The sequence below is a fragment of the Spea bombifrons genome, chromosome 8, assembly GCF_027358695.1.
Source record: "Spea bombifrons isolate aSpeBom1 chromosome 8, aSpeBom1.2.pri, whole genome shotgun sequence".
Classification (NCBI taxonomy): Eukaryota; Metazoa; Chordata; class Amphibia; order Anura; family Pelobatidae; genus Spea; species Spea bombifrons.
Window position 1 is genome coordinate 17132832 of NC_071094.1, and position 72089 is coordinate 17204920.

Here is a 72089-nt window from a genome sequence, read left to right on the forward strand (position 1 = left end):
CATATTACCAGAGAGGCCCCAATATAGAATCCAAGATTAGAGACTAGCATGCAATATTCTCATTTACAAAGAACTGTCATGTCAAGATTGTCTATGACATAATACATTCTGGAATTATATAGACATTTGACAAAAATAGATTTGGTGTTTCTAGGTAAATATACATGGTTATATGAGAATTTATTTTCACTTTTTGGCAAAATGTATTTATATGGGAGCTGATCAGATCATAATAAATATCCAAGGTAATTGTATTTAATTTGCTGCTTAAATAACATAACATTTTCTGGAGATGCACATTATTAAGTGAATTGATTCCTCCATGTACCACAGTAATGGCAAGAATTGGACTTTATATGTTTTTCATTGTGTGTCCTGAACCATGATCACAGATAATTCTGCAAGTGTTCTGGGGGGATGCTTGTCTATCTGGTACACTGTGCATGTTCATAGTTTCTTTTCAGATGTCCCAGACCTCCATTTTAAATAGTTGTTCTGCCCTTTTCTTACATCATTACATCTCCTTTGTCTACTAGTACATTAGTTTGTTGCAAACAATATTAACACTTTCAGTACCTGCAATTTCACTTCTATGACTTTTCTATGAATGTCACAATCCTTGTACTTCAGATCCCATCAGCTCACTTTTGTCCTAATGGATCATAATGGTATCTTGTCTCATTTAATTCCAAGTCTATCTGTAACAACTTTTTTAATCTCTTCTATTCAAATGAATTCAGCAGCCTGCAAAATCTACCCTGCCCCAAGTGAGTCATTGCTGTCCTACCCTGCAGGAAATCGTGTTGATTGGCGTGTCAATAACTTCTTTCTTCATTGCCCCAAACTCATTCAGTTACAAACTAGCTGCTCTTAAACGTAAATATTTACAAGACAAATCCCCTGTGACCGTGAACTAGGGGAGATTAAATACAATGAGAGCCCAAAGACGTTAAACTCCACAGTGTATCAGTATGAGAAAGAGTAAATCAGCAAACAAAACTTAGCACTAATTTTAAAAAGTGTCCTTTATATAAAACATCTAATATCTGTTTGTATAAGGCATCTAATAATACCTAATCTATTACTTATCTAATAATAAGTAATAGATGCCCCATATCCTCGAAATATTAAGGACAAATCGAATTAAGCATTAACTTACAAATTAAGTGTATACCCATCTGTTATACATGTGATATATATGGCTGACATAGATGGGTATAGCATAAATGTTATACATGTGCAATATATGGATGAATATCGATCAAATTGATCTTAATCACTGGCTCCATTCTAGATAATTCTAGATATGTCAAAGACCACCAAGGTTTGGGAAATTATCCCGTTAATAAAAACTGGGGAGGAAAAAAGGAACTGTGAGGGGGTGGAGCGGACCGACCACAAATCCAGTTTCAGATACCAACCTGGTTTGGAGAAATAGGGAAATAACAGCTGCCCCTCTGCATTGTCAACGAAATGCATGACGGCTTCTGAAATGGGTCTTAGTTTTATGATGTGCTTTTTTTGAACGTCATATTTCTCTCAATATTGAGCATAAAGTTCGGGGATGTCACAAATCGGCGTGTTAGAGTTGTGTAAATGTGCTTCAATCTCTATCACAAACCGGCAAGCTTTGGTGTGAGCAAATAATACTATTTATATATATATTTATATATGATCGATTTTTCTTTAAAAGCACTGAAAATAGCACACAGAGGAACTGACCCATTTTCACTTAAAATATTTTGCTCAGATGTTTAATAAGGGAATCCAGACGGTTAAATCACCTGATTGTCCTTTGGATCGAAGTCTTGAAGGTTCTCCTAGGTCTGATCTCCAGTGATTCCCTCCTGGAAGGTGGACCCCAGAGCTGTAGTTCTTGGACATTTTGCAGACCTGCCTCCCAGCCTGTAATGAGCCTTCCCTTCCTGCCTCGCAGCTCTATCCAAGTGGAAGGAAGAAAAGACTAACTTTCCACTGTAAGATCCCATTCCCTTGCTGCTGTGGACAATCTGATCGCTCCTGGACATGTTGGGTTTAGGAGATCGCAGTTGGAATACTTACAGCAAACCTTGAAGATCGGGTGGATTTAAAGTTCTTGGAACTGGCACGGTCCTTTAACTCTGGTAATAGAGACCTTATTTCCCTCCATGTACTGGAAAAATGAAAATGTGGCCCCTCTTCCAGAGGGAAACAAACTGGATCCTGAAGAGGATTCTGCAGGAAAGGTGAGACGATGATCTATATTTCATTGTATTGTCACGAAATAGTTAAAAAAAAACAGTGTGCAAAATAATATAATATCACACTATTGTAGTGAGATCAAAATGATTGACGTTATGTTTATATTCCCATTATTGCCATTATTTGTAACTTGTCACATTCGTATTCTATATAACAATTCTATTAAGAAAGCAATTGAAATGCAAATATGTCAGGATCTCCAATAAGATGAGAAAACAGGAGTGGGTAAAAAAAAAATGGCTAATAGGTATATTTTGTAGATCGATTTAAATTAATGCAGCAGTTTTTGCCTATGCAAAAAATTTCGATTTTTAATTACAACCATTAAAAAAAATCAAATTTGCAATTCTTTGGGTGGCCTGACGGATTTTCTGATTGACAGCTGAAATTGACACTTACTGCCTCTTATTCTGGGCATTTACTGCAATTTCTAATTGCAGGTAGTTTATGGGGGGTTTTTTTTCTGTGCCTTGGATTACATGGGAACGAAACGATTACCTCAAGAGGCATGGGTTAAGTGCAGGAAAAAAATCAATCCGGATTCAAATTGCTTCATTAAAAAGACACATCTTTTGTTGCAAATGCTTTAAATGCCTACTAGAAAGTTCTTATTTGTTGTTTGCTGCTGGTGTACATGTGCAGCTTGAAATATAAAAGGGACGTTGATGGCATTTAAACCAACTTGAGACTGAGGTTTTCTTGGCAATATCTCCTGGAAGGTGATGTCCCGGGATAAGCACGTTCCCAGGGGAGCAGCTCGGTGTTCGGACAGCAACAGTCCCCATATGATGGTAAGACTTGTATACCGTACAGCAAAGTATATGCGGCGTATATATACGTGTCATAGAAGCGCATGGCTGGCGTGCGCAACAGCAGTATACGGTGCGCAGGGAGCGCTAGGATGCTCTGCGTGGATGAACACCTTACACGTGGAGAACGTGGGCTATATATATCTATATATATATATATATATATATAGATATATGAATATTAAAAAAAACATATACCATATGCCACTACACCACGATATATTAACAACCTACTTATTCCTATCCGAGAAGGCTTATTGCGTCACTCATGGAGTTAGATCAGAGTAACGGTGCACGGATCTTGCCTGTATTGCTTTTCCTTTTAATGTATATATATATATATATATATATATATATATATATATATATATATATATATTTAAAACGCGTCTCCAGTTTATGTGACAGTCCAGCTGTGCCTGTAACACCTGTTTGTGTCTGTACCTACGTGTGTACAGACTTTGTTTTGCTATCTTACTGTTACTTTACGTTTTCATTTCCCTCTATTATTATTTTATTCTTATTTCCACGATTTGAGTTTAATGAATTAATTAGCTAGTTCTTTACTATTATCTGTATGATATCAGTGCACTCTTTCCAGGTGTTGTAAGTGCTTACCCCTTTTTATCTCTTTGTACCATTCCGCTATTACACAGGAGGAGGCTGTGGGGACCTGCACCTATTTATTTCTGTTTTAGTTTATTTTATGATCATCTCACAAACATTTAGACCTCCAAATGCAGGAATATCGTCGTGTTTCCCCTAAATGTACATAATAATATAATAATTTAAATATAACTATATTTATATAATATGAACTGTATATTGGTCCTTTATAGCTGAAAATCAGTGTGATTTGTGTTGGGGTCCACCCAGACATATATATACATATATATATATATATATATACATGTGTATATATTGATTTAATATGAAGAATGCACAAATTCTCCTAAACATAGAATAAAACAGTTCTAATTCTTCTTTGGCCCAGTAGCAAGTCTCTATTACCTTAAATAATACTATTACAAAATGTTCATTCATTCATTCACAAAAATGGCAAAGTTTGAAAGTTAAACAAAGTGAAAATGGAAAATTTAACACAATTTATAGAATAACCGTTTTTTGGAATTCAAGAAATCTTAGATTTACCAATAAAATCAAACCTATTTAGATGCCCTGGCTGATTGTTAAATAGAAAACAGTTTATTTAACTATTTACATTATTTTGATGTTAACAGACGATGGAATTTATTACATTAATTGGCTATCTGGTACTTTTAATTTAGTAGATTATTGTTCAAAATCTTTGACACCCGAGTGGTTATTAATTAAGGTTATTGTTAAGGTTATTAATGCAGAAATGTACAAATTGATTGAATTGCTTTAACGGAATTTGTGTTTACTTTTAACACCTATGATACATCTAAATGGTCTTTTTAAGGAACTTTTACAATTTTCGTTATACCTTTATGTAGAGTGTAACTAGGTTCAATTATTAACTGATTCCTATTGGAATTAGCTGTGAAGTATATAGATTTGTTTGCTGTAAAGCGTGTATAAAACACAAAAAACCCTAGTTAAGCATGTAATTTAATATTCAGAATTTTAATACAAAAAACACAGACAATCTATGATTTTCTAACCATATCAAAACACTTCTAATTAAATGAATATCCAAGTGATGCTTTTAGGTGGAAAACATTTTAGGAAGTCTTCTACTTTTAAGGAAAATGTGTATTTTAAAGTGGGTTTACATAATAAGCAGCTCATTTCGTTTTTTTCTTCTATTAAAAAATATACAGAACTATCATGCTATTAACCACAAACCCAATAATAAACTAATAAACTAATTGAAAACGGTCTTAATATAGTGATTCTAAAACCTCTTACATATAGGTATTAAACATCGATGTGATCTGTGTGAAATTGGATTGGGCAAATGATTCTTATCTGCTGTCAAACTCTGTTTCTGTAACTGGTGTGAGTATTGAATGACAAGACAGACCATAACTTTAAAAGTTAAACAGCAGGACCCCCATGTTGACGCATTTGTGCAACACCAATTGTACAGCGCTGCGGAGTATGATGGCGCTACATAAACATTAAATAATAATAAGTGATACCTGGTTAGGAATCAAAATTCCAGCAAATCCTTTATTATGAGGTCATTTTTTTTAACGGATATCCTGAATAGGGAACAGATCTCCAACCGAATGCCGTTAACTAAACTGTTAACACATAGTTTGCGGATACGTCTCCCTGGAGCAGATTAATAATAAATAAAATAATAAATAATAATAAAATACATACAACATGTGTTATCAGACACATTTTACAAATGTATAATTTTGGTGCAGTCACCATATTTACAACACACACACCGTGCTAGATTTGAAACAGATTAATGTTCAGATTTTTAGATCTCCAATTAAGATATAATTAAAAAAAAAACCCATATATTAAAATATAGAGAGCATTTTAAAGAGTTTATAAATGTTTCAAGGCCACAGCATTGCTCTCCAGTAGATCACCTATGGACCACGGATATTACTAACATCTGTGATGTCAGATCAGATTTAACAGAAGACATGTATATATATATATATATATATATATATATATATATATATCCGTAGGGGTATAGAAGATATATGAAGCTATAGGTCAGGACGGGTTCCAGGGGACAAATATAAATATATGAATAAAAGTAATAAGATCATCCAATAAGTGTAACAATTATTTGATGTATGCATGTAACCCTAAATCTTGATTAAATACTACTTTAATCAGTTCCTGTAAACGGTGCAATACATTGTTAAAGTTATTATCTCAGTGATAGACTGACTATATCTTTATAGAAAACATGCAATACGGTTTAACTTAATAATAATAAATAATAATAATATGTTATTTAACCCTAACTAAATGACAGTGTTGGAAAGGGAAATATAAAATGCCTACACTTGATTGTTAAATATAAAACCATATGTTTATGATAATAATAATAATAATAATAATATTTCTTGCGTCATATTAATATATCTAACAAATGGCTAGATAAATCTAACAGTGTATTTGGAAAGGGTCTAAGATCATTGCCTGCTGTAGACCATATCATTGTTTTTGCTGGAAGTTTGCAATCAGATGGGCTATTTTACTATGCAGACTTTGTAAAGCAGTTACCTCATTTCGGAACATTTCACTCAAATGTCACTTTATTCGCTGAGACAGTGGCAAAGAAAAAATAAGGCAAAACATGAATTCTTTTAAATGCTTTAATGTAAAAAAAACCCATAAGATCTTAATTAGAAAATTAGGCACTTTTTACATTTTTTATTGTAATGTGTTTCATTCCAAACATATAAATACGGAGTATGTTGCTTTCCACTCTTAACATACACTAAAATGTAAGCAGTGTTCGTACAACTGTATATAGATGTGTATCCTATCTATTTATCTCCTTAGATACACACACTTACTACACCCAATTCCACTGTCAACCTCTTGATTTTATCCAGTTAGTTTGAACAAGCTGAATTACTCTTCCATTTGTATATTGTTGTTTCACTATGTTTGGCAAAGTGCCAGGAAAAGGACTTCTACATAAAGTATCCAATTTTCAGTTTGTTTTTTTCTACAATGATATGATTATCACAGACTTCCATATTGATATGATCCTATGAAATTTTATGAAACTGGCATTGTAGAAATACATACTTTTTTATGATTTAACCAACTGTATAAAACAAGTTTAGAACATCTTAATCCATGTGTGATTGTGTGAATCACAGATGAGAACAGCCAGCCAAATACACTTCTGTAAATAGAAACATTGAGATGTATTCACTAAAGAGACTGTTGTCAGTAGAGATGTGGTTTTAACCCTCTCACTACTCATCATAAAGATCCAATACTGGTTTCTCCAGAGAAAATAATATAATGCATAATTCAGCATTCAGGCTCTTCCTGTAGTAGAACCTCACTGTGCAATGCAATGAAATAAATCAGCAGACAAAATAGACTGTTGACTAATTGACTGTTATTAATGTGTTATTAATGTGAGATAAATTTACTTTTCTGCTTTATTTTTTCTCTTATTGGAGAGAAATGGAAATGACTACATGAGAATTGTATAGCTTTCTATGAGAAAATACTAAAACCCCTGCAACTTCCTGCTGACTTATACACCTGTGACCATTGTTTCTGGGAAGAAATGATCTTTAAAGTAGGCAGGGAAATATACATATTACCCATCATTAATAGGATAATTTAGTAAATAGTAAATTTGTAATTAAACAAGAGCTCATTGCAAATATATATATATATATGAATGTATATCTCACATGTGTCTTAAATGGCTCTTTGGAGTCAGAAATCATAGTTTTTCTTCTACTATTTTTTTACTATTTTGAGTGAAAAATGTGAAAGTGGGAGCCTTAATATTTGCAGTAGGACAAAAAGCCCCCCTCAAAAAAATTATTATATTTTAAAGTCTAGAAGTCTGTGTATGTCCAGTAGATATTTTTTCTTTCTCCCAAATCTTCATTTAATTCCCTATCTTTTGAATTTTAACATCTCTTTAACCACTGTCCATTTCCTTGGTTTAAATTTGAATCTCTTTTCTTTTCATTTTCTCGCACCCTCTCAGCCCAGTTAGCACTTTTTCCTCCTCTTCTCAGATTTGCATAGTTTAACTGTTAACCTTCCTGTTCTAAAGAGAAACAGAAACTTACCAGTCTCGTGTCAAAATGGCAGACAAATCCGAAAATCTATTATTTTGCAAATTATTTTAAAAAAAGAAAACAGAACCTGTTTATCAAGCTATGTATCAGACAACAGCTGTATAAATCTGACATATCTTACAAGCATTCTTGATTTAGCTTTACTAAAGGGGAAAGGATGACTTCACTGCTTTGTCATGGAAATTAAAATGTTGTGTTCTAAACTGGTATGAACATAAACTGACAGTGCCACAACTGACTGTGTATAGATAGACAATCAGGTTAAAAAAACACACACATGTCCATCAAATTAACCCTGTGCATATACTCTTATTTGTATAAGAATGAATAAAAAATAGTTTTGAAGTTTCTTAAAAGGATAATCACTACCTTTGTCACATGTTGGAACCTTATATACTTATCCCATAATTTTCTGTTCTCTGTTTGACATGAAATATTCTTCCCTCTTAGAATGTTTCTGTGGAATTATGACAGAGTTCTTACTGAATATTCCCATATGCAATAATAATATCCCCTCATATGCATATCTATTGAGAATCAAGCAAAGCGACCTTCAAGAAAACATAACTAAACATTATTAATTGTATTGAAAATATAGCAGATAAAACAATTCTGGTACAGAAACCACTGAAAACTGTATATCAGGTGGTTATAATAAGAATATACATATTACAAAATTGTGTTAATTTTGTTATTTCAGCCAAAATGGCCTACAAAATATAGGTTTGTTCCCTATTGCTTGCTTCATAATTACAAAACTGATTTGTCAAATGTTGCCACAAAAAATACACTATCAATTCCTCCACATTTGCTAAATCGTTATAAAGATATTAATGTATACATAAATTGATGAGCCCTTTTAATACTTATGGTAAATTGCCTTATTTATAATAGGCCTTGTGAATAAACCAAGTGTTTACTACCTTATAACAAACACAGATGTTTAGAAGAGACAGGTTTATGATTTGAGCTTTGAATCTGATGGTACTCTTCTGAGAAAATAGTATTTTTTGAGACACCTCTCTGCGGTGGTTGAATGACCTGCAGGACCAGCATCTAGTTTTGCTCAGTAATTGGTCTGGCCATTGGTGTTCTGCAGACCAAACGTACTATTTTACTACCTTTAACCCTTTCACAGACAAGATAGCATTTTTATTTCCATTTATTGTAAACATTTTTCCTTTATTTTTACGTTTACCTCTTTTATATTAGATAATATAAGTGCTTCAAATGCTTGATGGCCCCGACTTTCTATATCTTCAATACTCACACAAATACTAGGCGAAAATGTACATTCTTGCCACTGCATTTGGATGTCCTGCTGTTAAATAAATGACTTAAATTCATATGGTTGTATTGGTCAAAACAAGGCACCTTTAGTCAGGGTTGGTACTTTTCATTTAGCCGAAATAGTAAAAGATGTGCATTCACATTAGCTTTCTGGGACCTCTGGAGAAGAGACCTCTAAGGTCCACAGAGTAGATGAGACTGTTCTTATTTTTCTATACTGATGAATTACATTATCAATCCAGCCCTCCACATAGACCAAACCTAGGATTAAATCAATATGTATTGGTTAATAATTATTATTATAAGCACCGTCATTTTCTGCAGCACTGTACAACTGGTAACCAGGACATAACAAATAGTATATAACAATTTTCACTAACAGAACCAAAAGATAATAAACTAGCTGGCCAAATGAATATACAATCTAGAAGATTTTAACTCATGATTGAACATACCTGTACATTTAGAGTGAAAGCGGGACACAGGCTCGGTGAATATATGTGTGGATACATATATGTTTATATGCAAAGGAAGACCATGAATATAATTTAAAGAGTAGATTATCGAAAATTAACAATTGCTGGAATTGTTCCGGCCCTCAAAAACAATGGCGTTGATTGTTAGTAATTGGATTTAATGAGGTGTATTCTGTTATTGGTCGATTTCATTTCAGGGATAGGTAATTTTAAGTAGCCTATTGTGCATAGGTGGTCGACTGAATTTAAGTACATTAATATGAACATATTTGGGTTGATTTGTATTTATATGAACAAAAATGAAGTAATTAGAGATTGTCTTAACAGTATTATTATTATTATCAAATTATTAATTGATTTATATAGCGCTATTGTATTATGCAGAGCTGTATAATAGTAAAATAGAACATAACAAGTAGTGCGCCATAGAACTGTTTGGGTAATGATAATAATAATGCGCTTAAAAGGATGTGACATATGCATCTAAATACGATTTTCAGAAATTATTTTAAACATTAATTTTGTCTATAATATTTTTTAGTTTTTCATTTATGCATATTTTTACCTCATATTTTAAAATATTACTTTGCTTTTCATTAGTAAATATCTGCATTTACATGTTACACTTAGACACTACTGCAATGATTTTATATTTACTTTATAATAATGTACGTATGTGTTGCTTTTGCCCTGTTACATGGTGGCAGCAGATTACCTATATGAATTATGGCATTAATATTAATAGGTATGGGTAGTAGTATGTGTACATGAATAGACATTTGGATTTGTGACATTGACATTTTGGGTTACGTTATTCGACATACTATAGAAATTATACATTGAAACAGCAGGTTGAATTATATATATATATGTATATATTCATATATACACATATTATTTCTATTATTTTAAGAAAGTGTTCTATTAATGTCTTAATAACAAGCAGTGTATTCAAATTCTAAACAATGTTAATTCACACAGCTGTGTGCATTGTGTTAGGTGAACTACTGTTCTATTTTTATTTATTTTATATATCCATAAGCATAACCGGAATAAAAAATCAAAAACAAAATTTCTATTTGCTTAGCCTTTAACGCCGAACTTTATTAGCATGGATAATTTCTCTAATTTTCTTAAATTAGAGTATATTCATATCAAATAAACACCAAGCCAAACATGTTTTCATTTAATAACAAAATAACCACAAAATAGCAGGATTTCCAATGGTGTGGTCATTTTTAATAATGATTCCAATTTCTTAACATAAACTTACTATAAGAAAATGCAGTGTTCCTACTACAAAATATTTCACTTGCGTATATAAGGAAATAATAAAACATTTTTCATTGGTTTGATTCTCATATTATTGATATATTTTCTAATGGGTGCACCAGCATTTTCTGAGGCACAATTAAAAGAGAAAATGTTGGTATAGAAGGAGAAGGCCCCTGCTCTTACATTAGTATTATAATTAGGTCATATTTACATGATACAATATTTAATGCAATTATTATATGATAAAAGTTGCCATTATCAGTAAGAGTCATCATTTATGTGTTCAATTAACAGGTAGTTTAAAAGCTTATATACCAATTCACAAATAGTTATAGAAGTTTACTGAAACAACAATAGAACTATACTTCACATTTTAGTTTTGTATAAAATCTATTAATAAACCACATTTTAATATGTTTGCAAACTAAGAAAATATTTCTTTGAACTAATTCATCCATATTTCCTCAAAATTACATATATTTTGGTTTCCTTGTGCTTGGATATTTGCTATGGGAAGAATACATTTAAAGTAACATGTTAAATAAGGACTGCAAAGAATCTATACTTTTAAAAGCTACCGTATTTAGTTTTAAGCAAGTTAGTTCAAGGCATCTATATATATATATACAGCACAAACTTATACCATACCCATTGAAACAATATATTGGCACAAATGTTGGCTGCTGATACGGATAAATCAGCTATCATATAATTCTACTTACATTTCATGATTTTAATGGTTTTGCTTAATAAATAGACATGAAAATAAACATATAACATGTTTTATTCTGTTTGATCTTAACGGTATATACTTTGTGTACTCTTTCTTTTGCTCCTATGCAATGGCTGAATGATGCAGCCGGTATGAAGGTTGTGTTTCTTTCACAATATATTTATATAAATGTTAATTTTAGTGATTATTATGTTTAGTTAAACATGAGCTATGGTGATCTTTTATTCGGTGTAGGTATATGCCGAAAAAAGTTAATCCATTTGTATTCTCCTCATTGGAAAAACCGTACTGAATCTGTTGGTTCTCTATAAATGAAAGGTAATGTAATAAAACCTTGAATATAGTTATATTTCATAATATATCTTTTTTTTTTTTAGACCCATAGAGTTTTTGGTATAAACAAAACAAGATAAATCAGATTAATTAAGAGTCTTTGAATATAAATTGTTTTTAATACATCGTTAACAAATAATACTCATTATTTTACAACATGTTTGGCTGATTCTTATAACCTTTCCAAAAGTGATACATAATGTAACATACCTTGTAAACAGTGACATGTAAATTATTGCACAACTATTCTCATCCGGCATCTATATTAGCTAAAGAGTGCAATCAGTTGTGATTGTCTAAAATACTAACTTTGTTGATTTTGCCCTTTCCTAGGGCTTTTTATAAGGCAAGGCCTTCCAAAACCAGAGCGAAACACTCACAAAAATCCCATTGTGATAGTACTGTCAATCAGTGATTTGCAACATATCATATATATTTTGGTAAATAGTTAAATCCTAATAGGCAAATGGGTTTCAGTTGCCAGGTTGTAAGATGCTTGTACAAAGCATAAATACTTACTTAGGTATAAAACATTTGTCTCTAAGGGTAGTAGATCCACACTGTATCCATGAGGATGTCTCACCAGTTTCTGCAAACATATTAGGTTTTCAGAATGATACATAAAGTTAATTATTTATTACAGAACTTCTGTAGCTCTTGCGAAATTCTAACAATGAAGGATTCATTAGGCCACTCTAGGCTAACCCATATCTTCTAGGAGAAGTACAATGGTACAATGTGTCTTAATATCTAATATTCAAACCGAACTGTATTGTGCTAATAATCGTATACTAAGTCTAAAGTTGTTTTATATAGACATTCAATGACAGAGGAATGAAGTAGATTAGATTTAAGGCTTTAGGCTGAGATACGACTGACTACATAGAGCTAGTCTATGTGCAAGTTTTGTACACATACAGAGTTTTCAGAGTAACCTTCACCTTCAAAAGTTTAAGAATAACTATATTCATTTATTAAAATTATACATAGTTTGTGCTTCTTTTTACCAATAGTTTCGTAGCTATTTGGCTTAAAATTAGGAACTATTTGCCATTTGGGGGGCTGGGAATAAGAAAAGTGTTTCTTCTCCCTCTCACCCTATCAAAGGCTGTCCGAACCAATCAATTTCCACTACATAGGGAAAGTGATCTAACAAATGGGGAGAGATAGGATAATATGGGGAGAGATAGGATAATATGGGGAGAGATAGGATAATATGGGGACAGATAGGATAATATGGGGACAGATAGGATAATATAGAGAAATAATCACGCAGAGAACATGGCTTTAGTATGCCTGCTCCTGTTACATGCAGATATGTGTGTAGTAGTGTAAGTTACCATTGTCAAATACAATTTTTTTCTTTGTTGTTAAACTTTTTTTGCAGAACAGGCAGTAACTATTGTAAACTCTTGTGTTAGACTTGGATCCCACAATGCCACCCTCACAATGAATGGATATTTTACTTACAGTTCCTCCCCATTAGTGTTCTGATTTTTATTGCTTTTATTTTTATTGCTTTTTATGGCTTGATTTTTATTGCTTTTTTATCATTTTTATTTGGAATTATTATTTGTGTACAATTATGATGCTTGATTTTTATTGCTTTTTTTATCATTTTAATTTGTAATTATTATTTGTGTACAATTATGATCTAGAGATGTATGGAATATGTTAGGACTTAATACGTTACCAATAATAACATGGAGGTAAAGTAATGTTCAGATCACAGGCAACACTATTGAGAGGATGGCATGGAAGAGCATACTGGTGAAATTGGGGTACCATTTTGTGTTGAGTTGTTAATGGTAGAATCTATGAAGTTTTTGTTGCTTTGAGTGACCATGATTATTATTAGAGTTTATTAAATTCCCATTTCATCCTAAGAACTTTGTTATCTGAATACCTGGGACATTAGGTAGAACGTTCAATACAATGCAGCAATATAATCTAATATCCTGAGATATGGTACCCTTAGTGATATGGTACCCATACATGAAGCAAATACACAATCAATACACAGTATTTTTCAAAATGAACATTACTTTGAAATGCAAAATAGAAACAATAATACAGAGATAGCCTTTAAATATTATGCTAAATGTCGTTTGAAAAATCATGTCTCAGACATGGATTCCATGCTTAAAAGTCATTTCAGAAATTGTAACTACCATCCCTTTCAAGTTTTCACTTTTATCCATCCTGCTCCATGTGTCTAGTGGTTTTCTCCCCTTTGTATGATGTATGATGTTCCCTTATTGTTTGAAGGAGAACTCCAACCATTTTTTTAATTACTGTTGTCGGATAAAAAATAAGTTTTCAAATTGATTTTGCTGGTTTCTTTTTTAAAGTTATTGTACCTACGCTACATCACACAGTAGAACATCTGATGCTCATGGGGACAATGTTTTTCTTTTTTAAGTAAGGTATATAACAGGACCAACTACCAACTGGAACCAATCAGGGAGATGTGTTTGTCTTTGTGTCATAAATGATTTGGCTAACCTTCAGTATTGAGTGTCCATAATTTGTTGTGACTACTAGTTGATGGTGCCTTTTTACAACTTCAATAATATTATTGGTGAAGAAAGTTGCTCATTGCCCTGAGGTATTCGAGTATATTTCATTATATTTTGACTTCATCTGATTCTCTTCATGGAAACTGGCACCAGTTTGCTTTTTTTTAAAAAAAATATGAGCAAATCAGTCCATCTGCTTTGATTTCTTCACAGATAGTTGTAGTTTTTAGCCTCATCTATGTCTTGCTGACTTGACAAATGCTCAACAATGACATCATAGGTCCAGCAATAAAGAGAGGATAGCACTAGTTTATCAGGGCTGCTGCTGATTACAGGGTGATGTCAAACATGGGTGGTGAGTGATAAAAGTATGTGGAATGACAGTGTACATGTAGTCAGAAAGTGTATTAACTAATGATTGTTTTGATAAATGGACCAAACTCTTCCAACGTTCAAAATGGTTCATCTTAAAATCACTGCACAGGCTTTTTATATGACACATATCCACAAAATGGAGCACAGGCGTATTTGCATACCCGAGAAGCCTGGGGCTCTTCTTCTTCAGGGGATGACTTCTTCTAGGAGCTTGGCTAGCTCTGCATGGAAGTGGGGCTAGCTGCACATAGAGGCAGTGCTAGCCCCAAAAAGCTCCTGTCTGGTGAGAGAAGACACTAACCCAGGGACACAGGGAAGCAGGGCTCCCACGTATGAGTGATATGATATCCAAGTTCTCAGTCCAGCATGTTTCAGCATTAGCATGAAGCTGTAAACCAAGGTCTCATTGGTGTAGGCCTCAATGACCTGCTGTATGTATATTCACAACTCACGTTAAATACAGAAGAGTCATCTAAAGAAAAATAAAATGTTATTGCGATTTTTTCTGCATGCACACTTCATATATGGTCATTTGCAAAACAAATTCAATTTTGTAGTGACTCTGCAATGTGTAAATACGTAGTTAAATACTGGTACTCTGTGCATACACATAATGTAACAAACAGTATTTACATTTTATAAATGTCTGCTGTCAGCCAGATAACCTAAATCCACATCACACGCTGTCATACACCAGTGCACAAGTACTAACTACTGTGTGACTTGAAATGCATCTCACCATTAAAACGACGATACTAAAGAATCTAAGCATCAAGTTGCAGAAAGTCCCCGTCTAAACATCCTGAAGAATACAGTAATTTATTAAAATAGCACAAGCTTATGAAAAAATGCAATGCATTTCACAGCTGTATTCATGAAAAATTGGGTGGAAATCACACACAATGTATGCATATTTGTAGTCAGAGCGTCCCATTGTGTACTGCTGTATTATGTCAATGGTGTTTGTGATAATTACTTCCTGAAAGTAGACTTCTGTGGTATATATTATCACCTTATATGTAAACAATAATCATTTTGAGAAAACATAGATGAAGACCAAGGGCAACAGTAAGATCGAATGGAAGGTAGTAATCGGGGGTACAGGGAAAGGTGGGGAACAACATTTATAGAAGAGTACCTAAACATAATTAAGAATCATAGCAAATACGAGCACAGGAGCTAATGGGCAAATGTAAAGAGATCATTACAGAAAACCGAGATAACGGAAATTGAAGAATATATAATATATATATATATATATATATATATATATATATATATATATATAAATATATATATATATATAGCGTCACAGGGGCACCTTGCATTAACCTTTACCTCTTGCATTTCACTGCATATCTTAGGCTAATATGTCAAACTTGTATAATATAAATACCACAAAAGATCTCAAAGACTTAGTTAAGGTTATATGTTGGACAGACACATCATTTCTTTATTTTTTGTCTATGACATTGGTGAGCAAGTGGCTCTGAAACTAGTTCATAACAATTTTTAAGTGATTACTTTACATTGCTTTATGTGCAAAGTTTGTTTCCTCAATGTGGAGCACGAATAATAGCTGATTTAGTGTTTTGTTATTTTGTAAGGTGTTAGTGTGTTTACTTTCAGATTATTCACACTTATATTTTTAAAATTCAACATAAATGCACCTTTTAATTAATGGTATTGTTAAAGTTAGTATTTCTTTTGAGATAGCAAACTTTCTATATATAATTTTTTTTTAATATAATGAAGCATGGCGCTTGCTTATGTCAAAAAAGTTATGTAAAAAATGACTGTAACCGTGTATGCCAAGCATTAATGTCACAAGAGGCTTAATATTTTCCTAAAAATAATTAAGGCAACTCTTAGTAACGGAGATAGAATTTCTATTAAAAATGCTTGTTTACTACAATATGAATAGTCTAGTCTATTTTTCTAGCCATCTAAAACTTTTTGAAACTATTAAGTAATAGCCTTTTGTTGTTTGTTAATGAAGGTATTTGTGTCCAGGTGTTATAATTCAAACGGCTCTAATTGCCGTATCAACCAATGGAATGGCCCAGCGTAATTAGTCGATTCATCTAAAATGGTGATATAGCCTTAGATATACCTGTTTTATTTCAGAATGCTTAACATGTTGATCTGATGTATACTTGGGTATTTGCTTGAACTTTTCCTTTGCGTGTCTCATCAATGCTAATGTTCACATTTTTTCTATTGTTGCCATTCTCACCTGTGCTAATCCTCACTACACCTTGGGTTTCAAAATACCATGCTTTGGAATTATCAAGTCTTGGGTGCCTTTTTACTTTTCTTGTGTCTAAAATTAATTCCAGTATAGTTATATTTAAACAGAATATCCAGAGTCTGTTTGTCTAGAAGGAGTCTACTTTATCTGCTGAATCTGCCCAACTGTTCTTACAATGAACAACACTTTGAACATTTTCTTTTATTCAAAGTGACCTCAGATAAAACATATTTTGGGTTTGACAAATGGGCCCAATGGACCTTCATCAAGCCAACAACTATAAACAAGCAAGGGCTGGCTCTAGCAAATAGGTGTCCTAGCCTACTGCCTAGAATGCTCAACTAATGGGGAGCAATGTGTCCACATTTCTCCTTTGTTAGGGATGTAGCCTGAAACCTGAAACATAGTTTCCCTATGGTGCCACATTTCCACTGAGCTGACCCTTAAAACAAGAGCAGTCACTAGGGCTCTTGGTTCCTGGGTCAGAGGTCCTACTCTGGGGTGGACACCACATCTGCCTTAAGCACACTCTTCACTTTGCAGCACCTGGGGAAGCTGCACAGTGTCCCTGAAACCAATGAGAATATGTCTTTCATGTTAAAATTTCTGTTTGGCTGTTTTAGTGCTCTTCATTGATCCCTGTTTTGTTGATTCAGATCGGTCTCTATGCCAATAATCTTTTAAAACATTTTTTAAAGGAATTTGCATTATATTTAGGACTCCAGACTCCCGTGGTCTTAAATTTACAATTAGGTAATCATACAATAAAGTTGTCGAAATAGTTGGAATACCGTGTTTTCATATATCATTATAGGAAACCACTTTTCTCCTGTAAATTTTTCATTATTTTTACAATGTAAAGGGATTATGTATGAAAAGTAATTCTATAATTTACTAAACATTATTTAGCGGTAAATGCAGCAAAGCAAACAATGGGCTGTGTCATGACATCTCGTCAGGTCTTCCTTTAATCTTAATGGGAACTCAGCTCAAAAACTAGCAAGCTACCTGTTTTATAGTGAGGCACAAAAAATCAGACAAAAGTAAAAGATTCCATGCATATATTTTAATGCAGTAAAATGTACTGAAGCCCATGCCATATAGACTTCATAGGGGCTACATTGTTCTATTAAGAATTGCCAGATGGACTACAAATTGGGTTAATACAGTGAGGGAATTTAAACATCCATGGGATAGACATATGGCTATAGTGAATATTAGACAAGAACAAAAATGGATTCAAGTCTGAGTTTTTTACACTGGGAAAATGTTTCTATTAGGAAATTGCCTGATTTGGTTTTAAAAGATCGTTGTCACCCACAGCCAGATTGACAGGGTAGAAACAGTGTCTGCTTAAATAGAGACAAATGTATTTTTTTCCAAACAGACCAAAGTTCAAGTAAATCTTTGATGAATCATTCACAGTGCTTAGTAAAACATAGAAACATAAGATTTCCGACAGGAGATAACAATTTGCCTCATCTAGTATGGCCGTTCTTTCCTGATGTAAAAACTCAATACTTTTTATATTTTGTCAGGATAGCTTTATGTTTTTACCACTTGTGCATAAATTCCATAAGAAGTCTTCTGCTGAAAGACTGTTTCACCTATCTACCACCTTCTTAGTGAAGCAGAACTGCCTGATACTACATCTAAACTTCTGACACTCTGTTATTGGACTAGGATCTTTCACCCTTGCATTTCTCCTCTGAAATACAGTATACTCCTGTCTTGTACTTTGTTGAACCTGATAATTCAATTTTATTTATAGAGCACCAGCAGATTACCTATCATTGTTACAAAAGAAAATGAGCATGACAACAATACAAAATGACAATATACAAAATTAAGGATAACATTAACATATGTTAAGACATGCTGGTACAGAGAGAGAGAGCCTTTGTGAACTTGCAGTCTATTAAGAGGCTGAGGGGGAATGAGATGGATAGTGAGGGACTGCTTGGTGAGGATGATTTTATTGTAGTCAAGGTCATGTGGAGATTCAGTGGCATGGACATTTTAGGACGATATATATATATATAGTCAGCACAGAAAGTCAGGGTTTGCCATGAGAAGGCCCTGTCTCTGTCTAGTACCAGTACCCATACCTTGTTATTTATTTGGTTCCTTTTGTTTCCCTCTGATCCTGATTTCTGGGATTCTGACCTTGCCTTTGGCATTTGATAAATTTTATTTCTTCTACCTTGACCTTTTGGCTCGACCCAACATTCTGCTGTTATCCAACAACCAGATAGATGGGGCACATATGGTCCCGGTGGATCATCAATAAGTCCCATGGCTGCTCAAACTCAAGAGCTCAACTTGAGGAAGCATCAATCTCTGGTCAAGGGTTCCGCTTTAACACACTGAGCATAACATGTATGATGAAAATACCTATTCAAAAGATATTTCACAGATGAAGATGGCAGGATTTGAATAGTGACTGAATGTAAGGAATTAAGTCATGTGTAACAGCGCTTTTGGGTAGATTGTGGAAGATACCTGGATATTAAAGAAACAGGGGAATAAATAGAAGCTTATTCTTGGGAAATATTGAGCTTTACGTAGTGGGGTGCCATCCAAGATGCAATTTCAGAGAAGCAGTGAGGTGAATTAGAAGAGTTCAGGAGACAAAACGTAGATTATTATGTCAACAGCACGGAGGTGGTACTAGAATCTAAAAGAAGAGATTAGGTTTTCAAGAGAGGAGGTTAAAATATAGAAGAGTATGTGTCTATGAGAATTGTGTCTGTGTAGAGCTTCTGCAACAACATAGCTTGTCAGTACACTCATGTAGTATGCATGTTACCAGATTTGCCCCTAAACAGTGTGACTGTGCCAACTTTGTCCCCAAACAGCTTGTCAGTGCCTCAGATTGTCTATATCATCTTTGCCACAAAACAGTTTGTCAGTACCTCCAAAAGCCTACCTGTGCTACATTTGCCCCAAACAGCCTGCCTCTCTCATACACTCTTTCTCATACTCGCTCGCACTTTCTTTCATGCTCTCTCACACTCTCATTCACACTCTCTTATGTCTTCCTACCTTCTCTGCTGACTGCTTCTATGTCCCTGTGTCCTTTCCCGCAGCTCTGCAAACCGCCATGTAAGGGCTGGCTTTGCTCCCAGATGTTTCCTTATGCTGAATTAATGTTAGCTGAACGAGAAAGCTAAGGGCAGCTATATAGACTTGGGCCTGAATCATACTTCTCCACAAGTCTCCATTAGTCACAAAGATGATCTTTGCAGCTGCCTGTTGCATGTAGGAGACATCCAGCTTTTACACTGGTTCCTTAGAAATGTTCATCCATACGTGGTTAACAAATATAATTATCCCTGTCAAATCTGCCTTTAGAAACTCAGGCATTAACATGGAAGAAGCCTAAATTATTTTTAGACGCAGGCCAATTTGGTATATTTATGGAAATTTTTGTGCAGAGATCAGCCAAAAAAGGAGAGAGCCAAACTGAAAAGTCTAGTTAATATGCCACTTGTCACTCACTTTTATCCAAAAAATAGTGTTATACAGCTTCCACAGTGTCATTTTCATATGTGTAAAAATTCTAAACATGATTTGATAAAAATTATTTTGCGTGGCTGCACTGAGCAACTCTACTGTTATCAAAATGTTAAAGGATCACTCCAGTGTCTCAGGCAGCCTCCAGAACAATGCATGTTAAAAATGATTTGTAAGTACTTTATTTTTGTTAGTTTTATATGTTAGTTATCTTTTAACACAAGAGTGAATGTTTGTAAGTACTTTGTTATGCACTCATCAGACCTGCAAAAATAAATAAATCATAATTGTGACAACATTGTAATGAATGTACAGCTGAATTACAATACAGAGAATTACCAATAATGCATATTTTTGGATTTCCTTTTGGTCATTACATATGGAATCATAGTTGACCCCTAGATATAATCACTTTTTTTTTGCTTTCTTCAGTCACAGTCAGATGATGAAAATCTGCCCTGTAGTTTGGAGAAAGAGGACCACTCCTCCCCCAGCTCTCCATCTACTCCCTCTGTGTGTTCTCCCCCATCCTCCTCCTCCTCCGTACCCTCAGATGGCAAGAATATCTGCTCTAGTTGTGGAATGGAAATCCTGGACCGATATCTGCTCAAGGTAAATTTTACTTTAATATTTAACATTATTAATTTACCATCTCATATCAATGTACTCATTTTTGCTCTGGAAAAAACTTGTCTTATAATCGAGCAAATACGGTATTTGCAAATGCAAACTGCCTAGAAAACGATGAAGGACAGAGTGCAAAAGGTTACTTACAGTAAAAGAAAAAAAGGCTGTAGTTAACCACTACAATGCTAGAAAATCTTCCTTTCATTAAGTCAGACTTTATTACATTAAATGCAAGTAAAAATCACTGAGGTTTTGTGGACCTCAAATATCTGCTGGGAGACCGTTCCACATATTCACCATCATGTCAATAAAGTAAATATTCCTTAGTCTGCAGGGGAAGAAGCCAGCAAGAAAAGTGAGTATTTAAGAAAAGTAGTTGGGGTATTAGATGGAAGGGGACAAAGCGGGCAACAATTTAATAATACAAAAAGGAGGCAGCTGAGGGTTAAAAGCACAACAGGGTGGTTGGGGCATCACATAAAAATCAATACAATAAAGGGTGTGGGGGCACAAATGCACATGAGGCAATACACAAGGGTGTGTGGGGGGGAGTACATTAATACTAAAGGGTGCAAATACAAACAACAAAGCATTTTTTAATGCTTTGTGAAGCTTAACCCATCCTGATGCGGGTGTCGGTGTGGCCGAGCCTGTCCTGGTGTGTGTATTTGGGTGTCGGTGTGGCAGAGCCTGTCCTGGCGTGTGTGTGGGTGTCAGTGTGGCAGAGCCTGTCCTGGTGTGTGTGTGGGTGTGTTTGGGTATCGTTGTGTCCAAAGAGCCTATGTGTATTTGGTCATCTGTTTCCTGGCACTTTACTTACTGTAGGAATAAATAGAACTATGTAATTTTTACTTATCCAGAGATAAAACACCCTCCTGAATTTGTAGGCACTTCAGAGGACAAAACTTTCAAGGCCCCAAAATCAATAAGAGGAAAAGTAAAGGTTTTCTGTTATTTACTCTGTTTCAATCTGCATGTAACGGGTTCACCAAGAGAGCTGTAGTAACTCCCAGAGATCAACCACATGTATCCTCCTGTTGTCCCCGGAATCACTTCCAGCACCAGCCAGCATGCGCACCTTGGAACCCTGCTATGTGTACCCAATAAGTAGACACAACTACCTTGAACTGAGTACAGCAGGAATGAACACTTTATTGTTGTAAAACATAGACTGATATAGCCACAGAACTTCATTAACATAAATCAACATTGATAAACAGGTAGACAACCCAACCTTTAATCCCCTTTAGCTACTGAATCTCCCCCTGGTAGCCATCCTGTTAATGGGATTACTTTACACAATGGAGTTCCTGCCTGTTTGGCAGCCAGGCTGGAGCCATCTCTGACTACCTTGGGCTCCTGTATGACAGGTCATTCTGTCACACTTTATATTTTATTAAAAAGGATCAGCGGCACTAAATTGTGGCTTCAGGTATCCCGTGTGTATGATGATTAGTGTACTGATTACTCCCAATGCTATCACAAAGAATCCTATCGGTTTTTAAATGACCACCAAAATCCTCAGCACCAGGCCCCTGATGCTCTTATTCCGGCCCTGCCTCCAGTATGCATCAGCCAGCTTAAATCCAGCTTGTACCCACAGTGTGCTCCAGCCTTGTGCAGTTTTATTTGGCTAAACTTGTTTTAAATGGTTTGTGGACCGACTTTGTTTTACTGTTGATCAAAAAACTGTCCACTGTTTTTTTCATTATTGCCAAATTAACCCTGTATTAATATGCATTATAAAGCAAAAAGGCCAAATTTTCTCTCAGTGAAAAATGAGTACGGCCCACGAACACATACATTTCTGACGAAGTGGCCCACTGGAGAAAAACTTGGACACTCCTGCTGTATTACATTATATAAATGTATAAATCTCATTGTGGACTTCAAGCTTCTTCTGCTGCGAGAGTGTGAGAGGGATTTTTTGGAAACAAATTTTGTATCCAAATTTTGTAAAAAAATTACATTTTGGAGAATCTGTTCTCTGACAACAAAAAGGAGGAAATTATACAATCTAAGAGTAAATTGTATGAAAAACTTTGTTTATTCAAGCATCTAGTTAAGAAAGTGACGGAATATGTCACTGAACCGTGTTGTAAATATTGCATATGGACCCTAAATATTGGAATTCATCACCAATGTAAAAGACAGACACGATGATTAAAGACTTTACATATATTTTCCATAGAAATGCGGCATGCTTCTTCAAGAACGACCAGTAATTCAAAATCACTAATACTGCAACCCCTTAATCATATACCAGGAGGTTGTTTCTTCAGAACAAATATATATTTAATGCACATGTGTTTTTATGTTTCAGGTAAATAATTTAATCTGGCATGTCAGGTGTCTGGAATGTTCAGTATGCAGAACGTCACTAAGGCAACACAACAGCTGCTACATCAAAAACAAGGAAATATTTTGCAAAATGGATTATTTTAGGTAAGAGTATAATAATTTTGGTATGAAAGTACAGCTGCCTTATCACTACAATTTATTATAATGTAAAACCACACTAATGATACTCCATTGTTTATATTTCATAGGACATGTAGATGATACATATTGTACACGAGTAAGACTTACTTTTGAAACCCATTGTTTTCAGATCTCTAGCATGACCTACAGCAAGTGTATAAGTATTCCAAATAAAAACTCATGTTTTGCAAAAAACACAGGACTATTTTGCTGAAAACTGTTGTATTGCTTATATTTCGATTTAGTAGGATATTGTGATACATTTGTGCTTTCGACTTGTGCTCTGACATTGATCTTCATTAAAGTTTTTGTAATTCATACTACCTGGAGGAATCAAATATACCGTATTTGCTTGATTATAAGATTAACTTTGATTATAAGATGACCCCCCCAAAATTTAAATATTAATTTAGGAAAAAAAGAAAAAGCCTGAATATAAGACTACCCTATAGGAAAAAAGTTTTACTAGTCAATATTAATTCAAATTCTTTTTCATATTTAATAAAGATTGAGAAAAATGCATTTTTTTGTTTTTATTTCCTTTTTTTGCCAACCTGTCCCCAGTTATGCACATCTGCCCCCCAGATATGCCTTATACCCCCCTTAAATGCTGCTCTGCCCCCAGATATGCCTTATACTCCTATATGTCACTCTGCCTCCCTGATATTCCTTTTAACCCCCTATATGCCACTCTGCCTCCTTGAAATTCCTTTAAACCCCCTATATGCCACTCTGCCTCCAGAAAGCCCTTATACCCCCTATGGCACTCTAACCCTCCCCCCGACTTACCAGTACATCCTTAGACTTGTGCCCCATGCTTCAGATTCCTTGGTGTCTACTAGGTCAGCCGGTGCAGTTCTGCACGATGCACGTAGACAACCTCCGCTTCTGCTGCCGGCACTTCTGCTTCGGCTTCTATGAATGAGCACCAAAAGGTGATGCCAGCTCTCCGTCATAGAACCCCCAGAGGAAGTGCCAGCAGCAGCGGCGGTGGTTGTCTGCGTGCATTGCACAGACCTCCACCGGCTGCCAGAGTGGAGAAACCGGGTTCCCTGCAGTGCTGCAGGCGATCTAGATCTTATTTCTTGTAGTCAGACCTTTATTTGAGGTCTGATTAGAAAACAACCTTGAATATAAGACGAAAACAACCTTGTCTTATAATCGAGCAAATACAGTATTTATTTGCTTACCATTTCAGGACTTTTAAAGCTCCACCTATATGGAACATGGCTTTATACAGTTCTTGCTTATTTTGTTTAGCCAAGCTGTGTGTTTAGAGGACCAGGAAATCTGGAATTGTTCCCTACAGGTCTCTAAATTGTCCTTACTATGACCTAAAAGTCAGGATCACAAGACAAGAACAGGATGATCTTGCAGTATTTCAGGATTAGGCAAAATACATAATGTACCAATGTGTTTTAAAGAAATGTCCAGTTGCTGTTGTTTTTTTCAATTGTAGACACCATTATTGAAAACATAACTTTGCTGGCTTTCCATGACTCGCCTCTTGGGTTCTTGTATGGCTCCTGCTTGGGTAGAAATATATTCTGCATATAATCTCAATAGAATCAATATTTAGTGGATTAATAATTCATGTTGCATATGCAAACTCTAGTAATGGCTGGTGACATTTTGGGTTGGCAGGGCCCAATTAAATGCCAAAGAAATCTTAACTTTCTACTATAGCTTTATTTTCTGAAAATACTAGATAGCAAATATAAATTCTATGTTACTGTTGAAAAAAAAAATCCACCTCCTTGTTAGTTCTTTAATCACTTGCACCTCTATTATTTTTTTTTTATTAATGAGCTTTTAAATTACTAAATGGATATTTAGGATTATCAGATCTAATTTATATTAAATCTTGGAATCGTAAGGCTACCTTATTGTGTTCATTTTTCTCCCCCCTCTCCTTATATGCCCTTCATCAAAATATAATTCTGTACTCCAGTCTGTAAGATGTTACATAATAGCCATCCAAATAAATAGTATTTTATAAAAATGAACATTGCTTAGTCTACATATCAGATTTTTTTTTACATTTAAAGAAAATCTAAATGATATACCAGTCAGCAGAAATGATTGTGTGTTAGTGAGGATTATACCACATGCGAAAGAATATGTCTTTATGGATTTGACCACTTTAAGTTATAATACATTTAAAATAGGTTTTATGATTAGAGAATCATAAATCAGAAAACCTAATGATGATAAAAAATGTCCTAAAAGATATTGCAGCATATTGAAACTATTGACGTTAAACAAAATCAAGGCATTTCTTTGAAATCACGCTGTTCTCCCAGATGTTGATGATGAGCCTTCTTGCACACAAATGCTTTTGTTAGCCATGGAAATGAATCTACTCCAATCAAGACTAAAATGTAACCATATCCTGCTTTGCAAACCTTGAATGCATCTTGAGGTTTAGGGTTAGTGCAGCTTATTATAACCTGCTGCTAGTGTTGGACAACTCAATAATCAAAGCTCGGGGCAAAAAAAAAAACAAAACAGCTGACATGTGGTGGGCAATAACACAGATATTTTCTTTAGAAAATGTAAATCTGTGTACATTTAATCTGCATAAACAATTACACATTAAGTGCTTCTTCTATATAATCTTCCAGATAAAATAAATATTTGTAATTGAGATATATTCCTTCACAGTCTATAGTTAAATCATATAATTGGTTTCTCCTCTTTACTAAAATTGTTATTCCATTACTTATTAAGACTTCAACGATTTTTCAAACAGAAAATAACCAAGACATTGCATACAGATCCTTAAAGTATATGCATTGACACACACAGGACTACAAATCTCCAGCAGTTCTCTCTTTTACAACCATACGTACAACTATAGCATAAATAGTAGATATTAATATAGTGAAGGGCTTTACCCATGTATTGGATTGACATAGGGCTCTCCTGAATCTAAGACAAGATCAAGGCTTTACTGTGTAGGTCCAAAAAAGTCTTATCTGCATTGAAATTCAGTTCATATTTCTAGTAGCTGAGAATAGCCTGGCAGAACTTTGGCATTAGTGACAAATCACCTTTGGGATTTTCTTTTAGCTCAGCTGATTAGTTAGCCTTTTTGATAAACGTTTCTGTTTTTAACTTCCTTGTGGAACTTTCCCAGAAAATGAAAGTTAGATGGCAGCGAATATATGGCCTAAACCTGTCCTAAAATTGCACACCATGACTTTGGAAATAGGATGCAGTTAAACCATAGTCAATGATTAATAAAAATACATGGGTAAAGTGTTAACAACCAATAAGAGAAGTGCGCTGCACACTTTATCACTTGCATTGCTTGCTGTCGGATATAATTCTCACGTTGCACTTCCCCGTAGTTCACAGCTAAAGATATATTCTAAATTGTGACACGCTCTGGGATGTGAATATTATTCTATGTTCTAAACGTAGGCCCAGCAAGCATGAGTTAAGAAATCGCATACCGCAAAGCAAATTGGAAAACACCACAGGAGGGTTAGTCTTAGTAAGAATCGGCCGAACCTGTTAAAAAATCCGTGTGGAGATGGATTTCCTGCTGAGAAGGCTCCTCAGTCTATAATACTGTGATTTAAAACTCCTATTTGCTGTCAAGTGGCATAAATGCTACTTTTTATTCATAAACATTGTATTTTCTCACGAGGGGCACAAGAGTTCAGCATAATAATAGAGGTTTCTGTTAAGGAGCTTTGTTTCACAGTTTGGAGGTGCTGATTTTCTGTGTGGATCGGGTGAATGTTTCCATTGCTCACAATATTTTTTTTTTAAAACGTGAACAGCTCATAGCGCTTTTTTTTTTAATTTTAATTGTTTGCCTGAAGAAGGAAAAGTAATGCCAGGATATGAGTGTAACAATTTGTCAGTGACCTGTATGAGCTGAAGGTCAATGACATGGACTAGACTCGAGAGATTCGGACTGAGACTTCCATATGTTTATTACAGCCTTCGACAAGGATCCGTGTCCTTGAAGGAATGTAAATATACCGTCCATGTCAATATTTTGTCAGGGTCACTTACGTTTTACCAAATCACATGAATATGGTATATATTAAAACTATATTGAAAAATATGCATTGTATTTAATTAAGTACACACAATTATGTTGTTTAAAATGTTAGTAATCAAGTGAAAACAATTATTTTAAGTAACACTCTGTATAACCTATAACTAATTCATATTTTTAAATTTAAATGGAATCGTTTCTTTTTATCCAAAATAGTTTTGGATTTTTATGTTTGCACTGCAATGGCCAAAGATTAACAAATTTGAAATGCCTGGAAATGCAATGGAAATAAATTCAAACTTGTTTTAATGTTAATTAGTATTGCATGTATCATTGTTATATCGTTGTTATATTACATGCATGATTTACATGCTTACATACTCATACTGCTTTGGGACTTGGTTTATCCAGAACATTTTGATGTCCAATAATCCCCACTTACAATACTAAGGGGGATCTATGCAAAGTGATATAAGAAAAATAAGATTTTAAATAATTTTGTATAGAAGCATTTTCCAGCAAGTGTTGTTCTTGTGATACAAACAAACAAATCTTGTGGAAAAGTGTTCCAGGATTTTTATTTTAATTATTTTATGTTGCCAGTTAGGAAGTGGGTACGTTATTAAGGACAAGAGGTTATTATCTTTTCGAAAATGTTTATATGAATCCAACACTTTCTCTCAAGTATTACTTCCTTCCTCTCATTTTCCTTGTGTCTAAACACCCTACTGCTTTAAAGCAAGATTTTTTTTCCTTGCAATTCTTGCTTTCTGTGATTTGTGAAATTAGCTCATGCACTGTAGAAAAACCAGCATTACCGCATATCATTTTCACAATGAAACAAAAAACAGGAAACAAAGAATTTTGGGAGAACTACCAAGACAATGCAGAATAGAACTTTAAGAAAACAGTAAAAGTATTCACTAGATTCATGGGTGATATTGAGTGATATTGTTTCCTCTAAGCGTAACCAAACAGTATAGAAAGGGACATATAACATTTTAAGTAAAAATATTTCTTTGTAATCAGACCATTGGCACCTTCACACTAAACACGGTCAAACACTCCGATTGATTGACTTTGTAGTAGGGCTATAGGCATTAGATGATTTTTTTTCCTGTTGGGCCTACTTGTAATGATTAAAACATCCATTAAAAAAAATATAAAAAATATAACAAAATATTATTCGGATGTGGATAATATACTTAAATTTCTAGAATAAACCGGAGATGATTGAATGTTTAATGCTCGAAAACAAGTAGGAGGCAAATTGTAAAATAAATAAAATGTTAAAACTTTGCACTGTATTATCCAACTGTATTCCGTGTAGGAAGAACTCTGGAATACTATGGAATAAGCTATAGCTCTGGAATGACACTCTAATTGAGGCAACACACTTTTCTGATTGGTTGTTAATACTTTACCCATGTATTTTTATTTTTTATGTTGTTCAGGCAGAGTATATGCTCTGTAGATGTAAGCAGTTTTTGTTTGGTAATATATTCAACAAAGATGGCACAAGATGTACCCCTTTGATTTCAGATTTATCCAAGACATTTCCCAAATGGAGTGAACAACATAAATGCAGCCTTCCTGAGGGCATCACTGATGATTTGCTAGTAGTAAATAGTTTCATATTTCCATTTAATAGCCAGACCTTTATATTTGAGTGGACTATAGTTATGTTTTTTTAGTCAATCCATCTGTGTATAATTTTAGAACGCATGTTTATTTAAGACAAATATACAAAGTATTTTTCTCCAAATGGAATTGGCCAATAACATTTGTTAGAAGTGCATATAGTGGGAAGGCACGCCAGGGAAATCTAATTTATTGTAATTTTATCTGATCACAAAGCCATATCTCATACTTCTCAAGTATCCCTCTTTAGGAAGACAGTCTCTTATCGGGACTCCAAGTCCCTCTGTCCCGCTTTTCTCTCCTGATGTCCAACTGTAACTCACTTCTAAGGGATCAGAATGTTTAGTGTGTATGACAGTGTTCTAGAAATAAATAAATGTGTATAGAAACAGCAGGAAATGTGTTCAAAAAGTTAATTGCAAAAATAATTAACCCATGCCATCTCACATCAGCCCACCAGGTATTTACTTGGATTTCTTAAAGGCCAGTCAGGGCCTCCTTACAATAAAGTCACTAAATAAAAGATAACCATATATACTGAATGCTCCTGCCTGTTGTCACAAGGCAGTTGCCAGTCAAACGGATGAGCAGTATACAGGAGACAAGGACAGTGAAACAAACTCTAGATAACCCTTGTAAAAAACATTACAAAAGTATTGATATTGATGCACTTTGCCAAGTGATAAAAGAACTATCACTCCCAGACAACATGCAAAATGTATCAAAGCAAACATATCAAGCACTTTGCCAACGTTGTAGCAAAACATGGCAGATTTTTAAACCAGTGCAATCAGAAATTTTACAGATGAGTGACAGATGCAGAAGTGGGTAGTTATAAAAACAGGAGGATTGCATTTTGTTTATTGAAACCTGACTTTATTCCCAGTAAACATCTAAACATTCTTTCCCACTTTTCTCTCTCTTTTCTCTCTCTCTCCTCTCTCCTATCTCTCTCTCTCCATATATATATATATATATATATATATATATAATGAAAAACTGATAATTTGAAATTGAATTATGTATTTAAATTCCACAGAATTTTGAGTTGTGGGAAGCAGCAAGGACCTCTTGATGTCCTTTGGTTCTGTAGAGGTAGACACACAGAAACAGAATTTGACATCAGATAAGAACCATTTTGCCCATGTACAGGGGTTAGCCTAGGGTTAATGTTGCCTAGGTTCAGACTGATTTAAACACACGCAGATACTAACATTCAAACTTGCTGTAACATCCACTCATTCTAACTGTGTACCTAATGCCATCTGCTGACACACACTCAGGCTATCATCATATGCTAACACACACACTAATGCTAATACATGTACTCTAACACTATACATTAACATGCACACTCCAACACAAACAGTAACACACACTCTACCTCTATATATATAACACACACTCATTCTAACACATACACTCACACAAACAACCATACACATGCAACACCATACAATGACATCATGCACTTATGCATACATAAGTATACACTCATACTGTGATAATCGATGCAGCATGTCCGCTCCCTCCCCCATCTTCACTGCAGTTCACATTTTTGCAAAATAAAAATGCAACCATTTCAGTAATATGAAAAATTAATACAGGAGGGCTACAATGGGTAAAATTCTGGAATATTGTAAAGATTCTTGCATCTTTATTTAAGCATTCCTTATAGATTGTGAGTATTAATGTCCGTCCAAAGCAAAGAATAATTATTTTTTGAATAAATAATATTTGGCCTGGAATATGGATGGATCCCCCTTCCTTGGACCATTATAAAGAATTTTCCCTGACATCTGTTTTTCATATGTGTTAGCTGGGCTTTTTTTCTATCAAATATACCGTTATTGGCTGAAAGACATTTCAATAGCATTTATATTCAAGTTGTTTTGTGAGCATTAGCATGCAACAGCATGTGACCACTCTGTCACATGACCGGTGCAGATGGCCCTATTGGGTGCTCCACTGGTTCATCAGACGTTTGAGGAGATCATAGATCTCCCTTGTAATTGCGGCATATAATGTACAATATAGAGCGCTGTGCCTAGTTGGCACAGGCTTCATAGTTAGCTTACTCCATGCTGCTTGTTTTTAAAATGCAGCTTATATGATAATGGTCTGTTTTGGTTGCCAGCTCATGCCACCCACTCTAATAACATGGAGGCTTTATTGTCAATTATAAACCCACTCATCAAACCCTAACTATGTGTGTTATCTTAGTAAACAGTGTGTCATTAGAAATTAACGATATATAGGTAGCAGCTAATGAAACATTTGAAATTCCGTTTGGTTTTAAGTGACAATGATGCTTTTACTGTATGTACAATTTGTATGACCTACAATTCATACAATTGGGATGTTCCTAGCTGGTTTTAGAACACTGTGGCTCTATTATGGGATTATGTTTATAATCACAATACAAAGCCCTGTCCTGGAAAAAACTCAAAGAACTCAAAAAGAATACAGGCAGAAAGCTATGGAATTATTATAACATTAAAACAAAGTTTTTTCTACTTGAAAAGTTAAGGAAAAAGGCTATCTTACATCTTTTTACATTTAAACATGGCAAAAAAATTGCTATTATTTATTTACCTGCCTTTATTTTAAAGACATTTCATATGCCCAGGATTTTCCTCTTTTATTGGCAAGTATTTTTTTCAAATTTCTTCTAGTGGCCTTGTATCCTTAATAGGTGCCACAAATGTGTGTTTTGTCATGTTTTGGAGAGGATACTGTTCTCCTCTTAATGCTGCACGTATTTACTAAGCTCTTGAAAAACTCAACAAATTATGGGCAAGCACACCATGCATATAAGTATTTGCACATAACCTGACCCTGTGTATTTTTCAATGTATGATACACATAGTGACCCTGTTAATAGTTCAGTATATACAACCAACAGTTACTCAGCATACAATATAGCATAAAGAGCACATAGTTCAGGCAAACATAGCTTGCAGTCGTATAAGCCCAACTGTTGGCTAATGCCTGACCCAAACCTCTAGTCTCTTCACTAGACTTGTTGCAGTTTGTCAAGTGAAGCCTAGGGTTAGACCTTCTTGTCCACTTCCACACATAGATTGACCGTTTGGATAGTTCACTGCTCGGTGCGCACACACTAGTGTGAATATAACGTAGTGTATGTTTCACATGGTTTCCCTGTATATAATACAGTGGCTGGCACAAACCTTTGCCTCAGTTATAGTACACTATATGATATATACACTAACCCTGTGGATAATTAAAGTAGATAGCACTGGTGGTGAAGTTAGGATTACTGATACTTGGGCACAGAATTTATTTAAGTGTTCAAGGCTTGATTGAGCCTGCCTTTATACCTTTACCCCACTTTGTTCTGCACATCTATGTAAATAAAGTGGGGGGACATAGGGCTGGCACCTTCTTCTGGCCTAGGGGCCAAGTAGACAGAAGGAGCCCCCATTCCTGGAACTAACACACACACATAACACACAAACTCACTCTAACACCACACACTAACACACCCACTCTCTTACAGAATATGCTAATACATATTCTCTCTTACTGTGTGCAGAGCTTATTTTGTTGAAAGCTGCAGCACTATTAGCTCATGGTCACATAATGACGGATTAAGTAACCCCTCTGAGTGCAATGGATACAGGGGAGCATCTACCTGCCTTTGTTCAGTAAATAGCACATGCCTAGAGTAGACCAGTGTAAGTAGTACAGGCAAAAATGGTAAGGGAAATTAGAAAGCTTGGGATGTACATTAGGCTTTCCTAAACAATTAATCAGCAAAATGTGATTACAAAAGACAGACTAGATGGGCCAATTGGTTATTTTATGCCATCACTCTATATCTATGTATGAGACATTCAGTGCAAAGCACTCAGTGTATGTAACACTGAGTAATCCTAAGAATAGTTTGTTCAATTATGGGCATATTAATTTAGTAAATATTTCAGAAAAAAAACATACACCAACCCAGCAAATAGTCGCACATATGGACCCTGTGATGGGCTCCGTCTATGGCTCACACACAAGACTTTTCCTGTAAATAGTTTAGTATATGATAAACTATTGTTTCTACTTTGACTGCACACATATTCACCCTGTATGTAGTTCAGTATATGGTGCCCATTATATGTAATATAGGACTTATTTAATGGAGTAGAATTAGATTCTTGGGCTTTTTACATGTTATTCAGTTATAATAGCCTTCAGAGAGTACAGAAATTCCATATGGATAAATTGCTGACACACCCAGGACACCAAGCTTTCAAATACAATAAGAAGAAGAAGGCAACACAATAGTAGGGAATTTACTAGATCCCGAATCATTGAAATTCAGTGGCAATAAAGATATGAAAACTAATTCACAGCAAAAAAAAAAATCAGAGGATCACTGGCTCCCACTTCTTTGTATGGATGAGATTTATATCTATTTCCACGTATAAATGGACCTCGACTGATTATGAAAAACATCCAATGAGTCAGTGCATCCCACCTATCTGTTTTAATGCTTTGTTTTAGAGCAAAATTAGACATGGTGGTACATTTGGTACATTTATGTTGCTAACAAGTAATCCTTAGGATAACAGAGAAGCTTAGAAACACAAATCATCTGCTGATTTTTATTGACTAATTAGAGGTGCCCAATAATCTTTTTCCAAGCAATGGAAGTCCTCATTGGCAGCTATTGAATAGGAAACTGATTGAGTACTTAAGTGTTTTTGTCACGTTTTCTTCTTGAGTTTCTTTCATTATACATCATTTATTACCTTAGAAAATCAACAGTCTGTGCTGGAATTACATCAATTATCTGTACTATGGAAACAGGAGTTTCTTAAGTTTGTTAATAGAACCAGTGCTAGATACCGTAATAACCATATTTACAACTAGAACATTTTCTGCAAAGGTTCACAAAATATATAGCAAAACTGCATTTAAAAGTTACATGTACATTTTATAATATTTTAAACTTAAAATATCGAATTTCAAGAAAGGCATAGATGGCATATGAGCGTTACATATGGTGTATATGGCATAAAATCTATGGAGATGTTTTACCTTTACTTATGAGATATACAGATTTCTACGATCAGTACAGCTATAAAATCTAATATGTACGTCCAGCGAGGGAATAAAGAAATTATAAAGTCAGGGACCATCAAGGAAATTGCAAAATTCTGTTACCCATGTACAAAATGATATCTACTTTCTTTAATGAGAGGTTTATCTTTATCAAGCCCATGTGTTTTCCACTATATAAAGGTTTAGTTCTCCTTATGTAAAATTTGGCCTTGTTATCGTTTGAGGTACTGAATCATACCAGAAAACTAGAGGCTGACGTCTCCAGTACCATAACAGATTATTTTCTTGGTAAACATTATAAACAATGTAATAGAAATAATGCAATATTACTCTGAATTTTTTATTATTTGCTCTTTGTTTAGAATGTAAAGTTTGCACATTAGCCAAACAGTAGTTCTTTTGGTTCCTCTTTATCCTCTAGATTGTAAGCTCGTTTGAGCAGGGCCTCCTCACCTGTTGTCTCTGTAAGTCAATTTGTTATGTTACATACTACTTGTTATGTCCTGTCTACCCATTGTACACCACTACGGAATTTGATGGCGCTATATAAAACAATACATAATAATAATCTGTTAATGATGTTAGCTTTAAACCACGTGGATTGCAAACATAATTATTAGCAGAACACATTCTAATTGTGAATATAATAAATTATATTATATAAAATAACCTAACCTAAGTGTATGATAAATATTATCTTTTTTGACATGGCAAGTTGAATATTTTTTATTATACTATAAGGGAATAACTATGAAAGAATAATATTTGTTTTTACTGCTCCTGTTTCAAGAGCTTTTCAGATTGGATGAAATGGTTTGGGATATTTTATAATTAGAAATATATAATAACCCAATGTATCTGTAACAAGATGTTGACATTTTTATTACAATGTATAAAGTTACTGTGCTTTGTTTTTCAGTCGGTTTGGTACCAAGTGTGCCCGCTGTGGGAGACAGATCTATGCCAGTGACTGGGTAAGAAGAGCTCGGGGGAATGCTTACCACCTAGCCTGCTTTGCATGCTATTCATGTAAAAGGCAGCTGTCTACAGGGGAGGAATTTGGTCTAGTGGAAGAGAAGGTCCTCTGCAGGATCCATTATGACACGATGATAGAAAACCTAAAACGGGCAGCAGAAAATGGTAAGAAATTTCTATATGCATAAGTATTTGTCCGCACCATAAGGTTAACATTCTCTCAACCTCACCTTTCACTGTTTTTCACATAAACCAGGGATGTGTGAACATTAGGAAGTTAAATAAAATACACTGATGACTCCTCATAGACTAGGAGGTAGTAGAAGCATTATTAAACACTCATCTACAGACACAAGACAAGCCAGAAGGCTTGTTTTTTTCCCTCAGAAATCTCATGGTGCTGCCACAACCACACGGGATTCCGGGTAGGCGAATGCAAATAAGGTCAACAATGATCACCTTTTGCTTCTATATCCACTTTATACATGGAACCCTTGAAAGTACTTGCCCGCTGTACATTCTGCACCAAGGGCTGCATAAAGGAGGCATTGAGAAAACACTGATAGAACCCAGACATAGTGGTAATCCCATAACTGTATTGTATTCTATTGCTACCTTTAAACAAGTTCTCCAGTTTCCCTGTTAGTTGCTTTGTTGCCTTTTGCTAGATGGGGTAAATATTTAGGAAAATCATATATATTGATAACAGTTTATCAGACACAGAGTCTTGGATGTGGAATGAACACACCCTGGAAACTCCAACTAAATCAAACATTTAGCTTGTCCAAGTAAGGTGGCAGATAGTTTTCTGTAAAGAGCCTTGTATGTCCAATTTGCAGAGGGATTTCGGATGGACCAATCATTTTGTGTAAACTAACTAATCTAAATGCAGAGAGCATATTCTGCTTGCAGGTTAATGCAAAAGTATTAAAGGATGCTCTAGAAATCCCATGACAGTTTATGGAAAAACACACCAGTGAAAAGCTGCTTGAGACGACTTATTCTACCAAACCTCAGGTTTTATTGAAAATCATCTCCCCAATTTAACAATTAAGAAGGATCACCATAAGTTCATTAAAAGAAAAAAAAAATGCAAAGCTGAGTTTCCATTGTAGAAGTCGCCTGGAATTTCTTTTGATTGTTTTCAGGGAATTTCCAATTCAGGGAATTCGCCCCTTAATGGATCTGAAGCCTGCCCTGTCCCAATGCGGCTTTCTTTGGCACATGCAGGAGGATAAATGAATGGGTACTGCGCCTATAAACACATAAACAATACACAAGATCAACAAATAGTAATATGTAAAGTGCTCACACAGCTCATGGATTTTAGGTTAGCAGACATCAGCTTGTAATAGCCCCCAAGAACTGATTACTCTGGTTCAGTGCTTCAGTCCCACATGATCTTATAAAGCTCCCCTGAGATATAGCATCTGTGTTTTATTTTTCCATCCCTGTTTTCATATTGTGCTATTTTCTTATTTCCTTCTTTTGTGCCTTATGCACAAATGCTGTGATTAAGATATTAGTCATGGTTAGCTACACAGGTGGCAGGATCTCTCCTTGAAATATTAGCCATAGTGTTGTCGTGAATTAGCTGTAGGATGTATTCTGCAATGTATTATTACTGCAATGTTTATTTTACCTCTGTAAAAACAGTTGCCAATAGTGTCACAACCAATGTTGTACAACGCACTAAAAGCCCTAAATTCTAATCTGACTTTTTGTTTTCATTTAAAACAATATAATTTGCTTGTTTAAAGTTAACAATATTGAATTGTGCTATCAAATTTACATCAAGCAGCAATGATAATCACATTAATAATTAAGATTAAGTTAATATTAACCATAACTCTTTTGTATACTATACAGGCCAGCAAAGAGATATGTCTCCATTATACATTATTCCAGAATCAATAAGAATCCTGGTCTTTGTTGCATAAAAATATCTAGTATATAGAACCAGTTATTTTGATAAGGGTGTTTCCATGTAACCTCAGGACTACAGTGGCTCGTGTTATAAATCCCATTTTATCCCTTAGTATTTTTGCCTTCCTGAGTTTGATATCGTAATACCAGCTCTGACCTCGCTTCTGGATTAACCTTTCTTACATCTTGCAATCAGATTAACACCCATCCTATATTAATAACACCCATCCTATTTTAATGCCCTTTATTAAATATTTTAATAGGCGCTGATGGTTAAAAACACCTTTTCCTGTGTCTACCATCTATGCCAGCTGTCATACAGCATTAAACAATGTGGGCTTTCAGAATCTATTCATTAAAACCTGTAGGTTATGCACTTGCAGATTCCATGGCACAGGTTAAGGTTTTTTGTATCAAATATAATTTCATAATTGTGTATAAACTAGACCATGAATCCCAACCTACCAAACAAGTGTAAAAGCTCTTTAAACACTAACCCTTTTAAAGATGCTGATCCTATCTTTGTAATTGTTTTTTTTTTTTTTTTAAATTGAGAGATTCTTAAAATATACTCAAACATGGAGTAAAGAAAGTAAAGAAAATATCAACATGATTGGATTGAATGGTTTCTCATTTTAATCAAAATGAAGTTAAATGTGAATTACAGGTTGATAGAACCTGAAGAGACATGAGGTGTGTATATGGACCATGAAATCTCTTTTCCATAATGTATTTTGTTTCGGCAAGTAACAGATCCATGTATTTCCAGGCAATGGCATTACATTGGAGGGAGCTGTTCCATCAGAACAAGACAGCCAACCAAAGCCAGCCAAGAGAGCACGGACGTCTTTCACTGCAGAACAGCTGCAGGTAGGTGACCCACTAATGTCTGAAGTCAAATAGTTATGAGTCAGCACTTCGATCAGCTCTGCTAATGATCTCTCTGGTTTAGGTGATGCAGGCACAGTTTGCTCAGGACAACAATCCTGATGCACAAACACTTCAGAAACTTGCAGATATGACAGGGCTCAGCAGGAGAGTCATCCAGGTAAGAACCATTTCTAAGGCTTTGTAACTGTATTTTGATTATGAATGGGAAACCAACATCACATATGTTCAAAATCCTAATTTTGGACTGGTCAGAGGGCAGCCCACCCATTTATGCCAGTGTGGCACCCACCTTAGGTGTGGCACCCACCTTAGGTGTGGCACCCACAGAGGACCCCTCAAGTATGCCACCGCACCTAGTGCATGTCCACAAAAGGACAGACCATCCAGGTTCACCCACTCCTCTGATTGGAGGAACAAGGGAGAGGCTGTCTTTGTGGCTACGCTTCAAGTGCATCAAGTGGCCAGTAATACACATAGATTTGTGAATGAAGAAAGGTGCAGAAACACTTGTCTTTCTCCACAAATCTATCTGGAAAGAACATGCCTTGGAGTGGCAAATTGCCTCCCCTATTAAAGTGCCATCTGGGTTCCATGGTCTCACCAGGACCCATGTAAGCACCAAAATACTTGCATGATGCTTCAGTGCATTTATATTTATATGTTCACCCTAGATTGATAGTGCTACATTGTACATTAATAAATAATATGATGTGAATCTCAAGTCTTTCACAATGTCTCAATTAATATGTTTTTTATCCACCCACGTTTTGGTGTAATTATGCTTAAAATGTTATATTCCATTTTTGACTTTGCACTGGTTGCAAACATTCAAGGTTTCAAGTTTGTAATTTATTTTCAATGTTTAGTTAAGGTTGCTGATCCCCATTGATTTTACAGTCAATTCATCATTTTATTCTCCCTTTACCAATCATATTAAAACAACACAGATATTTTTACGATGTTATTTCTGCAGCAATGACTTATCATTGCCAGCATTACTGTCACATGCCAATGTGTTCCAGCAATTATGGATTAGGTAACTTTTTACAGATTTTTTTGTTACAAAACTGCTACATTAAGTAGTGTTGGTGGAACAGCAACTTTAACATATATTGGGGAGTAGTGGGTTACTTTTCAGTTTCCCCCCTGCTTTTTCACCAAACATGATTCTACATTATTTCTTTCCCCAGGTTTGGTTTCAGAACTGCAGAGCACGGCATAAAAAACATACACCTCAGCACACAGTGCCTCCTCCAGGTCCAGCACCAACACGCCTCCCTTCTTCACTTTCAGACGACATCCACTTTTCCCCTTTCAATAGTCCAGAAAGAGCCAGAATGGTAACATTACATGGATACATAGAAAGTACGTAACCACTCAGATTTCTATAATAGTTAAATAAGACATACACTGAAATAGTATATTACTGTGCATTTACTTTTAGACTGAATTGAAAAAAACAAAAGTTAATAGGTTTTCAATGTCATTCATATGCCATTCCAGTAGATTAAGATCCAATATAGAAAACAATTAACACAGTTCTTATATTGAATGGGAAAATGAGCCACACGCTAAAGCAGGTTTAAGTTAATGTATGTATCCGCTTGCATGTCACAATTAAATTAACCTTGTTTTTTAGACACATTTAACCTTTACCTGTCAATTAACCCCTTAACGTCCATTGACGGGTCAAGCACGTCACGCAAAAACGGTCACGTGACGACCAATGCCTGACATGTCATTTCATTAAAAAAAATAGAAAGTCATCTAAGCTCGCTTTCTTCGCTTAAACGGTGTTGCTGTAATGCCTAGATGTCGAGGCATTCAGCAACACCAAGATCGGCATCAGGGGCTATGTTTGGCCTGTCTCCGGGGCGTCAACATCCACCATACACTGTATGGAGGCGGACGCCCGTTTTAAAAGAGTTTAGTAGGGTTTTACGATTGCCTCCTAAACTTCAATGGTGTCGCTGAAATTCCTCGATCACGAGCCATTCAGCGACACCGAACACTCACCATAGGACGCGCTGTGACTGCAAGTGATTTTGCCACTCGCAAGATGGCGGTGCGTCATTTAAAAAAAGTAACAAAGTTGGAAAAGTCTCCCAGAGGGTCTCCAGACCTCTAGAGAAGCTCCACTTGCAGGTTGAATACAGGTACTGGTGGTAGAATATCATGCATGGAAAGGGTTAAAATACTAGCAAAACGCTACTTGTACTTATTGCCCAATAACTTGCAGAAAAAGGCAAAAAACATAAAAACAATTTAGCAGGTTTTTTTTTATTATTTTTCATCATATTTTATTATTTTTTTTATAGGAAGTTAGATAAAAAATACATCTGAAGAAAGCCCTTCTTGTTCTAACTTCTCTATAAAAACAAGATGGAGCCCGGTCACAACCAAACTGAACTGATACCGTTTGCCTACAGCGCCCCTAGAGACAGAAATGCACATTGCTCTAATTTGAGAATTGCATTCTCAATAATTGAATTGTATCTCAGAATTTGCTTGTCTTCAGGTTAGAGAGCGTGCAATCATTTCAGACTTTACATAAAGTCTCAGAAATCTTTCATGAAGATCTTCATGGTATATAGTTTGAATACCATGTCATAAACATATTATTTATTTATCATTGTAAAAGAATATATACCACACTCAATATTTCTTTCAATTGTTATGAAAAATTTCCCCAGGACTTCTCATCTCTATTACAGACATATATTTGGCTCACCCTAAAAGTTAGAACAATGATGCCACCTCTGTTTGAAGACACAATCCCTGACTTGTTTCTCTCTCTTTTGTTTTCAATAAATAATAAATTATATTATTCTCTTCAGTCGGTAGACAGTTACTTTTTATATCGCATTTGGGAATGCACTTTAACCTTGTGTAAATGTACATATATTGTTGAAAAAACCCGTAATTGTGTGTATGCTTATGCAGGTCAGGTACAGTGTGGGCAGGTGCACTGCAGACTTCCCTATGCTGCTCCTCCAGTGCACCTCAAAACAGATATGGAGGCAACTTTGTCCAACAGAGGTGATAAGGTAGGTACCATGCTTGAGAGAATGTTCAGTATTATTATGTTTTTAATACATAAACAAACATTTATTAAATACATCCATACAGAGGTTATTTATTTTGTTCAGTTTAACTACACCTGATAAAAGTCTCAAAACAGACCCCGTCACCTGTTGGTGATCTCTTAATCCCCCACCACTATATATAGTACCATAAATAGATATAAATGTGTAGTAAATGAGATTGGGAAATATGTGTAGAGGAACAGTATGATGCAGCCACATGAGCCGTTAAAGAGTTTTAGCTTTGAGTAGAGATATTCACCTTCATGGCATTTTTGTTCGCAATGATTCAATTAGCTGATCATAGTATTAAGTATGATGCAATTTACAATCTGTACTTTTTTTTTCTTCTTAAACCATTCTGTGTGGATGGTTGTGAGTATGAATTAGAACCTTAGGTGCATATTAATATACCGCTGGGAAAAGCCATGAAACCATATTCTGATTATCACATATTTCAAATAAATTAGTCCGCTACTTTCACTTAAAACTAGGGCTGAATAGACATTTATATTGAATTCATTCAAATTGTTTTTTTAGTTAATTGTACCCTTTTCTTCTGGCAGGTCATCCTTTTTCAGTACTGACCAACAACATCTTGCCCTTCATGTCGGGACTATAAACAAACACAGATGGGCGCACAACATACAGGCTGTCAAAAAAATAGATATTCCCATTTACCATTCTTTTCGTCCATGCGGCAATGTTCCGGATTTGTGGTAGGGATGCTGGGTATTCTTCACAATAAGAAGCTTCTCTGGATTATGAAATAGTGACATTAACACAATGACTGAGCTTGCATTCAGTAATGCATACTCTCCAAGAGCTATTTTTGTCCCACAGCATTCATCCTGAAAACAAATTCACGCGCCAATGAAAATGTCACTAATATGGTCTGGATGTTGCACTGAATAGCAAGACACAGTTTACATAGAAAGTCACAATCCTCCCATAAATGTGCATTAGATTTCCTATTTGCAATGCTTAGCCTTTCACAGAATGTGAAATACTAGAATACAAACTGCATATGTGCCTACATCGAAGTTTTGGTCAACCACAAGAACTCACAATCCGTTTCAAGAAATTGTTCTTACATGCTTTATATTGCCTGTCACCAAATTTTCAGATTAATAGATTTGCGAGTGACTCTTACGTGTTGTAGTGTACTTTCTGTTCTGTATATACTGAACGATACTGTTTTAGCTGTTGAGTTGGAATCAGGACTCTGGTGTGCCTGAGCTTGCAGCCCCTTGCTTCTCAGTAATTTCTTTTACCTCTTTATAAAAAAAAAATACCTGTACCGGTGCATTCTTCCATAATCATTGACCGCTATTTTGATTAAAATCCATAAAAAGAATCTATGAAATTAGTCAAGTATAAGAATCATTAACCCCTTATCCCTCCCTTCCATAGCCATATTGCTAATTTATATTCAATCTTATCCACCTCATATTTCCCCATGACTATTTTGTAGTTGATCAGTAAGGAGTGCAAATACTTGAAATTACAAGTAATTTGTAAAAAAAAAATGGGCTTTTTAGTGTAAATCTTTACTGGGTTACATGGAAACCTGTGAGTGTAATATCTACCACTGTAAATACAGAATTTTCTTTTTCATCCTTTTTGGCTATGGATCCCCATATGTTGAGGTGGAATATTGTGACATTTATGTGCTCTTATTTCCGTGTCGCCACCCATGTCTACTGAACACCACAGGGATTATAGGTACAGCAACAGATGAATTTACAGGAAACATGAAACAATGTGGGCTTATGTTAGCCAAAAGCACAAAAGAAATCACTGCAGTGGATATTTTTGTTACAATTGAAAAGAATATAAAACAGCTTTATTAAGTGACATTGGAAATACATGAAAGCTCTTACCATTGTTGGTTTTATTAGTAAAGCAAAACTTTATCTTGCAGATATACACATCTTGCTGTTTAGTACAATATTTTTGGCAACTGTTCTATATTGGGTTTTTTTTAGAGGTGGCTTATATTGGTTGGGTGGTGCAGAGATACCTCCTTATATTTACTATTTTGATAGTTTATTGAGAACATTTGAAGCCCAAGACGTAAAGGGTGTAAAGGTAAACTATTTCTTTCAGCCCGATGAAACACAGCAGACGCAATTTTCAGTTTAAAATGTTACAAACACTATTTCATATCACGGAACAACTTTTACTATATATTTTTTTTGTCTCGTGGACAGAACACAATTTACAAACACTTAAACTTACCAAATATTCACAAAGAAGGATGGGACAAAGCTTGCGCTTAAAATTAAATGTTAAATAATAAAAGGTGTTGTTACATATGTAAATGCCTAAGTTATGTTCTTATATTCACAACCCTGGACTAAAATTTCACAAAGGTCAGGTCAAATGTTAAGTTATTTATATACACTTCCAATTTCTGACCGTTCATCCTTTTATAATTTAGCAATCAAACACAAGCATGTTCTGTATTTGTACATAATGCCTCACTACAGTGGGTAGGGGATCCTACATTGCAATACAACAATTAAAACACTATAGAGAAGCATTGCAGCGCTCCGATACACCTTCTGAATGAGATATCTCTATGGCTTATCTATGGTGTGTTTAGCTCATTCTCCTTTACACAGACCATCTATCTACCAAAAATGGTAAACACCCACAGAGCAGCATGAAACGTTGTATTATGTCTCCCCTTTAATAGGATTTAGCACTACTGTTAATACAGTAACATCCAAGTATTACAGTTGAACTGCAGATCACGAGCCAAAGTAATACAGTAATTATCTAAAACCACCGCCTAATCATGTCGTATAGTTGTGCAGACAAGGTGACATAAGTGTGTCAAGGGCAAATGATTGCAACGAGAATCAACCGCCTAACCATTTCATTTGCCAGTCACTTGTTTAGTGCCAATGATTACAGACGTAAACAAACTGTTGGTGAATATTCAATTATGCAAATATTCTGAGTCTCATTTTTAAAAAGAGATTCTATCAAAACTATTCAGTAAACTTGTATAGGAGTGAAGACAATAATAAATGAATGTATTTACCCTAAACCTATGTTTCTTTAATAAAAGACAATGCAATATAAAGCAAGGTGAAGGCTATTCTTGTCCAGAAACCTAGGGCATCATATGTGCCCCACACCAAACTCCCAATTTAACCCGCTATTTGTCCCAATAGGAAGCTAGTGATTGGGTGATTGAAAAAAAAAGCTTTCACCAGCATTGCCAACCCTAAACACGCAGCTGCAGCACCATTCACAATTAGCACCTCTAGGAAGTTGCCCAGTTTACCTAATTGGTGATCCAAAGCTTAACCATTGACAATAAAGTGGTGTATATTGAACAATATACAGTCATATACAAAATTATGCAACCGATTAGAGGCAAGCTTTATTTTGTGATTATTCTACTCTATGACACAAGAACCCAGTGGAAACAAACACTTTTTTTGTAAAAGACGCATGTAAATGAATGCACTCTTCCAGATTGAAGAATTGAATCTATGTGCACAAAGATAAATGCAAACGCTAGAGAGAAAAAAATGTGAGCACAGATTTGGTTTCTAAACATGCCTTTTATGCAGATTTCTTTGTAGCTCATAGTCTCTACATATTAGTTAGGAGCTTCATTAAAAGGTATTGTCCAGCTTTCAGATCATCTGATAGAATGATGCAATGGTGTTAAAAGCCTGGCCAGATACTCTGGATGGTCCGGTTGAGCATTGGCAGCTCAATCAAAGTGATTGGAACTGTATACATTGCTTACGCTAAAAGCAAGGAATCACTGAAATCCTGGTCTGTTGTTTTTCTTTTGAGTTCTAGAGTTTGACACACTTTATTTAAGTAATTTAGTTGGGATTTAAGTAGGAACTCACTTATTTCATAGCATTAGACCCCTCCGTCCTATCTTAACTAATGTATAGACCACCCATCACAAGGCTGAACAATGCTGTTATATTTATGAGTCACCCTACACAGAGTAATGCATTAAACTTGTGAATCGCACCTACAAATGTGAACAGAAAAAAGCAAAATATTTGGGCCATTTTATATATTTCTAAACAAAGTACTCAACAAAGACTGTCTGGCACTAACCAGAATGCCATTATTTATTTTGGGCATAAAATCCAACTGCCTGACTTAATTACTGAATTACACATTTTGTAAACTTGAACGCTTTCCAAAACCTTAACAGGTGGTGGCAGTTTTCCTGTTTACTGTGTCTCACCATAAGTAGTATATTTACTGAAGATGGCGTTTGAAGGAGAGTTGCACATTTCCACTCTTTGATATCACAAGTGAGGTACTGCAGCAGGATGGACAGAACTGCCCCTATATAGTATATATGCAGGGCCAGGTCAGACGCTTACTGGGGTTTACCTTGATAGTGTATAATGATACTGAGGAGTTTAAAGCTTAAACACTCTTACAAAGAAAAAAATGTTGGGCCCTGGAGAAAGCACGTAAACCTCAGCCATCAAGGAAACTGCATATGAAAAAAGGTATACTTTTGGAAGCAATGAAACATTCTACAATATGCCCATTTTCATTTTTCTTAATAGAATATACAATTCCCACAAAACTGAATAATTTTGCATTGGCTAAACTTCAGCTCACTTTCAAAATGTGCGAACGTACCATGTCTCTGTGTCTCATTCATTGCTTCATCAACTTTAATTTAGCAGACGTACAAAATAATGCATTTTTCAATACTAAAAGTTTGATGAGTTGTACACAGCACTAATATTAAAATGTTACAATATTTTGAAACGTAGGTACTATTAATTTTGATAGTGTTTCTTTAAATGACCTTCCCATCAAAGTTTCTACAATGCTTAATATCCATCTCTAATAGGGTGTTGTTGGTGCATCTCTACCAGATCAAAACACTGCCTAATTTTGCATAATAAAATAAGTAACACTTTAATTGGAGCAAATTGCTGTATTTTTCCTTTGCTTCTAGGTACTTGAAATGTGCTGGTAGAACAGTTGCATCTAAAAATAAGTTAAATAATTCCCAGAGAAAGGGCTCTCTGAAAATCAATTTCTCAAAGTAAGGTTTTGCTATACTTCATTGCAACCTGCTTTAGTTTGGGACCTCCTGATCTTGATCAGTAAACCCCTAATTTCTGTATTGCTGATACAAGGAATGCTTTTGATTTGCATTGATATCCTTGCTCGAATGTAAACACGCTAATAAAAATGACCAATGCATTGTTTGCTTCAGTCTTACAAAAGAAGTTAGCAAGCAGTGATGGAGTCAAATGTTTTATTACACACTTTCTACCTTACTCCATCTTCTGAACGCATCTGATGAGGCACCAATGCATTGTGGAAGTAAAAGAGGCTTAACGTATTGCTACTGTTCAGGTAGATTAATTCAGTAGCATTCTATGTGATATAGCACCAAAATAAGGTAACAAGAAAGAACCACCACTTTTGACATGCTTTACAAGTAACAACTTTGCTGATCTAATTCTTGTGGACCTATGTATATTCTTGGATATTATTACCAAGCATTAAGATTGGGGGTTTACGTTTTAGGACAGGTATTTGCTTACAATAAGCCTAACTTTAGGTGTCCTTCAGAAAACCTAGAGATGTCCTTAGTTATTTCTGATAACTTTAGCGTATCAACATATTCATACTGCATGATTAAAACTCACATAAGCTATCAGGACTTCAGGGATCCCTTTTTGATAGGCAAATGGGATGTATAATGTCTTGAAATTATATATGGCTCTAAAACTTGTTGCATGACTACTAGTATCACAAACTGCCAAAGACGTAAGCTTTACAGAACCACCATTACTGGTATACAAAAGAAAAAAAGAAAGGAACCCACATAGTAATGGGAAAAGATGAAATATGACGTAAAGATTAGTTACACCTTTAGACATTTTAAAAATAATTGGGGATGCTTATATGAATATATCCTAAAAAGCTGGTTTGTTTCGAGATTTTGGCTGTTTTACCTTGTAACCCTTGTAGCAAAACATTAATGTCACCATCATTGGCACTACAAAAGAAAATGTGCGATGACAAATTTAAACATGGTTGGGATTTGAGTTTAAATGGTTAAATGTATTAATAATCCAATGATTATTATGATTCAGTCTGTTATAGTTTAGAGTATAGGCTACAGTATTTCAGTTCTTCCTTGGCCAGCTATCACAATGTCCACTCATGAACACAGGTAAAAAGCCATCAAATTCGACCCATTGGTTGACTGGGCACTCACAAAAAATAAGAACATTTTCATCAAAACATTGTTAAGCAGAATTGTTCTGTGTATTTCAGTTAAATATATCTTGTTTAACAATGAAATAAAAAATACTTAAAATGTACTATTTATTTATAAAATGTGTAAGCACTTTTTTTAAGCAAATGTCTGTTTTGTTATATATATGTATATATACTTTGAATGTTGTGAAATGTAAAATGTCTTATTTGTGTATTAAATAAAGTTACATTGAATGAAAGTGCTGGCACTTATATGGATGACATTGGTTTCTATTTGAATGTATCATGGGTGGCTGTTTACATGGCGATATAGCAATAAATATAGCAATAATATACATAATATATTATCATTTGTATACATTTCCTTGCAACATAATAGTCAATGAATCACAGGCTGAACATTCAAAATAAATCTCTATTATCACCAAAGCTTTTTAGTGCCACAAGCACCATACTTTTAACTATATGTGGGTTTATTCAAGATCCCCCTTTTCTGTGTTTGATTTACCTACACAACTTATACATCCTTTTTTCCCAGAAGCAAATAGGGCTTTCATTTCAGACCATAGAAACATGCATTAAATAAATGTGGTAGTATATAAAGAAACCCTATACTAATATGTGTTTTATTCTACACAGTAGGTGCCACTAATGAACAATGACCAGATTCCCTAATTACAGACATACCCCACATACATATTTTGTTATGTTCCAGAGGACCACACCATCCCTTACACATTACCCTATAGGGTAGTATTTTAACTGCTTAAGGGGTTTGCGGGTAGTGAACAGGGGTGATGGGCTTCTGTTGACAAGTTGAGTACAGGCTGTCCATAAACAGCCTGATAGCTCATGTAGCAGCAGGGGAGACAGGATTTAAGATAATCTTGTCACACCTTCTACGAAGGGGTAGAAATGTACCCCACTAGCAGCAAAACTGGTTATCCATTCCCATTGTTTTGGAAAGGGCAGACAAGCAGTATTTACAATTCAGCATCAATAAAAACAATAAGTTGCACACACTGAGCGAAAAAAAACTTAGTTTCTTTACAAACGTTTGAGTGCATTTTTTTGAAAACACTCAAAAAAGTACAAAAAATTTAATTTTATTTTACAGAAATGCTCATTGACTTACTAACCTACTGTTATCACGGACATGCGGAAACATTTGAGTATTTTGTATTTTCAAATCTATAGTGACAAATGTCCTTTAGAGAGCACAGTGTTTTTGTCAGTGGTTCCTTAAGAACCATTGTCTTCTAGGGTAACCAAAAGTGTTTTGATATTCTCCATTGCTTTGAGCATTAAACAATAGCTTCCCTCTCTAATGTTGGGGGCTTCTTGACTTCCCCTTAATGCAAATGTTGTAGCCCAATAGAATACAATGCAGCAGCTTGTAGTTACCCAGTTCTCTTGATTGAGATAAAAGAGAGACCAGCCTGGACCTTTTTAAACATGATTAGGCCAGCTTCACCTGTGTGAAAATCCTGGCCTGGACTTGTAAAGCTAGCCTGCTCTCTGGATGCTCTGCCCCAGGGGGCCATAACATTGTTTTATAAGTCTCAAAAGTAATATTTTAATACTTTTGAGGCTTTAACTTGCTTTGTAAAGACAAATAGAATTAGCCAAAGCAGGTGTTATGTACCTTCCATTGACCACTAAACCAGACTTTATGTCAACGTTTTTGCATCATTGTGAGATCTATGCAAGGAAACCTTTGGAATATCTTAATTTGCTATCTTAGTAAGAGTGCACGATGTTTGTTATGTGTGTGGTAGATTTTCTTTTGTATTGGAACAAATACACTTAAAAATGCTTCCAAATTGCCCTAAAACATACAAAAGGTTATTTGGTATTGCTATTTCGTGGTTCAGCATTTGATATCCATTGTTTAGTGCATTATAACAAAGACAACAAAAATGTTTCATTAATATAACAAAAGACAAAATTAAGTATATTACCTAAAACGTTAAACTGACAGAAAGGGCAGACTTGTTGAAGAAGAGACGTGATATTTCTTTAGCAAGGCATAGCTTAGACAGCAACAAGAAGTTTTAAATAAGAATGTTCAGTCAGGGACAGACAATAAAGATGACATGTTTTCCCTTATAAAGCAACATTTTAATCAGCTTTTATTATTCTTCCCAAATGTCTGATGTAAACACAATCTTGCTTATTAGAAATAAATCAGAATTTAAATGAGAAATGCATTTTTCCACCCTTGTTTTTCTTATAAATAACTGCTCGTTTGATAATGTGATCAAACTTCATGGTGAAATCACATGGTCTAAAAGTTCTAACAACTAATAATAATCACACATTAAAATTTACTAGGATTTAAGAGGGATATGCATGCAAACGTAAAACAATTAGCTCTGCTTACTTCATAGTAAAACTAAAATCTATCCTAAGATTCCATAAAAAGATCAGGGTAATGGAAACACTAATCAAGTCTGCCTCAGTTCAAATGACCTCATACGTCGCCACCTGGTTTGGGTGGATGGAGTTCACAGGATCACGGGCGTTTAATACATTAGTGAAGTGAGGACATAGGAATAGGTTGAGCATCTAGAGCTCCTGGTTGCTGGAGTTGGGTCTCTGTGGTGTACTCCCCTCCTCTCAGCCCACATCTGTTTGGGGGTCCCCCCTTTTTTCCTCTTGCCCCCCCCCACTTCTCTGTTCCTGTCATCTTTCTCCCCACTTATTTCAAGGAAGTTTGCTATCTTACTTTTCACTTCTACCTTCTCACTCAAAGGATGTGACATACTAGGGGAGCTAGCCTGAGAAACTCATGTGAAGGTTTACAGTTAGTGGCAATGAGCGCTTTACATGCTCATGTGCATTGTATCTTAGCTGTGGACTTGTATGTTTTATCCTTCATGTACATCTTTGTAAAACAATAATAAAATATGATTTACAAATAACAAATGAAAAGATTATATATATATATATATAAAATCAATAGAATTACTAGCCTCAGGAAAGAAGTGCACATATATCTTGTTCCTATATTTTAACTATCCTCTCAAATGGCAAAAGAATTAAGATTATTGCTGCTCAATTGATAAAGTTCCAAGATAGGCTTTATGAGGTGGTAGAAGATAGGCTTCTGTGAGGAAATATAGTGATAACAATTCAGTATTTTTTTTAAATGTAAAGCATCATCAGAAAATCCCAAGGTGATGAACATATTATAATGGCTACACGTCATAATACTGAACCCATAAAAAGTTACTTTACATTTAAAAAAGGTATTAATTAATTATTTCAGGACATGTCATGGTTTGTTAAACATATGCATGACGTTGGCCAGATTAAAAATGGTGTTGAAATTACATAAACCTTGCTTCCTGCACCTTTTAAGATATTATACATGATCACAACACCAGTGAATATAATATATATCTCAAAACTCTTCTCTTAACCATCTATAAAAAGTAGCACTATAAATAAAACTATGATGTTCTAAAGACAAAGCAAGGAATGGAACAATGCAGAAAGTAGAGTAAAAGCAAAACTGACTGATTTTTTATTCTTGTATGTATGCTACAGAATTATTGAAGCTAGATTGTTGTTGATGCTTCTTTACTGAATAGGTGAGATTCTACAAGGTCTCATGTCTGGGATCGTGGGTGTTTTGATTGATATCCTGCGATTTCATCCCATCCTTTCCGACATGTCTGAATAATCCACTCATGTTCATCATCATCTAGATTTAAAAAAGGCAAAGTTAACAACATTTATCTGAGACTACTACTAATATACAGTCATACTCCCTGAGAACATTCATACAGCACTTACAATTAGTACAATTAGATGAACCGATTTGACTAAAAATTACAATCCAAAACATTATTGGAATGGTATTACGAATCACATTTTGCGAGGGAGAGGAATGTTGTTTTTCACGTATTTAAGTATGCATACTACAGGAAAATAGTAACCCATATGTATGCCAGAAAATAAAGAGTTACACTCTGTATATAATATTTCCAAGCTGAAAGGAACGATTGCTTCATAATTAAGGCAGTTCTGAATCTATTCGAATCTGCAGCTGCAACCTCTTCAACAGTAACCCATGAAACAAGACAAACTGGGATTATTATACTGAACAAGACTTAAAGCCCCTCCCTGATTGTTAGTAATTGGCAGCAATGGACTTAACAGCCACTTGACTATCCTTTTCACACTACCTGGCTGTGCAGCCAACAATTTGAATCACAAATGTATGTGCTTCTTAGCGCAGCTGCCTCCAGCCTCTAGCACTCTGCACTTCTTACTCTGTGCCCCATAACACTGGGACTAAACTATAAAAGGAAACTACATCAATATTAAAGACGCAATTAAACATAAGTATTGATTAGTGATCACAAATGTATGAATATAATTACTATTCTTCCAATAGCAACAATTTCCCTATGTAAATGCAGCTACCAGGACATTATCTTGGCACACATCTTTACACTTATAAATACAAATGGAATTTGAATGTATAATATAAATGAAATTCTGTCCACAATTACAATATACTCACTTTAACATGTAAACTAAACATATAAGATACACAATATACTTCGTTACTATTAAGAAAAGTTTTTCGTAATGGAATCATAGTCACCGCTTTACTATCTATTACCGAATAGTATTTACTAAATAGTTTATTTGTAGACTACATAGGTAGTGTTTTTTATATCATGTACACTTTATCTTTACTGCACAAAACAGTTAATGTGCTGTATAGGGAACAAGTCACCTTTAAGGACGTCCCTGCTCCTAAAAATTCCCTCTCTTCTCTTTTATTATTGTACATTAACACATATTAGGTTATGTTTAGAACTATTACAGGTGAGCTACTCTGCCACCAGAATTATTCATAATATGTCTGCCTGTACAGGTCAAATGGCACAATAAAAAAACAAAATACATCCACCAGGGGCATACCTAGAGTATTTGGCACCTGGGGCGGATCTTGTATGTGACACTCCGCGCACACACACACACACACAAACACTTTAAAACCGCATAGCTTCTATCGTTAGGCAAACATGGACGGGAGTACAGCATAACTGTTATCTTTATATATAGGGATGCACCAAAATGAAAATTCTGGACCAAAACCGAAAATTCAGGATTCACTTGGCCAAAACCGAACATGACCCCCCCCACCTTTATATATAATATAAGTAACACACTAAAACTGGACAAAAAAAATAAATAATATATATATATATATATATATATATATATATATATCTATATCTATATGTTAACAGCAACCACACTCCTATCATGCCCAGGCATACCCAGATCCCAGCATGCACTGGCTGACTTAGCATGACTGTGATTGTTTAAAAGCAATCACACTCCTATCATGCCCAGGTTCTAGCGTGTACTGGTTGCCTGGGCATGATAGGACTACGATTGCTGTTAGCAATCATATATATATACATTAATATTGTTATTTAATTTTTCTATCCAATTTTGCTTACTTAAAAAAGTGTGGTTAAAAATCAACAATATTATAAATATATATATTATAAATAATAATAATAATATATATATATATATATATAATTGCTAACTGCAATCACACTCCTATCATGCCCAGGCAGCCAGTACATGCAGGAACCTGGGTATGGTAGAAGTGAGATTACAGCCTCCCTTTGCCATGCTACCCCCCCCACACACACACTTACACATCCATGCTATCACACACACACTCATTTACAAAGATTTCTTCACAAACATTTATTCATTCATTCATATACTCATATTAATGTAATGTCTGGTATAGTATACCTTTTCTCTGTCAATGTCAATTTTCCTCCTCCTCTTCGTTCTTCCTCTTTTTCATCTGCCTTCTTCCGGTGCAGTGATCACAGAAGGTGGTGGGCGCGACTTCAGTGTTCTGTACCGGGATATGACAGCAAACCCAGACGCACACCATCAGTTGCCGCACGCATCGCACTGGAGCAGGGTCAGAGGTCTGCATTTACAGACCTCCCGCTCCCTAGATTGGCTTTAAGCCAGTTAGAGATACTTGATCTCCCCAACCGAGCCTGCTCCTCTAGCGTCGGACATTACTGTCCGTCTCTGGAGGGGTGCCGGCATGGTGGCACCCCCCTGATGAGCGGCACCCGGGGCGGACTGCAGCCCCTCCCCTCGCTAGGTACGCTAATGGCATCCACCTCCCCACCTCCCTCACAATTTTAGTGAAATAAACTGTGAGCTTACAACCGGGCCTTCTCTACATTATGCATCTGGTTGCCACTGTCTGTCAATTTGAGTCTGTTGCATTTCATGTGCCATGTTTCTGTAGGGAGGTGAATGCCTTTTATATATTTTTTTATTATTATTATTTTTATTATTATTATTATTATTATTATGTCATTTGAAAACAGTTTTGTGACTCTCCTCACTTGTCTGTGAAATCAATGGAACCAAAGACAAAAGTTTTGAAGTTTTCTTACAAAAGCTAATTGAATTAATGGATATTAAAAACATTTATTGTGACATTTGTTATGTCTTGTGTTACCTATGGTATACTCCCATCTACCTCAAGGTTACATAGTTATGTAAATCTATTCCAAATGTGTCATAAAGGAGCGTAGCATGTTTAATATCTTAGATTTTATAAACATATATTATATGTTTTTTTTATTAACACAGATCACCGAGACCAACACTAGCCCTTTTTCATCTTTCATTCCTGCATTTAGCCTGGAGAGCCAGGTCAAGGATACTAGTTAGATTTCACAAAATCGGGGCTGGTTCTAATACTTCTAATGAGTTAAATCACACACTAATATATCTCTTAAGGTAGCCCTGACTATATGTATCACCACAGTAGTTTAAAAAATTATATTTCAAATTAAATAATGATGTTGCAGTAATATGGATCCTACTGACATTATGATTCAACTCACAAAAACCTTTTAAAACAGTTCATATCAAGACACAAAATGTATTCAGGTAACAGAAGTCATCATAGGAAAAAAATAATATTCTTTTGTTTTCATGAGGAATTGACTTCCCTATGACCTTTAACACCAACAACCATTTACCCGGTTCTGAGAAAACAAGCCACGTCTGAACTCTTCTGTGATAGACATCCTTCAGGGGCACTCCCAGATCGCAGCGCAACTTCTGTTAAACCTGTCTTGCTAAGACACTGCTATACAGGACTTCCTGAATGTTTCCTACCATCTGCTTTAGATGCTGTCATGGACTGGTCTGCAGCCTTGGTGTTTTCCTGCTCCTTCCTGCCCAGCCTACAGAGTAGCTGTTCTGGAAGGGTTCCCTGTCATTCCAAATTCTTTCCTGATTTTCTTTTGCGTACTGCATACTTTTTGTTTTTTTATTCTTCCGTTACTTCATGGCCCTGTGCCATACAAGAGTTTCTCCTAGGAGTGGCAGATTCTTCTTATGTTTTGGACTACCACTTGATAGACTACATTTATCAATGTTTAGTGTGCAGATTTACAGCAATAACACTATATACATAACTCTTCTTACAACAATATTTTATTCCTTGGTGACTGGTATTTAGGGGTCCCAAGCAATTTAGCATAACCTTATTTTAACAGTGGTTGAAATGCAACAATGCAATGAACCTCTCCCTTTCATCCTCTGACGAGGGACACAGAAATCTATTGGAGTACTTAGCAGCTAAAACACATAGCAAGTTTATTTAAGCTTTTATAAATGTTTGATGCTAAATAAATAATATCATATGCAGGTTTCATGGCATATTTGCCTAAACGTTTTGGAGAAGTGTCTGTCATCCAAACTTTTCATTTATTTTTTACTTCTCAGTGAAACTGTTAAACGCACAATAGATTAAGCTTTTACAAAAATTTTAGTTTTATAATAAAAAAGAAAAATATTTGTTTAATGATTGCACAAAGTTAAGCGTTATGTAATTATATTTTAAGACAGGAAAGGAGAATTTCAATTTATTACTGAATTGTCACACAAATTCTGTTTAGCTGAATGTTCTTACTGGCATGGACAGGATATCTTAAAAACAAATGCAAAAACACAAAGTTCAAAGCATATGCAAGGATATGGGATGGCTGGGTGTTCCCTCTATATTGTTAATCATTACAAGTTCCTTTGTTTTTAGAAAGCATGCCGCTTATCTCATTTGATATTATATTCTCTGCATACCAGAAGAATTGGATGAAAGCCATATAAAGCTATCAAGTGATGTTATAAGAGTGTCAGGCAGGATAGCAAGATAACTTGTAGCAGATATAATCTGTCCTTATCATTTTGAGACACCAGACACCTTTAACAATCCCCAAATCTCCCAATAGACACATTAGGAAGCAGCAACATAATTTCAGACAAGAAATTGATCACTCTCCAGTTAAACTGTTGTTTTCTTTCATGGCATTATGTGTAATACTGATGCTCATTCTATAAACCTGTATAGCGTATATCTAAGACTAAATATACTTTCACCATAAGCAGCAAAATTACTATTGCAAAATAGACTATAAGAGCAGATTACAATATGTTGGCCCACTTAGCCATTTCCACCAGAAACCAGAACATTATCGTTCCTGTTCCATGCTTGAGACAGCAATGTCCCCAAATCACCATCTCGCTCTTTTTTGAACTTCAGGGTATATTATCTTGTCCTAGTCACCCTACTTCTTCAGTTAACTAATGAAGTTTTAATTTTTCTATCATGTCTATGCGATCAGTTCTCCTTTTCAAATAATATGTACTCAAGGTTCACAGTCTTTCTTGATATGTATGACAAAGCATGCATTTTCCAGTTTCTTTGTACTTTTTTTATTCTCACATTGTGAGTTTTTTGGCACTCACAAAATTATTGCCTTGGCACAAAGGGGCGTTCCACAGCTACACCAAGCAGATAAATGTTTTTAAGCCACAAAAATACCCCAGCATATGATAACGCAAATGCTATCAACCAACTTGTCTCAAGGGTTGACATTTTTTATGACCATATATTTAGTGATAATTTTCATTATGAGTGGCCAATTTAATTGTGTGTGTTATTGTTAAGACTTACTATATGCTAACATAGCAGCCCGCAACGTACGTATTCTATGGTCCTGCAATAAAAGTATACTGTTGGGTTAATGCTTGCTTCCTATCACTAAGAATTTTCTTGGCTTTGACAAGTTATATGTAACATGCTCTTGAATCAATCGTCAGATTCGGTAAGTGCAGCCTGTGGCGCAATGACTGTTCACAGAGAATTGTTCCTGCTAAGATGAAAAGTGTCAGGAGAGGGGCTAATAAGGTTTGCTGCAGAAACCAGGTTCAATTGAATAATTGCAGCAAACTGGTCTGCAATTAAATTCAGTCTAAAGTCCCCTCTCATGTGCGGCAGATAAAAGTCTCACAGTTTAATCCACATTTAAAACACATGCTTAACAGGGAAATATAACAATTTTAGAAAAGTGGTGAATTATTTAGCTTCCCCTCCTCTAAATAAAGTAAACTACTTTCTATTATGTGGCTATACATTGTCCCAGAGATATGCAACTCTAAATTGTACCACTGGTAAAGAAGACGTCTAATTGTATTAGGAAAAGCTACATGCTATAGGTGGAATTTAGACTATATGATTGGGTGGAGACTAAATGATCCATGAGTTTGCTTCATTAGCATGTCTATAACTGGTCTCCAACACAAGAACAGATAGGGCATTTGGCACTGTTAATTATCAATAGATAAGCTTTACATTTGTAAGTTGGTTGAATTTTATCCTATACCCCTGACTTTTTTGCCAACTAGTGCTATAATAAAGGTTTATTGTTCATTAAAACATTTATGAATGGTCTAAGAATGGTGTGCACGTTTTGACTAGTATGCCAGGGTAAAGTTTGTGCTCTATAGGTCCTTATTTAGAAAAAAAAATAAAAAATTGCTGGCAACTAAAGTAGTAAGGCTCAATACAGTCCAAAAGTATAAAATGTCCCAAGGCATTTATCTAGCCTGAGGTCCGCAAGTCCTGGGAGGCAAGTCCTGGTGATATACAGCAGGGAATGTGTTATCCATAAACAGAACGACAAAATACATTATCAAAAGTATAAACTCTCTGATTTTGACTTGGAGTTTGTGGGAGACCCGCTTATTCCCCGGGATTCCGGGTCAGTGTCCTCTTTCCTCTTTCAGAGGTAGGATAACTGGCCGCACCCACCCCACCTCCTACTCTCCACCTACCTAAGGCTAACTGGAGCTAGCCCGGGTTCTATGTGTTTCTAACCCTGCCCCATGTAGAGCTAGCCATGTGCGGATGTGGGGCTATCTAGCCTTGCATGGAGTGAGGTTATAAAACGCATAGGAGCCAGTATTTGTAAAACCAAACCTTATTTAAACTATAATGATATTCTTCTCTGTATAATAATTTGCAGGAAGACATGCCAGTAACTTATGAATTCTATAGAATGTTTATTTCAAAATGCTTTTTATGTGGTTATGGTGATACATACCATACTCAAAATGAAATCTGTTCTGCATAGTAATTCAATTACAGCCTTTGTTGGTCATGCACAGATTGAGGACATGGTGATTTTTTTATGTTTAGGATCTCCTTCCTTCATAACAGAATGGCCAGTTTCATATACTGCTAACCTGCATTACTTTTCCCTTTACCCCTACTGATCCCTTTGAGTCATTTATTTCCACTAATCGATGACACCTAGTTTTCTTCATGTAGTATGTAGTATCATAGGCAAAAATAATGAACTTAACCACCCTCAAATATAGTTAAAACAAAATCAGATATTTTTAACCCTTTGTTTAGGTAGCTTTATAAACTTATATACATACCAGCATTTCTCAAGAATCTGTTCTGATAGTCATTTACAACTCGGCTGACTGGGTCATAGAATCCATCACCACAATCATAACAGCCTTCTGGGATTTGTCTTGGAGGATCTAAATTTGTAAGTTGGGAACGGCCTAATAAAAGTAAAAAAATAAACATAATGAAATGTGCATGTAACAGAGTGTGATTGATTTAAAACATGTTTGCACATTGCTCAGGATAAAAATACACATACCCTGCCATTAACATTGAAAATACATTTTTCTAAGATCTCATAATGCACTGAAAGCACCAATGTATTTGTTATAAACAGAACTATATCAAGGGCTACAAGCAATTAAAAAAGGCAAATGATAATCATTAAAGCAGGCTCTGGGTCACTTCCACATACTAAGCATGTTCTATCTTAATCTGAACAGATTTTAATTCACTATTCAAATCAATTTAACATTGCTATTAGCAAAGGAGGAAAAAAATAAGGGTAAGTAATGGCTAACCTGCACAGCTGTTATTATATAGAATATATGCTATGCATCTCAGTTAATCATTGAGGAAGACTTATTGTGCTTGTGTCAGTCAGTGAATAGTGAAATCTAGATAACCTGTGTGTAGTTTTTTTTTTTTTAATCTATGGGGACTAATAATGCTATTTTGCAAAAATAAAATAGCATTTATTGGACAAAATAGTGTTCCCCACTAAATGAGCTACAGAATTTGATGGCGCTATATAAAACAATAAATAATAGTGATATTAATGCCTGCCATCGTTTATAGACAAGAGCTTTTGCAAAACTTGATTACTTTATATTCCAGTTCAAAGTACATAACTGTGATATGTTAACCATGGTGGGCAAAATAATACATACTTAACATGTACATTATGTATTCTTTAGCCCAAAATCCTTAAAATGTTAACTTCAATCATTTTTATTACTAGTATCAGATTCAAAGTACATTTTTAAAAACATTGTGCTGCTTTCTTTTTTAGCAGTTCTAGTTTTTGTCATAAGATAGTGTTTGAAGTTTGCTGCATATTAGCTGTTTGTATGTGTTCTAGCTCTATTATAGTACCCCAATCTTATCATACTGTCTGTAAACAATACCATGGCTCAGTCTTAATCAATTGGACATTCTGACTAATGAAAGTCTATGTAGGAACAGCCTTCACAGCATTGCCATAAAGACTGAGCAGGGAAATTCACCCAAAATATAACTGGCAACAATGGCAGTTTTTCATGGGACATCCCTATTACTACGTACATAGCTGGATCGAAATGGCTAGACTGACTGCCATGTATCACATAAATAGAGGCTCTATGGGCCAGCCAGTTGCCTTCCTCCTCCTTCCCAGAATGAAAGTATGCACGAGACCTCTGTTAAAGAGAAAAGCCGCATGTTTACTTTCAAGTTGGCTTAATAAAACAAAACACAACTAGTTGGGGCTCACTTGTGGACAATTTCTAACTTTATCTTGTTTTGTTTTATTTAGGTATGATTATGAATCACATGTAACGCTGAACCTCCTTCAATTAACACTAAAAATCACAGCCTGGCTAAGCAGGTTAAACCAAACCTCTTCAGTCAATCAGATGAAAGTAATGGAATACTTAGGTCTAATTATGCTAAAACTAGGAGCAAATAAGTCCAGATCTGCTTGATATGAAGTAAAATTGATGTAAAACAAATACAACCTTTACACATGTACAGATTAAAAAAGGAGACATTAGGAATAAACATATCAAACAGCTTAACTTAATAGCATCATCATCATCAATTCAAGTAATGGTTCCTGGTGTTGGAAATGCATGTTAGAAGTGTTAGCCTTGTTTCATTGATTTGAAAAATTAAATATGTACAAATAGGCATAAAAAGAGTTATTGCTAAACTACATTTTTATTGTGTGCCAGCATAGAAGAGTTTTTTTTTTTTAATTTCTGTCAGCTAAGTGTCTTTTCTTAAATGGATACTCCAGGCATCATATGCACCTTAATGCATATAATAGCTGAATGTCCTCTTTAAATCAGCTGAGCACATTGTCTGCATACCAGTGCACAAGCACATTATGCTCACCACAAACAAGCTTCAGTGCTGGTTCAGGCACTTTAATATGCCTTATAGGCATTCTTCATTGGTGGGGCTGTATAGGATACTGGACTGTACATGTATTTGTTTTCTGGGTAGCAGAATTCCACCAGTGGTCATGAACCTTGCAAGTTTTGTTTGTTAACAACCCTTCCAATGCTGACTATATAGGGACACTCCGAGTGATAAATGCATTTTGAGCTTCTACAAATTTCTAGATGTGGTTGCTCAAAATGTAACTCTAACGTTTCAACTTAAAATACGTTGTTTGTCTAAACACCCCACTGAATCACAGAATTTACCGTATTTGCTCGATTATAAGATGAGGTTTTTTCCAGACCAAATGCTCTGAAAAATACCCCTCGTCTTATAATCGAGGTCGTCTTCTAATCAGACCTCATTCTGCTTCGGCCGTGCTGCTTACCGGGCTTTTATCGCGAGCAGCGTCTCTGCTATTAGCAGCAGGAAACAGGAAGCTAGCACAGTCCTCACATAACTCTACCTCCCCCCTCCTTCCTCTGGGGGCGGGGCCAGAGAAGTTGCTCGCACAGCCGGGCCCCTGCAGAAGTCTGCTAGTGGGAGATCTGCAGTTCAGGTAAGGGGGTGGGGGGTTTGAGCGTGTGTGTGTATGTGTGATTAATGGAATGAATGAGTATTTAAATGTTTGTGAATGAGTGTGTGTGTGATAGCATGGATGTGTAAGGGGGGTGGGGGTGGTAGCATGGCATAGGAAGGCTGTAATCACACTTCTAACATCCCCAGGTTCCAGCATGTATTGGCTGCCTTGGCTTGATAGGAGTGTGATTGCTGTTAGCAGTATATATATATCTCCAGAAATGCATTTTAACCCCCTATATGCCACTCAGCCCCATGATATGCCTTTTAACCCCTATATGCCAGAGTGGCATATAGGGGTATAAGGCATATCATGGGGCAGAGGGGCATATAGGGGGTTAAAAGGCACATCATGGGGCAGAGTGGCAAATAGGGGGGTATAAGGCATTTCTGGGGGCAGATGTGCATAACTGGGGGGGCAGGTTGGCAAATAAAAGGAAATAAAAAATATATTTTTCTCAATCATAGCTTTTATTAAATATGAAAATTAGTTTACATGAATTAATATTTACTAGTAAAACTTTTTTCCTATAGGGTAGTCTTATATTCAGGCTTTTTGTTTTTTTCCTAAATTAATATTTTGATTTTGGGGGGTCGTCTTATAATCAGGGTCGTCTTATAATCGAGCAAATACGGTAATTGTAGCATTTTTAGCACTTATCTACTGTCTATGCTTCAGGATTTGACTTTAGACACATAATTGAATCCCAAACCATACATGTTTACCTCACTGTGTCAGGCCCAAGCTATCTCAGAGAAGGCACACATAAGGGCTTTAATTCCATGATTAAGCTAAAAAAACACAAGATATACACACTGCCATAGGTAACCTCTCTGTGCTTCTGGTGTAGCTGTTGTTGAGGGCTAAAACTCCTATTCCCCTTCCAATCATTTAGGTTGAAGGTGATGACAGTTTTTCGTTCACAGGATTGGTCCAATTTTTGCATATATATTTTTATATTACATATTTGCTAGATTATAAGACAAGGTTTTTTCAGAGCAAATGCCGGTGAATGTGACACAAGGGATTCTGGAGCATGAGAAACAAGTCTAGGGATGCATCGGTAAGTCGGGGGGGGCATAAAGCATATCGGGGGGTAAAGTGGCATATAGGGGGGAAAATGGCATATCAGGGAGGCAGAGCGGCATATCGGGGGTATAAGGAATATCTGGGAGGCAGAGTGGCATATAGGGGTATAATACATATCTGGGGGGCAGAGTGGCATATCAGGGGGCAGAGTGGCAAGCCATGGGGCAGATGTGCATAACTGGGGCGGGCAGGTTGGCAAATAAAAGGTAATAAAAAGTAAAAATGCATTTTTCTCAATCAAAGTTTTATTAAATATGAAAAATAGTTTACATGTGAGTTAATATTTACTAGTAAAACTATACTATTTTCGTATAGGGTAGTCTTATATTCAGGTTTTTTTTCTAAATTAATATTCAAATTCATCTTATAATCAGGGTCATCTTATAATCATGCAAATACGGTATTTTTTAATTATTATTTACATTATTTTATTGGGCAGTGGCACTGCCTAAAAGCAGCAATTGGATGTTACTTTTAGGTTTTTTACATAGTTGGAAGCGGCGCTAGTTAGTCAGTGACGGATCAGCAGCTTTCTTTTTTCTTTAGATGACACCTTCATAGTTAACTGTAAAGTCCTGGCTCAGGAGTCAACCATTAACCCTCTAAACTGCAGAAATATTTTGCATAAGTTGCCAACTACATATCACAAAGGTGGTTGGCACTAAAAAAGTAAATATCTCCAAACAATTAAGCTGATGTCAAACCAAAAAAGCTACAGGTAGTTTTAATACTTGAACTTAGGAATGCAAGGGACCCAGCAACAATTAAATATACCTGCAGGTTTAAGTCCTGAGCAGATTTCAGTATAAAACCTCCTGTCATAGCCATCACAGTAATGCCATTTCTCTTCTTCATACTGCAGTCCATCTGCAAATGTATATTTCCCCTGTGAAAGTAAACATAATACTAAAAAACGGATAGAATGTATTCACAGACAGGGGACAACTTCTTCTAATTCAATAAAAGCCTTATTTTGTGGATAGATAAACGAAGGGGGCACTAGCAGTATGCTGACTTGCTAGCATATATGAATCGATGCTAAATCTCAAACATGTTAAGGTTGATAATGTCAGTAATGTGCACTTAAATAGAGATTAGTTGGTTTACTTTCATAGAAGAATGGTACTAGTAAAGACACAAAGAGTAACACGAAACGAAGCTTCTTAGTATTTCAAAGGCTGTATTTGACGGTTTGGGGGTTATATATGAAATGGGATTCCAAAGCAAAGTAGTATCACCATTGCAACCAACATAATGTTGACGTTTGCTCCAGTGAAAAGACTTTGATTAAACATAATGATTGATTATTTTTTTTTATACATAACCATACCCAATTGCAGTTTAATCACTAATTACATTTTTAACACTTGCTATGCAGGATAAAATGTATATGTATAAATAAACATACCATAAATGATGATTCATGTGATTGAGTAAAAAACTATTAATTAAGTTCGGTACTATTTTTTGTCGATCTTGACTTTCTAGAGTAATTAATAACATTGTGACTTTCATGTAAGCTTTACATCTGGGTAAAAACAAAAATAAACTAAAATAAAGGCCTTTACATATCATGGCCACAGCTATAGTTATTTGTACCTCATATGCAACGCCACAGTCCCACGAAGCTTCATATTTGCTTCCATTGGGAAAATACAAAGTTCCTTGTCCATGGAACATTCCATCTTTCATGTCACCCTCATAACGGGTTTCCGTTGGCAGAATGTACTCGCCTTTGCCCTCCAACCTAAAAAGGAAGATGTTTCTGATAAGATTATCTGCAACGTATTGGAGACTGTGGATGCCCACTATTTATAGGCCTGCACACAGCACCTACTATAGTCACTTAGAAATAGTTACAGAGTATGTATGAACACTGTATGACTATATACAGCTGAGCCTGCCATTACGTCAAAGTACCCCAAGTTTGGAAAGACCAATCTAATTCTTCATGGCTATTTTACTTACCAAGGAGCTGAACCATAGAAAAATAGAAAGTGACAGAAGATAAGAACTATTCGGTCAATCTAGTCTGGCCAACCAATCTCTGCCAAATCAATGAGATTGCATTGTGGTTTAACCCACAAGAGACTCTCAAGCAATTTAAACAGGACACCATTAATGAGGCACCTGAGTGGAAAGATGGGCTTGCAATATATAGCCATCTAGTGTGATGGAATCCCCAATATTCATGCGTTGGGTAGGTGTTTTTTTTAATGGTATGCACTGGTTATGTGCTGAATTTTTGCTATTTATTGGTCATTATTCTGACAGCAACCCAGGAATTTGAACTTGGCAAAGCATCATAATTGGTGGAATCGCCATTTGATTGAGGTGAAGGAAACATCAATAGCTATTAGTAAAAGGTACAGTCCTGCTGCTGTATGATCTTTAATACATCTCCTGGTTGGCAATGTGCACTACGTTCGCTGCCAGATAATATGGGCAAAGGTATTGGGGCACCTGACCATTACACCCACAAAGACTTTTATGGCATTACATTCTAAATACATAAACAATAATATGTAGTTGGTCTCCCCTTCAGCTATAACAGCTTCCACTTTTCTGGGAAGGCTTTCCACAAGATTTTGTTTCTGTGGGATTTTTTGCCCATTTATCCAGTAGAGCATTAGCAAGGTCAGGTACAGATGTTAGATGAGAAGGCCTTGCTCGCAATCTCCGTTCCTGTTCATCCCACAAGTGTTCTATGGGGTTGAGGTTAGGGCTCTGTGTGGGCCAGTCAAGTTCTTCCACACCAAACTCATCCAATCATATCTTTATGGACCTCGCTTTGTGGACTGGGGCACAGTCATACTGGAATTGAAAAGGGCCTTCCCCAAACCGTTCCCACAAAGTTGGAAGCATTACAATAGTCTAAAATGTCTTTGTATGCTGTAGCTTTAACATTACTTTTTAACCATTATCCTTCCTTCACCATTAAGTAGCGTTCTCCTGGAACCTGCCAAGCCCAGATTCGTACATCAGACTTCCAGATGGTGAAGGCTGGTTGAGAACACATTTTCCCTGCTCCAGAGTTCAGTTGAGGTGTGCTTTACTCCACTCTAGCCGACACATGGCATTGTGATCTTCAGCTTGTGTGCAGCTGCCCAGCCATGGAAACCCATTTCATGAAGCTCCTGCCACACAGCGCTTGTGCTGTTTCCAGTGGTAGTTTGGAACTCTGTAGTGAGTGATGCTACAGAGGACAGTTCATTTTTATGTTAAAACTGTTGCTACTACTAGACAGACTAGGCACTTCCATAAAATAGCACTCACAGTGGAGCGGGGCAGATTTAGCAAGGCAGAATTGTCACAAACTGAATTCTGGCAAAGGTGACATCCTATGACACTGCCATGTTTAAAGTCAATGAGCACTACAGTAGGACCCATTCTACTGCCAATGTTTGTCTATGGACATGGCATGGCTATATGCTTGATTTCATGCACCTGTTAGGAACGGATGTGGCTTAAACACCTAAATTCAATAATTAGGAGGGGAATCCCAATACTTTTGTCCATATATATCTCCAGGTGTATCTCCAGGTGACAAAGTCCCTCATAGCCTCCTCCCCTACTCCCACATCTGTTCAATGACCCATCATGGGTCACAAGAATGTATACGTAATGCAGTAATTATAAGTGGTGCCACTATAGACTCTGAAGATTGCAGAGATAGAAGTACCACTTTTACAGTGGATGGGGAATTGTGGTCTACTTCCTACCACATGCCACTGTACCAGTCTACCAGGAAGAGAGAAGTTCCCCAGAGGCTAGGTCCCAACCTGTGCTGACTTTCAAAGGGGTCAACCCTCCTGGAGAGGAGTCAAATACCACATCTAAGTAATGTATGGAGAATGAAAAAGAAAAAGTATGATAGAAAAGAGTGCCATCAGGGACAAAGCAGACCAATACCTAAACAAAATACTAACCTTTCAAAACAAAATGTCACAATTCCCACACATTCCCAGTCTTGCTCACAGAAGTTCTGCGGCTTGTTCTGTTTTAAAATGGTAACCTGGTGCCATGTGTCCTTAAGAGGCAGTTAGTATATGATAGAGACGTGCTTAGAAACCACAGAGCCCAGGTGTGAAAAATTCCCCTGGGGCCCCCAACTTCACCAAGCAACATGCCCACCAGTGCCACCTTAGCCCCAGCTTGCAAGTGCCACCTTTGCCCCCAAACAGCTTATCAGTGCCATTTTAGCACACAACTTGTCTGTGCCATTTTTGTCCCCAAAACAGCTTGTCTGCGCCATCTTTATCCCAAAACAGCTTGTCAGTTGTCAGGTCCCCGCCGCGGTACTCACCTCCTTCCCTTGCCGCGTTCTCCTTTCAACAGACTGGCCCTGCGTGTTTTACAAAACTGGCACTGATCTGAGTGGATTTACAGATTATAATTTAGTTTATAACAAATGATATCTCTTATCAGCAAGAAGTATGCAACATTATACATGGCCATCAGAAGCTCCTTGGGCTTGGACCTTCATAATGTTTCGTTTTGAAACTCTCCTTGTCAGGATGTGGGGATCGGAGCACAGCGCAGAGAGACACCTGATAAACTGGTAATTACAAGTAGATGAAAAACCAGGTAATGGTACAACAGCAAAGGTTTATTACACTGAGCAGAAGCAGGCAGCAATGAAAAGACAATACCGTACAGCAATCCGGGATATGGGGTAGGAGAGAATCGGCAAAGTCCATAGAATCCAAAATAAATATCATGTAACAAAGTATGGGAAATCCAGGACGGAACTTGCACAAGCACTGATTGAACAGTGCTGGGGGTTTAAATAGTCCTCCCCCCCAGACCCTAGAGACCATAGTATTAACCTGTCTGTCACCGCTTGTCCCCACCTTTGGTCCATCCCCCTCCCTTGGAGCTTCGTCATCGGGCCGCAGGACACACCCCCGCCCCCCAGGAGCAAGGCGTTGGCACTCGCCCTTAATAGGTGTTGTCCCCACCGGGAGAAGACCTCCTGGTCCGGAGGGGAGGTGAGGTTAGGAGCCTGACACTCCTGCAAACTCTCTTTTTAGTGAATAAACCCCAAAGTATTTCAGAAACATGTGTATGCTACTGTAAGACATTTTAGTAAATTCATGTTTAATACAACAGAACCTACAGATATGATGATGCCATTCAGGTACTCCTAAGTGTCCCATCTGGCTTTCTACAGTTTCACCTTACCACCACTGACTCAACTGGATAAGTATCCCTTTTCTCCACACAATGTTGCTCCACTAGTAGCTCATCATTTTACCGGGTATGAATCATATATGTTTTATGTATATTTGTAGAAAAACAGAGGAAAATGTGTTTACAAATGAAATTGTGTAAATCAAACACATTAGTATTATTTTTAATGCTTTACATAAACGAATAGCTATTGGTTAGGCTCAAAACTACAAGACTAAGTAATGACCTTCTCTTTTATCCATGCCTCTAACCACATCCCCGAAATTTATTTTTAAAGGTGAGAGGTAATTAACCAATCAGATGTTTTCAATGTTTGCTCATGGGTCATGGGAAGACTACACCCGATGAAGCCAGATTCAATCTCAGCGCTGGGGAATAAAATTACACAATTGTGGTTAATGTATTTAAACAGTGGTGTATTTATTTCAGGTGCTGCCCTGGCCTTGCTCAGGGCAGTTCCCCCCAGCAGACCCCTGTGTGTCCACTGTAGCATATCCGGTACTCTGATCTTAAAGTCATACAGTGCATTTTACTGCAAGTGCATTGTGGAGGTTGTGTTAGCCATTGAGCAGTGGTGGACCAGAGAGCTTCAAACCAAAATACTTCACTGGATTCAGTTATGGTTTTATCTCAGATATGACATTAATTCTTTAACTTAGCTAAAACTGGGCAATTTGTTAATTTGCCTTATAATGTCCTATGACATGATGTTGCCAATCTAACTGTCTTAGAGCCATTGTAATAAAATTACGCAAATTCAAACGAAATCATTCAAAAACACAATTATAAATCCTGGATATTTTTTCATTATTTTATAATATTAGATTCAGTGGTTTCGGGCAGCTATCTCTCTAGCCATTGTGGCGCTCACTTTATATAAGTAATACCTCCCATTCCGGTAATCCCCACGGTACTTGCTGCCTGTGTACTCCATCCCGTTACAGACCACGAAAAGACGTTACTATAACAACCGCAACATGAAGAAGTGGACGCGTTACTATGACAATCGACGGTCACCTGATAGCAGCTACCAATGATTAGCCGGAAGAACGGTAGAGCATTTCAGCTCTATAGAGGAATACGTTGCTGCCTCCGAAGAATCAAAACTGTCGCTAGTAAGTATGTAGCGGGTAGTAAGAAGCCTTAATGCCATAAATCTCCCACTTTGTCACAGAAACTATAATTTCAGGGGATGACGTTGCGGGAGACGTACGGGCGTCTTGACGTATTTGCGTGCCAGATATGGCGTCATTCGCGCATGCGCTGTAAGCTGACCTTCCGGGGACAGAGGCAGCCATGCCTGGGACTGTAGAATTACCTACAGCTGAGGACCTGACAGTCCGCGAGGTATACGTCTTGATGAGAGCTTTACATATATAAATAAAGTACATGAATACGTTAGCTTTATGTATGCGCTAGAAATCTGTCTATGTGTTCCGACGTATGTACACTGCAGTTATTGCATATGCAAAATAATGTTGCTGCATTTTTTTTCTTTATGAATAAATAGATATAATGCGTGCTTGTAAAAATGTTTGTAATATATCTTAAGCATTCTGCAGTGGGTGGCAGTTAATGTGGGCAGGTATGCACCTGTAACATAGCCCATTGTCTTATTAGCACTGCTGAGTGAAACGTTTTGTGTGCCAGGCGTTACAAAATCCCTATCCAATCCCTCTTGTTTTCTTGTCTTTTTGCCCCAAACTATGCAGCTGAATGTTAGCTCTGCTGTCCTGAAGGCTGCAGCTCATCACTATGGATCCCAATGTGACAAGCCCAATAAAGAGTTCATGTTATGTCGTTGGGAAGAGAAGGATCCCAGGAAATGTCTGAAGGAGGGAAAACAAGTAAATGAATGTGCGCTGGAGTTCTTTAGGTACTAACATCCAAAACTGCTCAGTCCGTGTAAGATCTGCGTTGTCCAGAGACTTCACTTTCTCCTGTCAGTAATTTATTATCCTCTTTATGTAGCGCCAACCATTTACTCAGCGCTTCTTACAATACGTATATTCAGGGGAAAGCTAGAGTTGACAGACCGATACAATCGGTAAAGCCGGCCCTGCTCATAAACTTACACTACATGTTACACTCAGATTTGTTTGACTTAATAAGTGTAACAGTGCATGCATTGCCGATTCTTCCGCTGGTACAGAACCCAGGGGTTAGCAGGCTTTGTGACCTGATTTGGGGAACCCGTAATGGAGAGAGACCTAGTCATACACCTACCGAATATTGAGTTCCTACTATTGACAGACGGTGGGCATATCTCTCAGTTCTCGCCATTACATATTTACATTTAGTTTGGTTTTAAGGCCCAGTTAAAACACATTAATACAAGGAATACAATACGATATTCAACAGGGTGTGGGCAACTCTGTATTGTATTTGTGTATAAACTATGCTAAAATATCATGGGTTTCTTAACCCCTTAAGGACAATGGGTGGTCCCTAAACCCTTTGAAAACAATGCATTTTGAGCCCGTACATGTACAGGCTTTGTCATTAAGGGGTTAATTGCATTTTTTTTTTTTGACAGTGGTTGCCAACTATTTATTCATTATCAAGTCTTAAAACTTATCCAACACTTAAATGAGTATAGGTTAGTTAAAAGTCACTGTGATTTGGTGAGCTACCTGTTAGCTTCTTGTTGGCATGTCTATGTTTGCAAAACTCTGATTCTGAGTCCTGCATGGAGAAATGTAGGCGTTCAGAACCTCTATCCAATGTACTTAATTGTCGCAAACTTCATAACTGTTTTTGTGCTGATGTTAATACATCAATTTACAATTTTGCTTCTATTCTAGGAAAATTAAGACTCATTGCGCTGAACCATTCACTGAATATTGGACCTGTATTGACTATACTAACTTGCTAGAACTCCGCCGTTGTCGCAAACAACAACACGCATTTGATAACTGTGTCCTGGACAAGCTGGGGTGGGTGAGACCAGATTTGGGAGATCTGTCTAAGGTGAGATTATTAACTTTCTGTGTTTTATGATTTAAAAACAAAGCCTTAACATTTAAAAGGCCACTGCAGTCCTATTTTCAGGTAAAATTACCAATGTCTATTTTGTGTAGATTCCAGTGCAGTTTTACAGTCTGATACATAATTTTTATACCAAATAGTCTCCATCATTGAGCATTTTAAAAAGGTGGGAAACTTGCTTTTGTAGCAAATTTCCTACCCCCTCCCGTTTGTGTTATAGATAATATTGATAGTAGTAACTGGCCTTCTCTATATTAAATGGTTGATTTTAGTTCTATAACACAAGCAGATTACCGTATTTATCGGCGTATAACACGCACTTTTTTAACTAAAATTTGAAGCTGAAATCCTACCTGCGTGTTATACGCCGATAAATATTAGAGCCAGTGGCGGAACAACCGGGGTCGCAACTGCGACCGGGCCCTGGAGTTCTGCCAGTCAGGGGGGGCCCAAGGGGTGCCGAGCGGTTGCTGAAGATGACCGCTCGGCAACTCTCGGGCCCCCCTGACTGACAGAAATCCAGGACTCCTCTGCTGGCGGCCGCCTCTGCCGCCAGCCTCTGCCGCCAGCCTCTGCCGCCAGCCTCTGCCGCCAGTTTCCGCCGCCTGCCCCCAGCCTCCGCCGCCTGCCCCCAGCCTCTGCCGCCTGCCGCCCGCCTCCAGCCGCCGCCGCCTGCCTCAGCGCTTCAACTCTTGTGTTGGAAGCGTGAGGCGTTTGTCTCGGGTGCCGGCGCTCAGCAGTGAGCGCCGGCACCCGAGACAAACGCCTCACGCTTCCAACACAGGAGTTGAAGGTAAGTGACCGGGGTGGGGTTAGGGAGAGAGTGGGGAGATCCTGAGAAGGGGGGTTAGGGTGTGTGTGTCTTACTGTGTGTGTCTTACTGTGTGTGTGTGGTTTCCCAGATAGCAGTGATTCTGATGGAGTTTTTTTTGTTCAGTTTTTTTGTTCAAAAATGGGGGTGCGTGTTATACACCAGTGCGTGTTATACGCCGATAAATACGGTATACAGTGTGGTATGTGAAGTTATATAATGTATGACATCTAAACATAGGGTTTGGTTCTCACTAAAGGTTACAGTCCACAAGTCTGAAATTCTTTCATGTGGGCCTGGATCCATCTTCATATATATTTATGCATCCTAACTGTACATGCATGCGTGCAAACATACATAAGCGCACACATGTTGTCAATGTAATGTAAAAGCTGTGCTATTTTACTTAGCGTTTCTTTCACAAGAAAACAAAAAAAACTTATGTTCAACAACATCCCATGAGTAGAAACGGATAGGTTTTATAAGGTAGCCAAAGGCAGAACACTTTTTTTTTATGTCCTCGCTAACGCAAAAACCATAGGAGGTACTATTATGACATCTGGAGCATGTTTTAGGGTATTATGTAGTAGTATGCCCTGTGTCACAAAGTGGTTAAAAGAATGCATATTAGAGTGCTTACAAGTACTTTAACATTCATTCATCAGTGATGGGGTACTGAGCTGTTAAAGGCAGTGCTGATAAATCTATGCTTGGTCAGTGAAATCCTTTCCGTCATAGACTTTTATTAGCTAGTGCATGGGTGATGGCTGAGCCATTTTGGTACCACCAGGCAGTATGATAAGGTGTGAGGGCGTTTATCTCGCAAACTGGGCTTAGATAAGAGTTGGAACACATACATATGACCATACCTGGGAACTTCTGGGCTCCGGCTACCTGGAGCCTTCCCTTTCGGGACGCGGGCAGGACTGCCCACTGACGTCGGCGGGTGGTCCCTTGACGTCGGCGGGCACCA

The 72089-nt window shown here is 36.3% G+C and overlaps 3 protein-coding genes across 3 annotated transcripts in view; 2 read left to right on the plus strand and 1 right to left on the minus strand.

The window, feature by feature from the left end:
* The first annotated feature begins 1738 nt into the window (after nt 1–1738).
* LHX6 (LIM homeobox 6) lies at nt 1739–42157 on the plus strand. The gene is made up of 9 exons (XM_053472754.1): nt 1739–2225; nt 20996–21175; nt 23514–23635; nt 35323–35543; nt 38074–38174; nt 38257–38352; nt 39386–39560; nt 41139–41242; nt 41845–42157. Exons 1-9 carry the CDS (start codon nt 2148–2150, stop codon nt 41863–41865), a joined length of 1098 nt encoding a protein of 365 aa, XP_053328729.1. The 5' UTR covers nt 1739–2147; the 3' UTR covers nt 41866–42157.
* Nucleotides 42158–51030: 8873 nt separating this feature from the next.
* MORN5 (MORN repeat containing 5) lies at nt 51031–68274 on the minus strand. Its single transcript, XM_053472758.1, has 5 exons — nt 68205–68274; nt 63724–63871; nt 62899–63010; nt 58340–58471; nt 51031–51236 (listed from the first exon to the last, which is right to left on the minus strand). Exons 1-5 carry the CDS (start codon nt 68249–68251, stop codon nt 51142–51144), a joined length of 534 nt encoding a protein of 177 aa, XP_053328733.1. The 5' UTR covers nt 68252–68274; the 3' UTR covers nt 51031–51141.
* Nucleotides 68275–68513: 239 nt separating this feature from the next.
* NDUFA8 (NADH:ubiquinone oxidoreductase subunit A8) overlaps nt 68514–72089 on the plus strand; it is a 4899-nt gene continuing 1323 nt past the window's right edge. Inside the window, exons 1-3 of the mRNA XM_053472759.1 lie at nt 68514–68664; nt 69030–69193; nt 70122–70287. Coding sequence (XP_053328734.1) covers nt 68614–68664; nt 69030–69193; nt 70122–70287 — 381 coding nt within the window. The 5' untranslated portion in view covers nt 68514–68613. The remainder of the gene's footprint in view (nt 68665–69029; nt 69194–70121; nt 70288–72089) is intronic.

What these genes read in the sequence shown, in the direction of transcription:
- LHX6 (XM_053472754.1), top strand. Translation starts at nt 2,148, where the DNA reads ATGTACTGGAAAAATGAAAATGTGGCCCCTCTTCCAGAGGGAAACAAA. An exon ending in AAAACGGGCAGCAGAAAATG is followed by an intron (nt 35,544 to 38,073) that starts GTAAGAAATTTC and finishes ATGTATTTCCAG; the next exon opens with GCAATGGCATTACATTGGAG. An exon ending in TCACTGCAGAACAGCTGCAG is followed by an intron (nt 38,175 to 38,256) that starts GTAGGTGACCCA and finishes TCTCTGGTTTAG; the next exon opens with GTGATGCAGGCACAGTTTGC.
- MORN5 (XM_053472758.1), bottom strand. Translation starts at nt 68,251, where the DNA reads ATGGAGTACACAGGCAGCAAGTACCGTGGGGATTACCGGAATGGGAG. An exon ending in GGGGATTACCGGAATGGGAG is followed by an intron (nt 63,872 to 68,204) that starts GTATTACTTATA and finishes CTTCCTTTTTAG; the next exon opens with GTTGGAGGGCAAAGGCGAGT. An exon ending in CAGATTCTTGAGAAATGCTG is followed by an intron (nt 51,237 to 58,339) that starts GTATGTATATAA and finishes TTTTAAATCTAG; the next exon opens with ATGATGATGAACATGAGTGG.